Below are 72,089 nucleotides of genomic sequence, written 5' to 3' on the forward strand. Positions count from 1 at the left end.
TTGCACACGAGAATATTTCTTTATATAGAGATTAATCAAACATAATAGCAAAAAAGAAAACCTCATAAAATCTTCCGACCAGTGAGGTGCAGTAACTTCAGGAGAAATCAATGAATTGTTGCTGGGGAGAAGAAAGTGTTATACTGCAGCCAATGTTTCAGTAAATGGGCTTCTGGACAAACAATGGAGGGCGAGTTGCAAGTTTGTCATTTTTTCTTGGGCTAGGACGGTGGAGGGTGGGTGCAGACACCGATACTCGAGAGATGGGGAGGGGGAGGGTGAATAGTTATAGCAAATATGGTTGTGTGTCGTGCATTGAAGTCGATAAATTTGTGTATTACCTAAGCCATGTAAGCATCAGTCTGGCCAAAGAAGACCCATTTTGGAATGTTGAATGGGACATCTTGAGCAAATCATTGTCGTGGAGATATATTTAGTTAATTGACGCGAGGTTTACTCCATGGGTATACTAGACGGGTCGAGTCATTATAGCCGGAAATTCGCCTTCCGAGTTTTCTATTGCTGCCTTCCGCTCTTTTGTGACGTTTTTGTGGGAATCGAGACAGCCGGTATTGACGGGACGAAGGCCTCTGAGCTGAAGAAGTGCTCCGCGACTTTTTCGATGGGGAAAGGACGCATGCGCCGCAACATCTAGAAAAATGTCCATTGAAAATGGTAAGGTCTCCACCTGAATGGAGAGGCCAAACGCACCGTTCACCCCTACAACTTCCCCGTGTCTGCCATCTGATGCGTCTATTAGAGCCGACTCTTTGACGTATAGCTAACCTGTTCGCCCTACAGTCGAATGGTTCGGCCCGACGACATAGCTTATTCATGCTTTGTCGACCGCAACAAGACGCCACCATCATGAGAGCACTGTCTTCTCCTGATGTCGAGTGTAAGCCTTTGCAGCCCCCTTTCGTGGCACGCATCATCCAATGAAAGTACGCCTTACTCACCTAGGCCTAGACTCAGTTTCAGTAGGACGCAACAATGGGAATACAGTGCCATGTGTTCTCTCCATCAAGCGGCTCGCCATCCGCTTCGACCGGAGCGGAAGTTCTCACGGTACTTGATCCACGAGAGTCCGTAGAGGAAGATGGAGAGCGTCTTAAGCAGAATGAGCACGTAGAACAGGTTGTGCGCCAGCAGCTTGTTGTTGTAGTAGAGACAGGAACCGCTGCGGCCGCACATCGATTGCCAAACCAGACAGCTGCGGTCGATCACGTGCCCAAACAGCAGCGGACCCGGAATAGACGCTGCGTGGAGGATTGATCGGCACGTTGTTTAGCGTGAGAAGTTCAGCAGCGATTTGTAATGTTTCCGTAAGAGGAAAAGTCATATTGTATCGACTTCAGATGAGAAATTAGCCCTGTGGCACTCTGGTACTCATGAACCAGCCCCACGTGCAATTTTGTCATATTTTCTTCGCCAAAAACAGGTGATTTCAAACTCTCCAACGCTCAAAATACTGTATATGGCAGAGCACACCGGGTGAAACGAGGAACACGAAAACAAAGAGACAACAAAAGTGATGAGTTGTCCTTTTCATTTCGTGTTCGCCGTTTCATCCCGTGTTGCTGCCATATGCCCCAATAATAAAGCAAACAGTCCACAAATGATTTTAACTTATAACACTGACGCCCCAGTGGCTAAAACTGCAACAAGAACAGAAGGCTTACCCGAAGATGAACAGGTCAGCAACGGATGATGTAGCTGACAAGCCATAGTCTTAAGAAGTAGCTATGGCTCGAGAACAGGGCTAGGCTAACACTACAAGTCCTCTTGGCTAGGATAGTCTCACCGACCGACCGACCGACCGACCGACCGACCGACCGACCGACCGACCGACCGACCGACCGACCGACCGACCGACCGACCGACCGACCGACCGACCGACCGACCGACCGACCGACCGACCGACCGACCGACCGACCGACCGACCGACCGACCGACCGACCGACCGACCGACCGACCGACCGACCGACCGACCGACCGACCGACCGACCGACCGACCGACCGACCGACCGACCGACCGACCGACCGACCGACCGACCGACCGACCGACCGACCGACCGACCGACCGACCGACCGACCGACCGACCGACCGACCGACCGACCGACCGACCGACCGACCGACCGACCGACCGACCGACCGACCGACCGACCGACCGACCGACCGACCGACCGACCGACCGACCGACCGACCGACCGACCGACCGACCGACCGACCGACCGACCGACCGACCGACCGACCGACCGACCGACCGACCGACCGACCGACCGACCGACCGACCGACCGACCGACCGACCGACCGACCGACCGACCGACCGACCGACCGACCGACCGACCGACCGACCGACCGACCGACCGACCGACCGACCGACCGACCGACCGACCGACCGACCGACCGACCGACCGACCGACCGACCGACCGACCGACCGACCGACCGACCGACCGACCGACCGACCGACCGACCGACCGACCGACCGACCGACCGACCGACCGACCGACCGACCGACCGACCGACCGACCGACCGACCGACCGACCGACCGACCGACCGACCGACCGACCGACCGACCGACCGACCGACCGACCGACCGACCGACCGACCGACCGACCGACCGACCGACCGACCGACCGACCGACCGACCGACCGACCGACCGACCGACCGACCGACCGACCGACCGACCGACCGACCGACCGACCGACCGACCGACCGACCGACCGACCGACCGACCGACCGACCGACCGACCGACCGACCGACCGACCGACCGACCGACCGACCGACCGACCGACCGACCGACCGACCGACCGACCGACCGACCGACCGACCGACCGACCGACCGACCGACCGACCGACCGACCGACCGACCGACCGGTTCTGTACATTCTGACTGTTAGGTTCTGTACACAAACGTGACACCAAGGCAGCCCAGTACAGTGGCAAGTACGACACACGAGGCAGCTGTTACGAGCCGCGTCGGTGGCCGCAGCGGACCCAGTAGGCAGCATGGAGCTGGGTGGTGGTCGTCATTCCGCAGGCCACGGGGACGTTCAGAACTCTCGAGAGCTGAGGCAGAGGGACAGGCGTAAAGGAAAACTTAACAAGACGTTTATTTGCAACATGTTAGACAGTAACGTCCGAACGACGACTCTTCTCGCGACACTCTCTTGTTTTCTTCTCCCGGGCTGCTCCCGCTGCCTCGCCGTGCAGTTCCGAAGATATAGGCGGAATGTCTCTTCGGGGAACCAACCACTCATGGAGAGCACAACACAAGTATCCCTTCAGACACGTGGCAGATGCACGTGGCACACGCGCGGGGACTCGGAAGCGACCACGCAGGAGAAATTCACAGCAGTCCCTCCTGTAGCACACAACCGGCCTTCCGCACATTCCAGAGGGGCCCGCCCGTAGCCACTGCCCCGCAGGCAAAGCGCACAGCCGAGACAAACAGAGCCGGTGCAGGTGACAACCCGCACCCCACAAAAGAATGTCCGAGATGACGGGAAGGCACGCTTGGGGGCATCCGGCCCAAGGACTTCGTTAGTGCTTTGTAACAGCTTCCCCGGCGGCCGGCCGAGACCTCGACGTACGAAGGTCATCCACCTTTGTGGGGAGAGGTCGATGAAGACAATGCTGGTGTGCTGAAGCCGTGGACACCTCGATGCGGCTTTGCTGCATTCCTCTGGCACCCTGGTGATCTGCAGCCTCTGGTAGCGTCGTCCAAAATGGGAGAAAGGCTCCCGCTCTGCTGGCCAACATTCCTTCTCGAAAGACAGCACATGTGTCCACCACGCGAGAAACACAACTGCTAAGCAGGCAAGCGCCCATACTCTCTTCCTGAGACCCACCAGGCTTTTACTTCATCCAAAACGACCTGTTCTTCATTACAGTAGCAGCAGCAATTCTAACAACCCAACCTGAAATAGGCTGCTCAAATTCAACACGTGTCGTGATAAAGCACAAATACAAAAAAAGCAATTGTAAACCTGTCACACACACAAAAAAGTGGAACCTAAATACCCAAGCCAGATTACCTGACGCCATCAAGATCCCTAGAAACAACGACTTAAGCCGTCAGCGTTGCCATTCAATTTGCCTCTCTTGTAACGAATTTAGAAAATGTATTGTTGCAATAGCAAGCTCCAGCGAAGGAGCCGGCCGTTCTTAGGCGACATCGTTTGCAACCACGTGAGGGGACAGTGGTCCGTCTCGATAATAAACTCGGATCCCGCGAGAAAGCATGCGAGCTTCTGAACCGCCCATACAACACAAACGCATTCTTTCTCTGATGCGCTATAGGCTTCCTCCCTTACAGTTAGTTTGCGGCTTGCATATAGCACGGGATGTTCCTCTCCTGCGTCATTTCTCTGACACAATACTACGCCCATGCCGCGGTCACTTGCATCGCACTGAACCACGAAGGGTCTAGCGTAGTCGGGGACTTGAAGTACAGGTTGGCTCATGAGCGCATTTTTCAGCGCTAAGAATGCCCTCGCTTTCTTTTCATCCCACTCCAGAATCTGAGGTTCGGTTTTTCTAAGAGCGTCAGTAAGCGGGCTGGCAAGATCTGAATAACGGGGAATGTAATGCTGGTAGTACCCTGCCAATCCTAGGAACGACCGCACAGCTGTCTTTGTCCGGGGCTGCGGAAAATTATTAACTGCCGCCACTTTGACATCGGAAGGTCTGCGGTGGCCTTGCCCCACTATGTGACCCAGGTAAGTAACCTCTGCTCGGCCAAGTTGGCACTTCCGAGCCTTCACGGTCAGACCTGCTTCGCGGAAACGTTGAAGCACTGCTCGCAAGTGGGTGAGATGTTCAGACCATGACCCTGAAAATACTGCTACATCATCCAGATAAGGAAGGGCAAACCCCTCTAAACCCCGCAATACCTTGTCCATGAGAGCCGAGAAACAGTAGGGGGCATTCTTTAAGCCGAAGCTCAACACCTTAGGGCGGTATGTTCCTATGGGAGAAATAAACGCCGCATATCTGCTGGCCCTTTCGGTCAAAGGCACCTGCCAATAACCCCGAACGAGGTCGAAGGTAGAGATGTACTTAGCACTGCTTACTGCCTCAATTCTTTCCTCTATATTTGGTATGGGGTAGGTCTGATCCTTCGTTATGTGATTTAACCTCCGGTAATCAACGCATGGTCGCGGATCTTTCCCAGGAACCTCCACTAATATAAGCGGAGAGGTATAATCGCTTTCACAAGCTTCAATCACATCGAGCTCGAGCATTCTTTTAATCTCGGTCTCCATAATGGCACGCTGACGCGGCGACACTCGATACGCCTTTGACCGCACGGGCTGAGTGGCCGTAAGCTCTATGTCATGCGCTACCAAATTTGTTCGGCCCGGTTTCTCCGAGAACATGTCCTCATATTCTATCAGGAGACTTTCTATGTCACGCTTCTCGTTAGCTGTGAGCTCAGCTACCTCAACCATGGCCTTGAGCGTTTGACCAGCGTTATCCTCCTTTCTTTCCGCTTCCGAAAAAGGGAAAATCTAGTGGTGGCTCTTCGGGCACGTTTACAGCCATGTTTACGACAACCTCTCTCTCTCGATACGGTTTGAGCAGATTGCTGTGGTAGATCTGCTGCGTCTTACGTCTACCTGGCATCCTTACCAGATAGTTGGTGTCGGACAGCCTTTGAACGACTTCCGCCGGACCTTCCCATTGGACATCTAGCTTATTCATTGGTGAAGGTTTCAGCCGCTATACTTGATCTCCAGCTTCAAACCGGCGTGATCTTGCCGACCTGTCGTAGTAGCGTTTGGCCCGAGCCTGTGCCTTGCTCATCTCATCCCCTGCCAGCTCCTGTGCTCTATGCAACCTTTCCAGCAGAGTTAGCACATATTCAACCACCGTAGGGTCGTCCGCTCGCCCTTCCCATGACTCCCGAAGAATACGGAGTGGGGATCGCAGAGAGCGACCGTAGACCAATTATGCCGGGGTAAATCCAGTGGCTTCATGAGGTGCAGTCCTGAGCGCAAACATGGTTGCTGGCAAGCACACATCCCAGTCGACTTTGCGCTCGAAACAGAGTGCTCGAAGGACGCGTTTCAATACCGAGTGTAACTTTTCTACTGGGTTTGACTGGGGGTGATACACCGAGCTGTGGATTAATCGGATTCCACATTTCTCTAAAAAAGTTGTAGTCAGTGCACTCGTAAAACGGTTCCTTGATCGGACTGTATTTCAGCGGGAAAACCAACGCGTGCGAAAATAGACAACAGCGCGTTTACCACTTCTACCGAGCTCAGTTCCTTTAAAGGCACTGCCTCAGGAAACTTGGTCGCGGGACAAATTACTGCTAAGACATGACGGTAACCGGATGTTGTTGTTGGAAGAGGCCCTACTGTGTCGATCACGAGTCGTCGAAAAGGCTCAGTGATCACTGGCACGAGCTTCATTGGGGCACGAACCTTATCCCCTGGTTTTCCTACACACTGACAGGTATCGCAGGTTCTGACAAAATTCTCTATTTCCCGGAAACAACCCGGCCAATAGTATTCCTCCAGCAGGCGATCCTTCGTTTTTTTGACTCCCAAGTGACCCGAGCATGAGCTACCGTGAGCTAAGTGTAAAAGATCACGGCGGTAACGTTCCGGTACCACTAACTGATCAAACTGCACCCGTCTGCGATCTAGGTACTTACGATAAAGTATCCCGGCCCTGTTCTGATACATCACGTTTTTCTTTGAAATACCCTCATTACTCTGACTCCTTATATTTTGAAGAGTGGGGTCTGCTCTTTGCTGCGCTATAAGGGACGATCGATCCACTCCCAGCAAAGTCTGCAGGCTACTAGATGCAGGAGTAATCATTTCCTCACACACACTTCCAGATTCAAGAGGGTCTTCCTCGTTTTCATCCGCGCCTTCATCGCTCACTTGATCAGTGCTTGGTGTGATCGTGTCTACCGTGTTCGTGGGCTCTCCATCTCCGGCTTTCTCGTTGATTCTCGAGGGAACATCGAGCGGCGCGGCTCTAGTTGCGAGTTCTCACGCCCTTGAGCGAGTGAGCGCGCACACAATTTCATCCCCGTACGCTAGGTTCTTCTGTCCTAGTAACCAATCGGATCTGTTTGAAAACAAGTATGCATACTGCTTTGGCAAATAAGCAGATACTGCAACCTCTGTGTGCAATGCGCCAAAGGGGCCCTCGATGCATATCTTAGCAATCGGAAGGCATACGCTTGATGGTTCCGCTGCTTGTTTAATCCAAGCGCACTCTCCTGTGAAATGTTCAGCTTCAACATACGAGGGATGGACCACGTCCATTGTCGCTGCTGAATCCCGCAGCACGTGACACTCTTTTCCATTTACTATCAGCTCTCTGATATATGTCTCCAGCAGTCGCATGTTTTCACCCTCGCTGTCGACTGGGAAGCAAACAACTTTTGGACTCTTGCAGACGGCCGCAATGTGACCTGGCTTGTGGCATTTATAGCACACAAGTGGTCGTCTCTTTTCAAACGCACTGTTTTGGTGCTTTTCCTCAACCGTGGTCTCATTACTTACCTCCCGTTGCTTTTCGGGATCAGTGTTGCGCTCTCGATTCTCTTGGACTGAATGTCCCCTCCACCCAGTTGCCTTTTTGATTTGGCCCTCCCGCTGGGGAATTTCTCTTCTATCAAGCGCGCGGCGCGAAACAAAATCCTCCGCTAGCTCCGCGGCCCTCGACACCGTGGTTACCTCCTCCCTGTCTTGCACCCAGAGCCTAACGTCTTGGGGCAAACGACGGTAAAACTGCTCGAGTCCGAAACACTCCACGATTTTCTCTTTATGCTGGAACGCCTTAGCCTCTTTGAGCCACTCCCTTATATTAGACATTAACTTGTATGCGAAATCAGCATACGACTCGTCTTTCTGCTTTACGGCGTTCCGGAACTTCTGCCTGAATGCTTCTGCTGACAATCTATATTTCTTTAGCAGGCTCGACTTAACTTGGTCGTAATCATCTGCTTCCTCTTTTGTCAAGCGGGCAATTACCTCGGCAACCTCACAGGGTAGTAGGGTAAGCAAGCACTGCGGCCACATCGTTTTGGTAACACGCGCCTTCTCGCATGTGCGCTCGAAATTTACCAAGAACAGACCCATGTCCTTTCCGGAGCGGTAAGGTTGCATTAGGTCTTTCATCCTGAACGACTTACGTTCTACTCCACTAGACGCTTCGCTACCTTCACTACTACCTCGAGCCTTGAGCAGCTCGATTTCAAGGCGCTTCATCTCAAGATCCCTTTCTGCTGCTTCGCGTATGAGCCTCTCATTTCTCTCTTTCTCCTCAGCTTTACGCCTTTCATGTTCGTCTATCAGCTCTAGACACTGTGAGAGCTCGTCGTCGTCTGCGTTAAGGTTCTCAATAGCCTCGATAATCTCTGGCTTTCTCATTTGTTCACGAACATCCAAACCCAAACTATTAGCTAACTCTAGCAAAAGCGGTTTTTTCAGTGCCTTCAGATTCATGGTTGCTACAAGTGCTGCTAACTTCACTACTACTAAGACGCTACGTTCCCATGCACAGGTCAACGTAGAGTAGTTATCCAAATTTACCACCTTTCCTACAAAACTCTAGATAAAGCCTGGTAAAATCTCAGTGAAGAAAAGTCAAGCACTCACCGCACCCTGCAGCCATGATCTCAGCGGAGACAATCCCGATGCTGGCCCGAGCTTGTTGTGACTTGGCGTGAGCAGAATCCCGTCGCTGCCATCCAGTTGTTACGAGCCGCGTCGGTGGCCGCAGCGGACCCAGTAGGTAGCATGGAGCTGGGTGGTGGTCGTCATTCCGCATGCCACGGGGACGTTCAGAACTCTCGAGAGCTGAGACAGAGGGACAGGCGTAAAGGAAAACTTAACAAGACGTTTATTTGCAATATGTTGGACAGTAACGTCCGAACGACGACTCTTCTCGCGACACTCTCCTGTTTTCTTCTCCCGGGCTGCTCCCGCTGCCTCGCCGTGCAGTTCCGAAGATATAGGCGGAATTTCTCTTCGGGGAACCAACCACTCATGGAGAGCACAACACAAGTATCCCTTCACACACGTGGCAGATGCACGTGGCACACGCGCGGGGACTCGGAAGTGACCACGCAGGAGAAATTCACGGCAGTCCCTCCTGTAGCACACAACCGGCCTTCCGCACATTCCAGAGGGGCCCGCCCGTAGCCACTGCCCCGCAGGCAAAGCGCACAACCGAGACAAACAGAGCCGGTGCAGGTGACAACCCACACCCCACAAAAGAATGTCCGAGATGACGGGAAGGCACGCTTGGGGGCATCCGGCCCAAGGACTTCGTTACTGCTTTGTAACACAGCTAAGGACAGAAAGCGGCTGCATGTCTTAGAAATGGTCACATTTAGGCGACTAAATATTCTGTTGTTCTATAACTCAGAACGATGTCGATGACGTGAGGTACACCAGCCGGCCACCTAGGTACTCTTGTGATTATTTTGTCGTCAAAGTACGTATGTAATGATTCGTAAGAGCTTTCGCTTGAGAGGTCCGTGAACAACAAGAAACTTCGTGTCTATCACCATCGGTCACCAGTTCTACAAGCAGCGCGTAACCAGAACAGGGCGAAGAAGCTTTCACCACTCTTTTCTACGCAACGGCTATGGCCTTTTACACCCATCATGACTCCAGGACAGCCTCTTCTTGTTTCGCTGCTTTTAAATCCCAAACCAGGACGGCTATCCGCAACTCCACCAGGGGACTCATATTACCACAAGCAAGCCGTGTACTCAGAAGTGCACCGTAGGTTGACGTTGCCTTGCCCGGCAACGAAGCTGGACACACACTGCCTGATCCACAGGGCGCGTCAACCATCACCAGAGCAGCTACAAATGTCCGCCCCTACACTGAGTTTTTTCAACGCTTATGCTTACCGAAGATGCGCACTATGATCCACTTCATGGCCAAAGCCAATGAGCGCTCCTTAGGAGTGACCACCCTGTGGGGGAGAAAAAACATTCTAAGAGGATGACGCCACCTGCCATATCATGCATGGGCGTGAAGTTTTCTGAACCCTAAATGTCGTAAGGCCAGTAAGCAAATAAACAAGCTAAGAAACTCATAAGAATTGAAACCCAAGTCATATTTTTGAAAAAAAAATTGAAAACATCTATAATGAACTCATTGCTTTTTTTAGACATTCAGCTTAGCCGAGTCGAAGGTGATGCCTTTTTTTCTGGCTCCGTGAATGTTTCGATTCTCCCCCGGCCCCTTCGACCATTTGACATTGGATTGGAGACATTGTATGCTTCTTGCATAGGTTCCCCTGCTTTTGCGCTACCATAGTGATCGGCTGAGCTTCATTTACCAACGATGTCATATAATGTGACGTCATGACTACGTCGTATGGTAACGCCATCATGTGGTGCTGTGTGGTGCCGACCACTCCAGTAGACACCAGCCGTGAATTTCCTCAACTGATAAATTATATAAGGTTTTCGCCTTGATAGGCCTTGTAGTGGTATACCGCTACTCGAACAGCATCACTAATCACGCTTCGACAACGAACGATTTCAAAGTTGATAAGACAGTTGTTCGGTAGTTACGTCGTATCTACTCGTAGCCTTGCGCAGTGCAAATATGTTAACTTCTAAGGTTGCCTTTGGTGAGACGTAGAGCTAGGAAAACATGATAAAGCTATTGCTATACCATACCTTAGCAAAGCGCTGGCAAGGGGCGCCAAATTGAGGAAGTTTGAAAAGAGCGCCAGGAATAGCCCAGCCGTGAAGTAAGGAAGAAGCGTGCAGCCCGTATTGCACTTCTTGCGGCGACCTTGCACGTTGAAGAAAGTACCGTTGGGCAGCTCCTCCGGTACGTGTTGCGTTATGCAGCTGCAGTTGGTGTACACCTGTGTGTGGAAAGCGAAAAGCATGGTGGGCTGTCTGTGCCAGGATTGCTTAAATAACGCAACAGGAAAACGATTGTTATAGCGCGAGAACAAAACGACGACACAGAGACAAGAAAAACACGAAAGACACGAGCGCTAACTGTCGTCATGCCATACCAAGTAGCCCAAGCTGCCACGCAACAGGAAAGTTGCGACTAGGTGTCGTAAGGATAACCGTTAGAAGTGAATAACTTCCCGATTTTTCCACCCAGAACTTGTAAAACACATGCTGTATTTTGATTGACTGTGCTGGTTAGCTAACACTAGAAGAATAGGGTAAAAGCACAAGGAATGTGTCAAACAGATCAAGACCACGACACATTGATCATCAAACAGGTTGTTAGCTATTTGATAACGGTGGCGTAACGGGCAAATTTTTATTCGTGGGAGGGTTCAACGACGTATGTTCGTGCGTGCGTTTGTATTATATATATATATATATATATATATATATATATATATATATATATATATATATATATATATATATATATATATAGATAAAATAGATGATCAGAGTTTCTTCCGGCTACCGTAATAAAAGTTATAAACTTCGAGAATAGTGCAGTATAGGAAACAAAACAAGTAAATATTTATTTAATCCTAACAGTTTCGGCTGGTGGACCATCCTTCTTCGGAGGATGTAAGTGAAATGATACAAGTTCCCGTAGCAGAGGGTCACCCTCACAGTTTAAAGACCCTCCGAAAAAAAAAGGACAAACGGGCGAACGAGGTAGCAACAGACAACAAGAAGCAGAAGAAGGAGAGGAACTAGAAAGGAGCGACGGAGAGCCGTCGGAGCGACGGAGAGCCGACGGAGAGCAGTAACAATGCCAGAATTACCCGCTCGTTTCCGGCGGCTCTCCGTCGCTCCTTTCTAGTTCCTCTCCTTCTTCTGCTTCTTGTTGTCTGTTGCTACCTCGTTCGCCCGTTTGTCCTTTTTTTTTTTGGAGGGTCTTTAAACTGTGAGGGTGACCCTCTGCTACGGGAACTTGTATCATTTCACTTACATCCTCCGAAGAAGGCTGGTCCACCAGCCGAAACTTTTAGGAATAAATAAATATTTACTTGTTTTGTTTCCTATACTGCACTATTCTCGAAGTTTATAACTATATATATATATATATATATATATATATATATATATATATATATATATATATATATATATATATATATATATATATATATATATATATATATATATATATATATATATATATATATATATATATATATATATATATATATATATACAATACATGCGCAGCTGACCCACTGGGGGCCTCCGCTGGTTACGTCAGGGGTTGATAATGCTTCGTCTCTCAGTCTACCCCTTTACTTTCACTCTTATTGAATTCCTCTAGGCTGTCGTTTTGAATATACGCATTTGTTTTTCAATTATTATCTGCTTTCCGCTTTGCCTATTCAGTTACGGTAGTGTACAATGGTAAAGTTCACAAATACACAAAGCAACACGTACGGGCCAACGTCCAGGATTCCTAGATACAATTCTCTTATCCTTCCTATTATTTTTTTCGGGCTATTGCAAAAACCATCAATTTTTTTCCGTAACAACAAGTTTTTCCGTATAAGGCGCAGGCTTTATGGCGTTTCCCAATTTTTTTCACAATCTATATGAAGGCATCCATCCTCGAAATCAACCCCGGAGTGTTGTATGTTGTGCCATTTGAAACTACTATGAAACAAAATTGCCCCTTATGGGCCTTTTAAATCGAACAAATGAATCGGCGATGAAATTGCTACTATGATAGTAATTCAGATGTTGTTATAAGCACGAGAACTTTAATGTGCTTGATGTTTGCAAAATTTTATATATATCATATCTCAAGGATTATAAAGTAAATCGAATGAACATTTTCAACCTTTCCAAAGTTGCAAATCGAAGAAAAATAGCTACCGGCGGTGAAAAAATTGATCACATCGAATATTTACACCAATATCAACAAGGCAACATTAGAGCAAGCAGTAATATTTTTAATATTTGAATAGGCTAAAAATTGGTCATATATATATACTTCTAATGGGGTTCGGATACTTAGTGCTTTTGATCGAAGAAAATTGTTCATTCGAATATATATATATCTTATAAGCGTTGATACTCTATTTTTGTATCAATGTTGAAAAAATAATTTTAGCGCATTAATTGGAGAAATGCAACGCTTATGTGCATCCTTTTTTTGTGTATCGATTCTTTTTTGAGCCCGCATGGACTCGGGCATTCGTTAAATCCCTAAATGTTTTACTTTTTTTCCTTTCTTGTCCTTGGTATCTTTTTGGCGTAAACACAGCGGGTCATTATAGTATCGCCGAGCTACTGACCAGTCACGCACAAAAAAAAAAACTTGTACCCGTGTGGGCTGGCTATTACACGCTTTAGATAATCCTGTGAGGTATAAACTGATCAACTGAAAAGAAACATGGCTTCTTTGATTGATTCATTCTTACCCTCGCTCCTCCTTTTGCCAAGCGTGTTTCACAACCGGCCAGACAGGGGGAGAAGAACACGGTCCCGTCTACCGAACAGATTGGGTTGTACGCGCTGTTATGGCAGCTGCAGTGCTCGTTGCAGGGAAACACGAAAGGGTCCGAGCCACTGCGCACGTGAAGAGCACGTAAACGAACTTTCGCAGATACATATGAGAGATTGTGCAGCGAACTTGATGTCGCATGTATAGCCTGAACTTCGTCTGTGTTTGGCGCTTGGCCGAGAGTTGTTAACAGTAGACTGAAGAGAAATCGAATGTTGCTTAATATAGTGATACAGGTCACCTCCATTGGTAAAAATATCATATGTTTTACTTGACTAAACCCCCATATGATTAAGAGACTCGCCGTAGTGCAGAGCTGTGAAAATTTTATCATCTGTTGTTCTTTTAACGTGTACTCATATCGCGCAGCGCATCGGGCTTCTGTATTACCATTCCATTGAAATGCGACAGCCGCGGTAGGGATGAACCCCGCGACTTTCAGGTGAGCGGCCGAGCACCCTAACCTCCACACCGCAACGGATCAGGCCACGTTCGTCCTTGCTTTCTTCAATGTGAGGGAAGTGGCGCACCATATTTCTTTTAAAGATGATAGTCTTTCTTGGGGACCTTCGACGCAAAAAATTTTGATCTGTCTGTCTGTATGTACATTTGTCTGTGTGTCCACCCTCAACGGTACTGGGTACTTTAAACGGTACCAGCCCATACCCCAAACGGTCGACCCCATCGGCAGCGCCCACCAATGTTGCTCAAGATTCAGCGTTTATACTTGTGCTATAGTCAATTAAAGAGCAATTATTGCGCATATCTGAGGCCCCATAACAACACGTATATATTGTACATGTACGTCTTTTAATAGAAAAGGCACACATAAGTAATTCTAAGGACCGTAGCCTTTATGACGCTGCGCTGACCATGCAATGCTTGCACGAAAAGGCGAGTGTTTCCAACGCTTTGATGAGAGGACACGGTGCTGGCACCTACCCGTCGCCTTGCGTTCTTCACCTTATCGCCTCTTAGACGGGCGTGCACGCCCGTCGCAGGGGCGTGCACTTCGTTTTCCGGTAAAACTGCCAGATGGCGCTCATGTCTCACGTGTGACGTGACTTGAAGCACTTGTTCGCCTCCGCTGCATGCTCGAAGAACTCTAACGCAGCGCCTCCAGAATACAATTCGCTGATTGTTTTGCGCAGAACATCAAATAAATGTTTTCATCACTCTCTTCACACGCAGGACTATCGTCTTTCGGCGACCTTTGCACATTGACATGCAGATACGGGGCCAATTTTTTTCTCTTGTTTTTGAGCGACCCAAGAGGCATCATTTTCACGTGAATGTCACTTCCCTTTGTGAATTTTTCGGAAGGCAGCACAAATAATGAAAAATAAAACACAATAGGAATGAAGAGAACAGCTCGGAATATGTCGTTCTATCATGTTAAGTTTCTTTAGTAATTATAACTAGAACACAAGCAAGTCGTCGAAAATATAGCTGACTTTCTACAAAGTGGCGCTATAGCGACAGACCTTGTTGACGTACTAATCCTCACTTTCACGATTTCGAATTAAACTTGTATGCTTGTTTAGGCGCTCCCCCTGATTGGAGAATGTGATAGCAACTAACTCAACGTACCACTATGTGGTATTCTGTGATGCTTACTTCAGCATTTCTGGGATGTTGACGGCAAAGATGGGGTCTGGGCAGTAGCTTCGGAAAATGAAAATGCACATCCAGGGCACAATGCTGACTATGAGGCACATCTTGATGATACTTTCGCAGGACATGTTTAAGCGCGTCACCATGTGCCCGCCCAGGAACGTGCCACCACATCCTCCGGCGATGGCGATGGTACCTTGAAGAAAAGTCGATACACCCTTTTCATGCTGACGGTTTTATCCCACGATAACTAGGTAGAATAGTTACACAGGATGTGGTGACCACTACGTGGCCCCAAGTAGATAGTTGAGAACTCGCGTTTATAATGGAGGCCGTTCGAGACAGTGATGCTACAGATAATGCTACAGATGATGCTACAGATGATGCTACAGATGTTATGAGGATTAACAAGCAAATGATAGTTTATTGTTACTCTACGGTTCTTATAAAAGCCGTGATGCAGGCTACTAGAGCAGGCATTTTAGTATTTGGAGCTAATGAATGAACGTAACGGAAAACACTCACCCAAGACAGCCGCAGCTCTTGATGAACTAATCGCGAATTGAGACTCAAAGAACTTCGTTGAAATCTGTGTCACTGCGTTGGTGAGCATGTCTGAAAAGAAATAAAAAATAGTGGCTTAAAACAGCATCGACCACGCGTTTCTCCGTTCTAGACGAATTGCTTTAAATGCCGTTGACACGTGATAGTAACAATTACACGCTAAGAAAATGGGACATAGTTAACTACCCTCAGGCAGTTTGACCACCTCGATGAATAACGAAGTCAGTTTTTATTAAAAGCTTTTTAGCTAGTATACATTAGGCTGTTACTAAGACAGATGCAACTCATAGTGTGTGAAGCAAGAAGAGGTGAGAGACCTTCGTAGCAGAAACGCTGGAGCCAATGACCTCAGCACAAGAGGGCTTGTCTTTGTCAGGGCCGTCACTGCCTTGACGAATTCAAGCCCACTTGTCGGTATGTGGGATCCAGCTGTTCACTTATTTGTCATCACTTCTGGCCTCTCGTCTTAAGGCGAAAGCGTTAAATGCCCCATTAGGCCTAAACGGAGCGTTGGTGTTGACTGTCGTCCGGCGGTGGTGGCTGCACGAATGATGCAAAAAACCGTCGTACCATGATGATGTCGCCGTATTACGTTATGACGTAACAGGTCACTAAAGTTAGTGACGACACCATACAATCATTACGAAAGCACACCGTATGATGTCAGTTAATGAGGTCATCACACGTCATCATCACGTGGTTAAGGATGGCCCAATCACGAAGGAAGTGTTGACGTTTCCGCATTCAGCGTGCGAGGAGACGAGCACGCCAGCCGGAGCGTGAGGGCGTTCTACGAAGGGACAAGAGCCATTTTTGCGTTCTGGGATCGTGTGGACGCTCATAAACGGCGGTGTACGGGTGCCAATGTCCGTGTCGGCAGACCCGTTTGCCATATGTTTTACACGAAGTGTAAACCCAGGTGAGTGGCAGGAAGTGTGCAATACCTCCGTATTCCGGCAGCAACAAGACCGGCAATTCGTGGTGTAGTGGTTAGTGGCGGAACTTAGAATGTCCAAACGCTTATTTTTACCTAGTCGAGGTTCTTGTCATTATGCTGCTCGTCAAACCTCAAATAGATAACGACATCATCGTTTTGGGAACATAAAACAGCATCGAATAAACAGTGAGTGAACTCTGGGCGAGTCGTTTGTTGAAGGTTGGTACTCACAGTCCGCGGTCCCGGCCAACGCCAGAGATAAGAAAGTGATGTTGCTCAGGATTCCATAGATAGCTCCGGGCAGCTCTCTTATTGACGCGTCTTTCATGACGTGCTTTCCTAAACGACTCTCCTTCTTCTTCTCTTCAAATAAACCATAGTAGCCTGGAAACAGTCGAAGTCATAAAACTACAGTTAAAGAAAAATCACAGTTAAGGTCCCCAATGCCTTGGTTGACTCAGCTGTATGTTAATACCACTGGTTTTGTTGAAAAAAAATGGGCCCGTCGAACAGTGCTCCTTCTATAAGGGCAACTGTAGGGCTAGTTGGTTCGACATCATGTTTGCCTAAGAGAGCGCCGATTTGCTTAGCAAAAGAACACATGAGAGAAGGGACGCTTACGTGCAACTGAATTTATTCGTGAAAATATTTTTGTGGCAGTGTTGCCAATGCGCCTGCACATACGCCTTCCTGGCGTGAAGCTTTCTCGAATAAATTCATTTGCAAGCGAGCGTCCTTTTTGTCGAATGCGCTTTCCCTAAGCATGCCCGTGCTCCCCTATATGCAAGAACGCTCCTTTTTTATACTTTAATTTAATAAGTTATCACTAATGGTATCAAACAGAGTTCATTAATTGTGCAACTGAGTTCTAAGTATTTGCAACCGCTTAGCACATACTCAGAGTACCTACTTCGAGTATTTCACGAACATGATAATACCGGTAAAGATATTACACATAGTACGATGTCAACTACTGATAAAAACGGACTTGCGTAGGCTTTTATCTGCTTTCAGGTATCAATAGTATGTAGCGGACGTTATAATCACTTGGTTCTCACTCGGCATGTGCTTGGGAAAAAACATGGACGGCAAAGAAATGGTGAGCAGCACCAGTCCAGACCCCAGGAACCCGATCCACCATGCTCCAACCCAGATGGCGCTGCCTGAAGTCAGGCCGAGGCTGCACATGTGTCAGCAGCGCGATACTGCATTAGGTCTTGTTCATTTATAGTCGTTCTCATGCTCGAACAACGTCAGACGCAGTACATAGAGCAGAACATAGAGAACCAGCGACATAAATTTACCACATTTTGCACAACAATGAATCCCCCAGCCATATCTTATCAATACTGACACTTGCATGACAAATAAGCCCCTAATATACCATTGAAACGCACATAATGTGACTCTAGAGTGGCGTTGCGGATGTTGTACACACCACAATATTTCGCGCGATCTGCTGAATCGTCCCGCGAGAAGCTATGATGGCGCCACCTGGTTGGAGGTCTGGGTGACGTCACAGTACGTATTTAATTATTAAAATAATACCATATAACGGAATATTTGACTATAATTGGTTCAGGTCGCTGAGTGTGCCATCCCAACGTTCTTGCGTTTATTTTGAAATCGTTGTTGTCAGCGGTGCTCCCTCGTGAGGTGAACATTGCCGTTTGTGACGTGGTGGTAGATCGTACTAGCATTCGACGCAAATCAGGGCATAAGACTACGTAGTCCCTGGCTAATGTTGAGAAGAAACATCTACATTTGATCCGAGTGAACGGACATCTCAACATTTCCGAAATCGCTGTGTGTGCTGCAGTATTTATTCATTTTAGAAAAACGGTAATTGATGGCTTATCACAGACAGATTCATGTAGAGTGTCTTGCTGTAGTTAGCGCAATCCTGTCAGATGTTTCAGGTTATTTGCAAATGCAGGCGTAACTAGCACGGTGACCGCTATCCAGTGAATTCAAAGAATTCTCATTTTTCTTGTGGTACTTCGGCACACATGTATTTTAACCCCACAATCTACGCCTATAGTTGTAGTCACATTAGCAACCACTTAGCATATATTCTTAGGACCAATTTCTTGGCGTACGCGATCAAAACAACGGGCGCCTCACTGTCCTGCATCGCCATTTTCACAAAAACTTTTCCGTTCGAAGGAGTGTAAGCTAAGCTGAAGTATAATCTACAGCTTGGATAAGTTTCACCAGTTGTGAAATTTTCCACCTTAGACCCTGAGAGATTTTCAGTCACGAAATGGAGGAGTAATCAGCCCCGTATTTCTAGAGAGTGGGCTGTTCTGTAAGATGACTCTGCGACTGCGCTTCCTAACACTTCCTTCAGAGGTTTGCGATGCAGCTATTCTGGATTCCGCATCACCTGGACTTGCACATCCTGATTCTCAAATCAGTGAGAGATATAGGAGCGCATACTGACTGTTCGATGTCTCTCGTGATGTCAACATAGAGTCTCAAGAAGAAGCCGGACGCCATAAACCCGACGCCGGGACCCAGGACACCCATACACGAAAACAAACCTGAAAAAAAAATAATTGTTGGCTCTCATTGTAGTGTAGCTCTAGGCTGCGCAGAAAAGTCGACATTTTGTTTTGCGACGTACGTCCACTGGTTGACTCTATGAATATTGAAAATTACCAATACAATCACTTAAAAGCACCCCTTCCCGTTTTGTCTTCTAACCATGCACCTTGCTAAAGTTTTCTACCATTAAAAGGCACGAACGTTTCTGTAATCGTTACAGCATGGTACAAAAATTTGTCATTTCCACAAGTAAGCAGAATAACGGGTACCTCATTTATTAGCAGGGTTCAAGCAGAACTTTGCGGACAGGAAAAAATAGAAGTAAGAGAAGGCGTGATAGTAACAAAATATCGACGGATTAATTGTACATGTGTTGCATTTTAATATTGCAAAACAATAAAGACGAAATTGCAACCTGTTACTCATGGCCGAATAACTATTGATTTTGCCAGCCATGTTAAGACATAATTTTTGATGTTATGATGTGATATGCTCCACGTACCAATCAATACTCTTCCTAATATTGCAGTAAATGAAAATTGTTATCAGCGAGTCATTTGTAGCGTGAAGCTAGCTGAAAATTCACGTAGATATCTGTAAAAAATTCTCCTTTTCAAAAACCTATCTTCCCTTTGCACGGCTCCGAAGAACTGATTTGCTTTTGCCCTTACGTGTACGTTTTAAGCATGACATGGGCATCAAATAGCGCACTTCGAGCTTACGCAGCAAGGCTTCCTGGGTGAATACTTCCTGTTTGTAGGGAAGCAGCGTGTACTTTCTTATCTTAGTTTGTTAGACTTAGTTTAGTCAACCTTTAGGCAAGGTGTAGTCAGCTTAATCATAAACAACAAACTCGATGCTTCGACCCTGTATTTTGTTTTCTTCATAACCTGTAGCGGTTACCTGCAGTAAGCTCTTACCGAGGTACGTAGATACCATGCGGGTGGGCACGTTCTCGTCCAGGTACGAGACACCCAGCGTGTAAAAGGGGGTCGAGCCGATGCCATGCATAGCGTTCGCCAGCATGAGCAGAAACCGGTAGTTGCGCACATCCCCGCTGAGGCAGAGGTCATTCGGAAGTTCACCCGCCGGACAGAGATCCTGCAGCTCGGAACCCCACTCGTACGCGGGCGCGATGAAGTGGACCGAGCTGAAGAGGAGGGCGCCCACGCCAACAGTCAGGACGCCGACGCCGATGAACACCGGCTTGTTGCGGCTGGTGCCCATGAAGGCGACGGGTGCGATGGCGATGCAGTTGGCCACGTTGTACGCGCTGATTATCATGGCGCTCTCGAAGCTGCGTAGCTGGAAGCGACGCTCGAGCGTGGGCAGCACCACGTTAATGCAGCCGTTGGTGAGAAAGCTGTGCGTGAACGTGATGGCGCACATGTTGCCCAGCATGAAGCGTGGCTTGCAGAACCTCTGCAGCGCCGCTGGCCGCAGCCAGAGTATACCGCAGCGAGTGTCCACCACAGTGCTGGAGAAGGCCACGTCTGGCTCGGCACCAACCGAAACTCGGCTGACGGGCGACGCGTTCTCTCCCTGAAGCAGATGAGGGTTAGGGAACTTTGTGAGAATACGGATGTCGGTCTTGCTGGGTGGACATTCCAGAAACACAAAGAGCAGGTGGTAATACTTCATCACAGCGCTGAGCTTCATTGTGAATGTACTACTGATAACTCCTTGTATCCGAAAGCTGGTTTGATTGATTTGTGGGGTTTAACGTCCCAAAACCACCATTTGATTATGAGAGACGCCGTAGTGGAGGGCTCCGGAAATTTTGACCACCTGGGGTTCTTTAACGTGCACCCAAATCTGAGTACATGGGCCTACAACATTTCCGCCTCCATCGGAAATGCAGCCGCCGCAGCCGGGAATCGAACCCGCGACCTGCGGGTCAGCAGCCGAGTACCTTAGCCACTAGACCACCGCGGCGGGGCCCGAAAGCTGGTTTAAAGATCATTTCAGAATAACGAACTTTTAGAAGAGCCCCTGTGGTTTTGTCATGCATTCTATGCAATAAACTCGAGCCTGATAGTTCAGATGCGAGTTAAACAAATTTTTGAATAGTGAACATCTCAAATGAACGAACTTGATCAGCAGTCCCGGGCTCATTCACGACATCTATTCTACGAAGTCTGGTGCTCTGTAGCTCTGGCGTAGCCTATACGCGCCGCCCCCAAATTACCCAAAGCGACCATCTATTGATGGCGGTGCAGCGTCGATAGCGCATACAGCGCCCCGAGGCAAAGCGGCCATGTGAGAGACGAAAATGAGAAACGTGCGTGCCAGTTCCCTTTTAAATGCGAAGCATTTCTTAGCGAACTTCGGCGACTTTGAGCGTATCTATCTATCTATTTATCTATCTATCTATCTATCTATCTATCTATCTATCTATCTATCTATCTATCTATCTATCTATCTATCTATCTATCTATCTATCTATCTATCTATCTATCTATCTATCTATCTATCCTATCTATCCTATCTATCTATCTATCTATCTATCTATCTATCTATCTATCTATCTATCTATCTATCTATCTATCTATCTATCTATCTATCTATCTATCTATCTATCTATCTATCTATCTATCTATCCTATCTATCTATCTATCTATCTATCTATCTATCTATCTATCTATCTATCTATCTATCTATCTATCTATCTATCTATCTATCTATCTATCTATCTATCTATCTATCTATCTATCTATCTATCTATCTATCTATCTATCTATCTATCTGTCTGTCTGTCTGTCTGTCTGTCTGTCTGTCTGTCTGTCTGTCTATCTATCTATCTATCTATCTATCTATCTATCTATCTATCTATCTATCTATCTATCTATCTATCTATCTATCTATCTATCTATCTATCTATCTATCTATCTATCTATCTATCTATCTGTCTGTCTGTCTGTCTGTCTGTCTGTCTGTCTGTCTGTCTGTCTGTCTGTCTGTCTATCTATCTATCTATCTATCTATCTATCTATCTATCTATCTATCTATCTATCTATCTATCTATCTATCTATCTATCTATCTATCTATCTATCTATCTATCTATCTATCTATCTATCTATCTATCTATCTATCTATCCATCTATCTATCTATCTATCTATCTATCTAGCTGCCTACGACTTTTAGCTCTCCTGGCTGTTTGTATAGTGGTAACGATACCAAACTTGGTATGGCATAACATGACTATATGACAAGCATATTTGACTTGTGGATAGATGGATGAAAAACTTTTATTGGGGTCCTGAAGGATTCCACCCCCCCGTTTTATAGGGGTAGGATCGCGGGTCGCTCCACGTTGGGACGGGGAGGCCCAGCCTCACCGCCGCATCGTGGGCCTTCTGAACAGCCTTGAGTTGTTGTATGAGAACCGGGCTCGTGAGCAATAAATGAAAGGAGTTTTCAGAAAATTCTTCATTTTTTATTTGTATTTGACTAGTCATAACATGAAAATCATGACATATAAGTCATGAATGCCATGATTCACATTTCATGGTCTTGCTGCTCTTGCGGTGGTTTCGTTCACATGACATGTTGCAAAACTAGTAGGGTATGAAATGATTGCATGGCGAATACGAACGACAAATCCTAACATGAAAATCATGACATGCGTGTCATGTAACAACGCATGCCATGCTCATGATGCGCTCTGGGCCATTTCGCTAGCGTCACATATACCAAAATTGGTATTACGTTACATGAATGATGACGAAGGTATCAGACTGGTGCAAACATGATAATCATGAAATGCGTGTCATGTGACAACATGGCTACATGCCACGCTCATGATGCGCTGGCGGCCGTTTCGCTAGCTTCACTTATACCAAATTTGGTATTACTGGACTTGAATGGATGACGAAGGTTTGATAATGGTGCGAACATGATAAACATGAGATGCGTGTCATGTAACAACATGACTTTATGCTACGCTCATGATGCGCTCGTGGCTGTTTCGCTAGCTTCACATATACCAAATTTGGTATTACATGACGTCAATGGATCACGAAGGTATGTGAATGGTGCAAAGTTGATAATCATGGCAGCGTGGTTTGTAGGAATCACCACCACCGGCACTTGCATTCCCGTTCGAAATGAAGAGTCGCTTAAAAGGCGGCCGGATCATCGGTACGTAGTCGCTGCCGGCACTCGGCCTCCCGGGCCTGTTTTTGTGTCAGGTCTGCACCATCGGCCCAGTGAATGCGAGCTCTTTCCCATTTCCACCGTTGTCACTCTTTTAGAGCTGTGGCACACTCATGTAGAAGGTTTCAGGCGAAACTGATGCGCGCGTGCTCGGCGCCCCGGCTGCGGTGAGATGGACGACGTCACTAACAACGCAGCTAATGGCGCGCTTGCTTGAGTACGATGCTGAAAAAGGCGTAACAGGTATGACAGCCAATGGAGGCCGCTCGTGACACCGCTGCCGGAGAGTTTTTCATTTCTCCTAGCCATATACAGCTTTAGCTCTAATAGCTTGCCGTTATTATGTTCGGCAACGTACGCTCCGTGGCCTAGTGGTTTCGCGGCACGCACCGTAGAGCGAGAGGTCCTAGGTTTGGCGCTCAACATAACCAATATTTTTTCTCGTGATAGGTTTCTTTGCGATTTGTTAGTATGTACTCCACAACGTCCTATCCATGACGGAAATACGGCAGTCGAGCTGTGGTGAACCCCGGCATATGTCACTTTCGTGCTAAAATCGAGTAATTCGAACATGTTCTTCGGCCTCGATAGGTACATGTATTGTTTATGGCATGGTGTCATCGTTAATTGGGTCATATTAGGTCGCAACCAGATTAATTAGGATGATCTTAAGAGCACTATCAACGCGAAGTGCCGCAATAGTGTGATGAAAAAGAGTGAAAGCGTTGTTAGCGAACTCAAGAAACGACCGCAGGTCTTCAAAATGTCGGGGTCGTCATTCCCTGTCTGGTTACACTCTTAGTACTGGTGACCAAGCCTTGGTCACCAGTAGTACGAGTAGCTACGTCAGGAAACTTGATTCCTCTTCGTTTTCAGCCGGCAAGCGTAAGCTGTGTTAGTGGTACATGTTGACCATGTCAATAGCGACTGTGATCAATGATGCGATGAGCAGTGTTTTCATTTCCGTCGCAACTGAGCGTGGTCGCAGTGCATAATTGTGCGTTAGCAATCTAGTTTTCTTTTTCAGCAGCAGAAGCGATTCTCAACAGCTTTGTTTCGACTCGGAACATAGGCCTCATGCCTGCCTTCAAAACTGCGTTGACGTTATATGATTGCACCATCAGAAATTATGGTTCGTTCCACAGAAGATGCGGAGCTTAGCAGCTTCGTTCTCACTTTCCGCTATGCGCGCTCGATGTTACTAATCTTAAGCATGCTGGATGCCGTTGAAGATCAAGAACTCCAGTCACGGTCCACCAGTTGGCACAAAACTCACTTCCCAATGGAAAAACGATCAGTTGCCGGCCATTTTACCGGTGATAAAATTTACGTCTCGTATGAGTGGTTGTGGTGGCGACAGGTAATAAGCGAAAGGTTCAGAACACGTTTCGCTTTAAGACACAGCAGTCTTGAGCCGTGGTTTGTGACTTTGCGAAGAAAGTCGGTGTGACAAAAATTGTGGGTTTTACTCTACTCTTCTGAAGATGAGCACTGGTTTTATGCATTCATTATGAAAATGAAAGTACAATAATGTAATAACTTCTTTATTCTTTTGTGGTGCTTTAGATAACTCGACTTCCGGCTATTTTGAATTTTTTCTTGGTGCAGTAAAATCCGAATGAGCTAGCTTTCGCTGTATACAAACAACGAATACATGACAAAATCATCGTTGTGCAGTGTTTTCGCTATAAAAGATATGTTTGAAAAGAGAAACCTGCTTGATTGTTTTCGACAAATTGTGTGAACAGGCTGGTGAATTAACTCACATAATAGGTATCCAGTTGTAGTCAGCTTTATGCTGCGAGTTGCCCGGCATTGGTGAATTGAACGTTCTACTGTTCGTTGTGCACTTCGCAGTACAATTAATACTACTGCAATACTTTTACAAGTCGAAGCGATTATCTGTTGCATATGTGCAGTTGACTTACGGTGTTCGTAGCTTCGCGTAATTCTCTTATCTTCTCTGGGACTGTATTATTTTATAAGTATTTTTATTCAGACCACCGTCAGCTCCTCAATGGGCTGTATTTTCGCGATACTTGTTGGTGGGCACACATGAAGAAATTGCGCAAAAACATTGACTTGGAAGACTGCGGTCAAAAGATAACATGCTGGTAGGTTAGGCAAGGTTAAGGAGACAAGAACAGCACATGAAGAAAATGTGCATAGGCAACAGTTAATCTAGGTGGCACGAAGCATCAGGCACCAGGTGGCATCGAAACCGCGTATGCCACTCGCAGCACACTGCTGCGTATCTTGCAGCTGTTTTATGAACTTACGAAGGTTGCTATAGAAGAATGACACGTCTCAACATACGTCAGCATACCAAATTCTCGTAGAGGAGCGCTGTGTAAACAGCACAAGACATGTGGCAGGCTGTTCGAGAGTGTCAGTTGGAGTGTCCACATACCTTGCTCCGCAGCGGCCAAGAAACAGCCCCACTATATAGGCTCCACGCAGATTATCAGCTTGGGTAAGTCCCAATTTGGAATGCGTGTCACTCTATCATGGCTATTCTACTTTGCGTGTCATTACGCCGGTCTGTGTCTTGGCACTTGTGTTCCAGTGGCTCCCATTTCAAGCGTAAAAGCCTAAGATCACCGCATATTGCCCCCGTCGGCACGTTACTTGTGATTACAGGAGTGGAAAGCAAACGAAGTTCTTAATTATAGGTGTCATTGAGGTTTTGTATTGTCCTAGGGTAATTACTGCATTATGATGAAAATTTGCACGCCAAATTTTTCACTGCCTAAGTACTCTGTCGCTCTGGCTAAGAACTGCTTGATGAAACAGTTTATCAAGACAAATCAATAGGGGGGAGGATCATTTGCGCGATGGTGACAATACACTCCAGTTGTGTTTGTAGGCTACGTTCTGCCCTCCACGAACTACCCAAAATTTAGGTGGGATGTCGTGGGCACCGTTTCCGGCACATTCTTATAGCGGCCATGTTAGATATTACCGAGTTCGTTTCAGGTTACACTACCCTACATAAAACTTGGTGTATACTGGAGCAAGTTTACGAATAGCAACAAGGCTGTTGGCAAATAACAGCCTTGTTCTAGTGTTGGCACGTTCACTCCAGCGTGAATAAAGCTATCACTGAAACTTTCAGCTAACCCTGTATTTCACTGCCCGTGTAAAGGCACTGGAAAACAATAAACCAGCGTGAACACATAAAGGGTTATTTCTCTTTGTTTTTGTTCAAGGTGACTCTTGCGCAACACTAGAACGCTTTTAAAGTGTTAGTGTCACAACATGTCACGTCCTACATCATTTATATTGGCGTCTCTCCGTTATATGTGGGATAGAGATACGCTTTAGCATTGTAAAGCTTGAAGCCGCAGGATAAAAAAAATAAAGGCGGGGTGATTAGCCGGAGCTCTGAAAAGGAATAGGGAAAGAAAATAGTGAGCAGATAGGATTGTAAGCGTTTGAATTTCTTCCGGACGTCATGCTGATGGTGTATTCAGGCTTTGAAACCTGAGTTGTATTTTGCTAACGGCAATAAATCTAACCAAGTGAATCTTTGCTTAAGTAAATCACTTCGTTAAAAGAGGCTTGACAAGATCATCTAAAATTCAAAGCTTTCAGCAAAAAAAAAAAAAAAAAACAGAACCAATGGGTTCATTGCGCCTATATACATATACGTAAAAGGGCCTGCAAAATGATGTTTGAGTGCAAAATAACCACTAGAAGTCACTGGCTATGAACCGCCCACCGATGATGACTGCCCCGCTATGTTGCTAGGCGTGTGTTACATCATGTACTGAGAGGAATGCAGCCATCGTCTAGTTTGGAGGTATGAGCTAACGCAAATCGTTCAACTCTAGCGCCAACCTTTACAAATAGAAATAGCTCGACTGCACGTGCATTTGAGCATAGAACGAAATTGTTCACCGAATCGCAGACACTCGGATGCAAATAGCATGCTATACGTCATGGCTCGCTAGTGCGCCAGCATTTCCCGATTCTCAGGTCACTGCCTTGCTTAAAAATAAATTAATTTGCCTTTTTCATTTTCCTGTGGTAACCTATCTCGTTTTTTTAGGGTTTTGGTAGGAGCTTAGACAATCGGTAATGCTAAAAAAAAAAACCCTCCGAGATAAAGGGGTGTTTCGCGTATTTACTGCTTGGGAAGGGCACAAAAGCTTTTGCATCGTTAATCAGGCTGTTTGTAAACTATGTGCCAGACCAACTTGACTAAAATTCCGTCGACTCTTTGTGAAAGCACGAAAATTAATCAGCATGACCAAGTTTGATAGACTATTTGGTTTTGTGGTGCATTTAACTATTACGTGCTTTCTCATATCGATGCTGTTGGTATATATAGAATGGTTGCTTGCTAACGCATGGCAACACATGCAACAACAATAAAGTTGAGAAAGGTCGTAGACAGAGAGTATAAGCGCTCTTTACAATCTGTCGCTGTCTTCGTTGCCACTTTCTCGCGTTGTTACAGGAGCTCAAGGTTTATCAGTGGCTCACCTCATTCTTCCCAGGGGCCACCACATCCTCTTTCTCAGGAGCGGAGGACATCTGCTGGGATGTCGTGACATCAACAGTCCCGCCCTCAGATCTGCTACCTTCAGCGCCATCACTGTGCTGGAGACCGCTGTAGCGCTCTTCAGCAGACTGCTCCCTGCTGTTGTTGGACACCTTATCGGCATGCTCGGGACGTTCAGGTGCGTCTTGGGACATTATTTGAATTTTTTGTATGGGCCGCGCAGCGCCGAGAGATTACCGCCGCCCTTCTGCGATTCACCTTGTCCGGGAGGTGGTGGCGCCAACTGTCGGCCCAAGTGCGCAGCCACTTCTGCAATCACAGTTACGGAGTGGCACTGTAAAGTTTTGGAATTCGAGAAAACCCGTTGCGTGATCACCTATACAACAGGTGGTTTAGGCCCTTGCTAATGACGATGCCAAACATGTCCTGGAAGGTCAGTTTTACAATCAATCGATCAATCAATCAATAAATCAATCAACCAATCAATCAATTTTAGCCAACTCACGGCACATTGTGACTATCTATCTATCTATCTATCTATCTATCTATCTATCTATCTATCTATCTATCTATCTATCTATCTATCTATCTATCTATCTATCTATCTATCTATCTATCTGTCTGTCTGTCTGTCTGTCTGTCTGTCTGTCTGTCTGTCTGTCTGTCTGTCTGTCTGTCTGTCTGTCTGTCTATCTGTCTATCTATCTATCTATCTATCTATCTATCTATCTATCTATCTATCTATCTATCTATCTATCTATCTATCTATCTATCTATCTATCTATCTATCTATCTATCTATCTATCTATCTATCTATCTATCTATCTATCTATCTATCTATCTATCTATCTATCTATCTATCTATCTATCTATCTATCTATCTATCTATCTATCTATCTATCTATCTGTCTGTCTGTCTATCTATCTATCTATCTATCTATCTATCTATCTATCTATCTATCTATCTATCTATCTATCTATCTATCTATCTATCTATCTATCTATCTATCTATCTATCTATCTATCTGTCTGTCTGTCTGTCTGTCTGTCTGTCTGTCTGTCTGTCTGTCTGTCTGTCTGACTATGATGCTAAAACTTAGATGTGCTGCAGCGCTTGCATTCAAGTGGTGGGTGCATGTAAAAAAGTCATGTCGAACTTTTGTTACTGCGCATCTATCGACGTCAGGGAAATGGCTTTGATGACAATAATGTTTCACTTATGTGTCTTTAATTGCATCAGCACCTAGCGTTAGGTGAACTATTAGTTGAACTTTGGTAGAATTCAGATTGACTCTTGGTTGTTGACTGCCATAGCTTGAGTCTACAAGCACGTTATGAATGTCTTGTTCACCATCGTCCGCTGCCATTTTTCGTAGAGCAAGTGAGCACACGTCTTTTTTGTAACACATCCGGAGCTTCAACTAACGACGCGTCCTAAGGCGACCGCAGATAAAGCAGGAGAAGTTGCCGTCTATCAGATTAGAACGGTTCGGTGTGAAGCGAGCGCAGTGTGAAGAACATGTTACACGCTAGGAGGCGTTAGCGTCTCCAGGCGTGTAAGCGAGTACAAGTACCTCGGAGTATGAATAAATTAGGGAGGTAGATATATGGAGGTACAGGAAAAAACATCAGCAGTAAAGGGAAAGAGGAATGCGGCAATAATGATGCACAGAGCGTTATGGGGATACAATAGGTACGAAGTCCTTCGATGTCTCTGGAAGGGCGTAATGGTTTTGGGTCTTACATTTGTGAGCTGAGTGGCGTGCATGAAGTAATTGGTACAGTCAGGAATGAATGTAAATCAAAGGAGCCTCGTGATGGTCGCTCACTGGAAGTTGACACATGGGATGAACAAATTTGAAGTAAGGGAAGCTGAGAGCAGAATGATATTTGGAGAGCCTTAGAAAAAAGAAGGTGACTAGATGGGCAGGGAAGGTGTTCAGGTATTTGTATTGGAAGAGCGTGGACACAATGTGGAGAAAAAAGAACTAGGAGGCTCACCAGTAAATGTACGGCTGGCAGTGAGCACGATGTGGCAACAGGGAGCATTAAGCGATAAGTCAGAGAGGTGGATAGGATTAGTTGTATCACAGCGACAGCAGAAAAAGCCGTCTCTCTGTATTTACTGAAAGGGCAAAACGAAATCAGGAGAGAGAAGTTTTATGATAATTCAAGGGGAAGCGCTTTACTGCTTGAGGTGAGTACGGGTTGCCTTAGAAAGCGTATTGGCAAAACGAGATGCTGTTAAGAAGAATAGCAATATACATGCTGTGGGTAGCTAGGAAAATAATGAAACATGCTTTGATTAAATGGGGCGATATCCACCCAGGTATACGTGTGGGTGCGAGCCTACATGACGCCTTGGGGTGTATGGACAAACATGGAAAGCTCGATGGAAGCAAGTAAGAGATGGTTCGAGTATTGGTGGCAGAAAGTAAAGATAAAGGACAGGAATAGTGGGAAAAACGAGGTCATTCTGCCTCACATGGACAGTCACTTCATATTCATTTTTGTTTATAAGATCAACTTCATTGAAGTAGATAAGACATTAGGCCAACATCAAAAGAAAGTTTTCTTTCATCTATTTTTTTCTTCGAGCCTAGTGGCAGACATGTCACCGGGGACGCTCATACTATCTACCCTTTCATGCAGCTCTGAGCAATTACCGAAAACACCGGATATGAGTAACTACAGAATGGGTAAAAACAAAATAACGAAAGAGGCATTTTATGATAAATTAAGGGGGAAGTGCTTTATTGCTTGTACCGAGATCGGGTTGCCTCAGAACGCGTTCTTATGAATCAAAATTTAGGTAGTTGTGGAGAAGAAACGACTGCCTATGTTCTCATTTAATATACTGACGTGTGCGCTTGCAGACGAGCCAACATGAATTTTTGGGTTTTAAGGACAACAATGACTGCTGAACATGCCCGTGATAGAGATATGTAAGAGACGGTTAAAGTATTGGCAGCTGAAAAACTAGATCTAAAGGACAAAATATGTATTGGAGAAAATAACGATATTTTGCCGCAAAAGGTAGAGAACTGGGCTATGAATTATAATTTTTTTGGTGATGTAGATTTAATAAAAGTAATGAACTAAAGCGTCAGGCCGCCTTAAAAAGTTTTTTGTTGTTATTTGTCGAGCCTGCCGACAAATTACTGATGGTTTATTTATAAAGAGAATGCTAATGATACCCATTCATACATCCATCCATGATCCATCCATCCATCCTGCAGAATCCCCGAGAGTGAGGGACGTGTGACCCCCCCGCCCCCCAAATGGTATTTATCTTCGTTCACTTAGGGCGAGCTAATCTTTTCATTTATTTAATTTCAGTGCGCATCGATCCCCACTATATTATTCTGAAATACGTATCAATAAGTCAGCTCTTTTCTGTAGTAAGCGTTTTCTTCTATTTCATATGGATCTTATAAAAATTGCAGCACTTCCATTTTTTAGGTTCTATTTCAATTTATTTTTAGTGGGTTTTCAAAAAATTCTCCAACACCATACTCAGTGGAAAACCATTGATGTATACCACACGGAACTTAATATTTCCAGGTGTCCGTGCCATAACACACGTGGAAGTGACAATCCAGTGAGAGAGCTAAGAGGATAAATGATGACGGAAATGTTAACATGTTGTTACGTTAAACTTACTGAACTTACTCGGTAAGGTTATTTTCAGGAGGTGAGTGCTGCGGCTGGAAAAAAAAACAAGATTAGCATTCCCTTGTAACCCCCGTACAGGGTGGGCTTGATCGATGTCTTGACTATAGAACGCAGTTGGAACGTGCTAAAACAACACATCGAGCAATTGAGCCCCACGACAGTTGTGGACAAAGTTAAAATCGCAAATGCTACGTAAGCCTACTAATTAAATTCATGTTAATGCTTTCAGATTACGTGTGAACTTCGTCAATGTTTGTCGAAAGCAAAGTTTGTCAAAAGCGAATTGCAGTTACTGTAGTGTGAATAGTTTCCCGACTATTACGAGGGACCGCAGCAGGCAAGCATTTTTTTAGTCACACCTCTATGAGACCATCGAATATCACTGACTCTTTTGCAGCAGCTGCGCAGTTTGTTGACCCTAAACAGACAGTAACCGCTTACTCCTTTGACCGGACAGTTTTATAGCACATGTGGCGCTGCCGGTCATCTGCGACTCACTTCTTTTTCGCTCCCGAATGGAAACATGTTCCTAAGACTAAGATAGAATGACACAAAAAGCTTTTGATGTGACATTCTGCGCTCTCGCTCGCTGCTTCATAATTAAGGCAAATTAAGGCAGTGCAATTAAACGCCACGCTTCATTACCGAGAGACAGGGGCAAGTCGTTGAAGAAGAAAACCACAAGTGCAACTCACTGACAAAAAGACAACAAAAGCAGTGAAAAAAAAAACCAAAAAATTCCGGAACTTGCAGTGTCCCCCAAATAGATGCCCAACCCACCCGTGTAAAACAAATCCAACAAGCTCTTTAGGCTGTCTCGGTTGTTCCGCAGCACAGGTCTACTACGCTAGTTGTAACGGAAGAGCGGACAGCGATGGAATATAAGCGGAGCGAACACCATATACGTCGGCGAGAAAATGGTGGAGCTCGGGATGATGTAGTGCGTCGCTATGGTCGACAAGGGGTTAATGAAGGCAGCCTGCGGAGGAGGACAGCGTGATTACTTACGGCCGCTCGGACCCCAGGGAGAGACAACGGGCGAATGTTAATGCCGCGAGCCCACTGCATATGGCGACCGATCCTCGTGGGGGGGCGAAGTTGCCTCGAGACGACCAACTTCGCCGTGACGATGATCATGAGGACAATGACGATGAGGCTGTGCGTGTCCCTTTGCGACCATTTCCACCACGACGAAGTGTGTAGTCTCGTGCGTAGAAGGAAAGACCAAAAGAACAAGACTGCGAAACGATGCTGTATACCTATCCGCAAGTGTATAAGATGCACACCGTCTCATCCTCGTGTACGCGCTGCTCTGCCTACAGATATGCAGTTTAGAGCGGTGCAATAAAAATATAGAAGAGGAAAAGAAAGTGAGAACGAAAAAGAACTGAGTGAGCAAATCATTATGCAAGTATTTGAATGATTTTTACAATGCTGCGGGTCTTCTGAGCACGAAACAATTTAAAACACGCGAAGGACGTTTATTACTGCTCTAGTCAGTGTTAGGTTCTGTTTTTGGTTTTGGGGAGGAAATATAAGTTTGGAAAGATGAAATAGGAGAAAGAGCCGATGAAGGAATTCCGTTGCTCTTACGTCACATTCCCCTTACACTGTCTTACATTACATTACAGTCCTATTCTGACTGCGCTACACAAATTCGTTTAACGATTCGGAAGACCACTATACCATTGCTATCGACCACACGAAAAAAAAAGTTTCAGTCATTTTATCTGTTTTATTTTCGTATGAGCATCCACTATGCTGTAAATATTTGCATCACGTTTCATTCTTCCCATTTTTGATGTTATACAGGATTTAATATCGCCGCAAAAACTATTTTCAAGCATTTTTTTTGTAATCTACACTGCTTCCAACCTATTAATGCTTATAAGCCATCTTCCCTAGGTAACAAAACAAAACATAACATATATTACTTGAATGTTTAAGTAAAGCAAGGTCATGCTATATTCGCAGTGTGAATAGCAGAAAACTGTAGTACGAGGGAAATTCATGGTACTTCAAAATTGAGTGAGCAGGAGGGGGTTCTGGTCATGATTCAAACATAACAATTTCGAGCGAAGGTTGGTTGTCTGAACTCGGAACATCATAAATATACGTGCTGAGCATGAGTCAAGGCCACTGTCACCACACATTTTTGTTTTTTGAGCGTGAACGTTTTACGGTGGCATAAATTCGTGTTTGTCAATAAATTAAATGGCTTTCAAGAGGCAAGGCTTAGTTTACTGGTGGTGTTTCTATAAGGTGACAATAGAGTAGAGGGAAATTCAGTGCCATGGAGCTGCAACACACGGCACTTCAGAATGCATGTGAATGATATAGGTAGGATATGGATTTGTCTAAGCTTTGTTCTTCAGGCTTCGTTTGGCTCCACGTGGCCTGCAGCCGCTTCGTCGTAGAGGAACAAGATCAGCAAACGTTTACCAGTTCCACTTCGAAAACCTTGACTTTAGGCTCACTAATCATTATTAGCTCAGAAAACTCACAAAGATCCGTTCTTTTATGCAAAACAAAAGAGAACACACAAACATAAAGCAAACCAGAAGTGCGTTCGATGCCGCAAGTGCTAAGATTAGGTAAGTTCATGTGCGAGCCATCACTTCCAAGTGATCGCAGTGCCAGGGTTCTCTGTACTAATAAATCGCTAAGGCCGTTTCTATGTAGTTTACTGACTCGTGAGTGTCGTTTTGTTCTTGTATTATAATTACACACGTAATGCGGTAGCAGTGATTGAAGTATAAGAGCATTCACTGGAACAGGAAATAACTTTTCATGCCAACTGCGCTCGTTCCACAATGCTCTAGCGCGTTCACGAAGGGGACTTTACATTTACAGTGACGTGAACTTGTGACTGATAGTTCTGGCACCATTGCCGTCACTTGGCAACATGAAACACGCAATATTTGGCAGCTTGAACGATTCGTGTACAAGAGATTGGCGGCACTTGCGGTTAAGCGAGACGTTGTCGATTACTCGCTCGCAGCGCAGCCAGCTTGTTACATTTCGACCCAAAGCAGACCACGGCGGCCGAGGTCATTCGCCTTGGAAACACGAAGGTAAGCATCTGAGACGTCGGCAAGTTATTGACGTTCATAACAGTTCATTGCGACTAGGTGGTTGTGGCATGTGATGAGGAGGGTGGAGGGAGGTGTTGTCGTGCTAGCGTGTAGCTCAGCGTGGCCTGCTGAGGCACGGTAGGGAGTGGAGGGAGAGCTGCTTTGCCACGACGCTCTGGCGACCTCTGGCGACAGGCGAAAAGAGGCTGCAGTGTTTCGTGGTGGTATAGACCCGGGGCATTTGTCATTACGAGGCTTGCTAGCAGCAGGGCGACTGACCTGCTTAGGAGGGTAAGGCCAGCCACCGACACGGCGCTGCTAATGGAAGATATGTGTACGCACCCGAGACAAAGACTGCAGCGCGAGGAGGGTTGCGGTTGTCGGAGGCTCGGGATATACCACATGCCGAAAACTACTGTTCTTGGGTTGTGAGGAGGGGGAGAAGTAGGGGGTGGGGGGTAAGAGCCGTGCTCACGTTGTCCCTCCTGCGCGCTTGCCTTGCTAACTCATAGACGGGTCAAATCAGAAGTAAATAGCGTGGGATACACGGGTGGTAGCTAAGAGACGCACTGGAAAGGGGGTGGAAAAGTCGACAGGCAGTGGCTGTAGATGGTGCTGGCTGGCTTGCATTGTGTAGTGAACGGGGGGAGCGCAAGTTGAGAGGACTTGGCCGCTGTGATCGATGGCCCCGGATTGTGAGGACGTAGATAGACGGGGAGAGGACGGCAAGGCTGGAAAGAAGGGGTGCACGCAGCTTTGACACGGCTGCTCTGGGCGCGCGGGCCACCAGAGCTGTGTGAGCCACACTTCCGGATTTAGGCGGATACGCTTCAGAGTGGCAGCAGCACCCCACCAGCCCCAGAGGCACTCTACTAGAGAAACTCGCGAATAGCTTGGCTGCCGCCTTAAGCCGTGGTTTCAGTCCGAAAAGAATCCGAGCGTCGCCCTCACTTTATTCCTTGAGCGAACTCCGCAAGTTGTTCTTTCGAGGACTGATTATTTAGCATTCCCAGCTTATACGTGCGGATATGCGCCAAAGAAAGCCTTTAGATGAAAATTTTCTTGACTGTGGTGTTAAGGCAAAGGTGAATTACACGTGCTCAGGGTCGACCTACCCTTATTGAGATTAACGTACTCTGCTTTCAAAGGACAGTGGGTTGAGCATGAGCAAATTAGAATATCTGTAGAGCATTTTTTTCTTTAGAGCATGTTTTCTTTCTGCTTTAGAGCTGTAGTCTTTTTTAGTGCGTATAGTCATTTAATTGACCATAGAAGCCTCAGCAAGGTTGTCTTGAATGTCTGCCTTTAGTTCAACTATGTTATAGGGTTGATATAACATGTTTAGTATATCTAAATTACATTTTATTAAAAAAATGCAAGGTTATTAAGGTTACGCTGGTGCTGAAAGCGACACGTTACAGACGTCTCGACATGTGTAATAAAGCAGCATATGCGTGCATTTATGGAAAATACCTCAAAGACCCTGTACACAGGGTTTTACACGAGGAGAGTGAGAAGCAAGCAAGTTAGTTGATATTTAAAAAGTGTGACTAAGTGGATTTTTTGAAATGAACATGGTTGATGTGAAGAACGATGTCACACGACGAGATTTTTATATGGGTACTCTTGAATCTGGCCCTCGCATCGATAGCACAATATAAGTGTTCGGTTTGGAGTTGTAATATTGATTTCAGAAGTAATAGACAATTCAGGGAACTCGTCGTGTTAATAAAAAAGAAAAAGTCGATTCCTACGTCATAGGGATTGTCATAGCACGACAGTGAAACATGTCTTTGCATGTGTATAGTTGATTGTGTATTGCGTATAAATGTATGAGCGCTTGCAGAATGGTATTGGTGCTTGGCAGCAATAGCACCATTTGACGTGGATGCATCACCGTTTACGCATAGTAGCTCAACTCCATCCAATGCCAAAGATCATGATTTAACCCTTGTGGTGGCTGCAGTAGTTAACATACGCTTGGACACAGCATGTGCTGAATCCCGCTGAAAGATTGCATCAGCGATAACACAACACTGGTAATCTATACGCACTCAAAGTGTCGTCATCGGAGCAGAGGTGTGCTCTCCGGCAATACGGTGACCTGTGCCCGTGCTTTTGCGTATACCGCACAGCTCTTCAGAAATGCGGCAGAGTGTAGCTCGAGCAGTGGACGTGGGAACACATTTCCATCTCTCACTGCCTCGAACACTGCAACTTTCTAAGCGCTCTGCGTATGTGGTCGTTAGTGTCACGATGCAATGCTTCAGAGATACCAGACGGTGACGCCACCCCCCGCTGACCAAGTTCAACGCGAGAGATATATATTGTGCTTGTGGAGCCTCATGCATGAACGTCGGTAAAGCACTGGGTAGAGCACCGGGCACCTCCCATCCGCAAAACTATAGGTCATGGGTTCCTCTCCCACATCATCTTAACGAAGAAAACTTTTTCTTGTGTTGTTGTTTGTCACCTGTCCGCGTGCATTTTGCCGACGTCACATCTGTGACGAAAATGACGTCAATGAAATTTCGGTAGACCTCGGCGTAAAGCACCATCGTTCTAAATTAGATCGAACAGGAGGTGCGCGAGTAAGACTACGTAGTGACTACACGTATTGAAGATATCATGGCAACAGTGACAACGCTTAACATATGCAGAACATAGATGTAGGGGGGGGGGGGTCGCTAATTGTCCTAATGCACCGTTCATGTTTTATGCGCTCTCACTGTTATTTTAGTTTGGTGAAATCTTTGTGCGAAATATAAATTTGCATGTTGACCTGAGCTGTTGGTTAAGATAGTGAATAAATAATGTTATGAAAGATAAAAAAACAGATATGATGCCACATGGTGTAATATGCCTTTGATCTATAGATACATTTCGTGGCAGTGTGTGTCATAGTTGTCTGCCTACATTGAAGAGCATTGGCGAGTGACTTACGACAGCTGATATTGACGTCTTGGTATACTGGCGGATTCTCCCCAGGGTAAGGACTGGTAAAATAGAAAACGCTAAAGCCTTTAGGCGTTACGAAACATCTTCTTTCTTTTTTTACTTTAAACAAACGAGTATGCCAAGATCAGCCTACTTTTTTCCTTTTTGGTGACGACACCAGTCTATTTCCAAACATTCTATAGGTTTCGCCATTTCTACATCTGTGACAAAGTGAATAATAATCGAACTATCAGGTTAGAGATCATAGTTATTCACAAGGAGGCTAAAAATCAAGTGGAAGCTCCCGCAACGCTGTGCCAGCAATAGCGAAGCCGGCTTTTGCCCTTCAAAGATATCGGAAACATGCTCTTCTCTGGTGGTGCCCACTTAGACATGAAGTGGCTTTAATCTGTTAGTCTAATAGCTACGTTAATTATAAATTAAAAGATAATAGTTTGCAATGAATTAACACACAGACACAAGTATCGGTGACTTAATATCCAATGGGGAATGAGAGACAGGAGGATTCGGCTTTTAGTTAACGCGCACGCTGCGATCTCCATTAGCAGCCAATGGCATGTACATTGAGCACTATCTGACAAGAAAGGGTTGCTACGTTATACTCGCTGGGTGTAACCTTCTTAGTTTTAGAAAGGTTTAGCGAGCGTTGAGCCGCAGTGCCGTGAATACAATGAACTAGTATATACCATGAACTCGAGGTGGTTAAAGGTGGGAAGTAGATACGAAGCGCAAGCCGTAAGAAAGTGAAAGCCGAATTCTCCTGTCTCTCATTTCCCATTAGCAGCCATTGGCATGTACATTGAGCACTATCCAAGAGGAAAAGGTTGCTACCTTATACTCGCTGGGCGTAACCTCCTTGGTTTTAGAAAGGTTTATCGAGCGTTGGGCCGCAGTGCCATTAATACAGGGAACTACTATATACCATGAACTTGAGGTGGTTAAAGGTGGGAAGTAGACCCGAAGCGCAAGCCATAAGAAAGCGTGCGTGTGCCACCTCTCATTTAGTCCTTGGAATGTCCGCTTCTATATTGGGAATATACGATGAAAAGATGCGAGATGGTGGTACTTGGAGTGTTGAATAGATGGACGAACGGACACACAGACAGATGCATGGATGGACGCATGAACGGACGAAGGGGCGGATGTATGGATGAACGCAGGGACGGACGCACGAACAGACGCACGCACGGACGGGCGGATGGACGCCCGGACGGTCGCACAGACGGATGCATGGACGGACGGAAGCAAGAACGAATGTACCGATGAATGCTTCGCCCTACTCTTCATCATTCACTCCGTGGATATGCTGCCAGTTTTTTTCTGGAGACATTTCTCTCCTAAAAACATGGCAGCCGCAGCCGCTCTTCTACGGCGGTCAGTACGGGTTCACTCTTCTTGGTTATTCATACACAACGTACAGAAGGTATATATATATATATATATATATATATATATATATATATTGTCATGACCAAGAAAGACGCTTTCGCTTCGGCGCGCGCGCGGATAGCTAGAGCAAGGAGGAGGAAGACGAAGTACAGAATAAAAACAGCTGGCCCAGCGCAAGCTAGCAAGAATCGGGTGTTGTCTCTTTTCTCTCCGTTACAATGGCGCAGTGGACGAAGAAGAAGGCTTACCTCCCGGCTTCGTCATCCAGGACAGCTGCGATAGGCGCCGCTTGAGGACGGCGTCAAGGCCTCCTCGGCGGCTGCATTACCCATTACCGGTACCATTTCACAAGGGACGCCGTCCACGCGTCCTTGGCTATGGATTCTGCCGTCAGCGCAAGCCGACAAGTGAACCCTCTGCGGGAAGCCATCGGTACGTGTCTTCGTGGTTCGTCGGCAGTGCGGGCTTCTCCCTTGAGGAACGCTGTTCACGCTTCCTTGGCAATGGGGTCCCACCCGCCGCTTCAGCTACCCTTCAAACCACCAGTGGACGGCGTCCAGGCCTCCCCTGGGGTTGTACGACATGACCTTATTGACACCCTGCCACCATTTCGCGGCAGGGATCCGCACCGGCTCTTGTCCTTTGGGAATGCCGCTCACGCTTCCCATGGCCTACATTCCCGTTGCCGCACTCTTTCAACATACGAGCTGCCAGGGAACGCCGTCCAGGCTTCTCTGCTCGTCAACAACACCGGCGTGAGTGCTGCAACTGCTACTCATTTGAAGACCGCGATCACCAACGTTTCGGACTTCACACACGACAGCGCCGCGAACCTGCGGCGTACTATCGCGCTACTACGCGTCAAGACTGACGAACTGACAGCGTCAATCTCCGAGCGAGCTCCTACAATGTTGCCAGAATTGCGTGCCACTAACACCGTGTTGGACGTAGCTGCCTCGCGCGACCTTGAGGCAAGTCCATTGGAGCAACGCAGGCAGCTTTGGGGCACCCTCCTGCAGCTCTAAGACCAGCTCGACGGCGTTGCTTCAGTGATATCCGCATTCTCACGTGCCGCCCTATCATCGCCGTCCACCTACGAACTGGCGGAATTTGATGGGGTCCGGAACGACGCCGACAGCTGGGTGGCAACCGTCAACGCGCTAGCAATGCGCGAGCCCTGGACGGAATCTCAGAAGTGGACCGTGGCTGTAGACCGTCTTCGGGAAGGTGCAGAGGCATGGCACCAGTAGGAAGGTTGGAAGCAGCAGTCATGGGCGGAGTGGAGCTGCAAGCTCATAGCTGCTTTCGGTCGTAATCTTTACCAACTTTCCACCACCACCCCGTCCAACCTGGCCGGTATCGAGGAGCAAGCTCCAGAGGCTTTCCACCTGGAGGCTGCAGCTGTGCGCTGCAGCATACCACACGAGAAGTTCCCGAAGCAAGTTCACTGTGGCCAGAGGCCGCTACCCGAAGCAAGTTCACTGCAGCCAGCGGCCGCTACCGAAGTCGGACCTCTTGAAGGGCGTTGCTCCAACAAAACAGCCGCAGAGAATCATCTCGACTGTGCTGCATTGCCCTTCACCGACGCAACCCCATTCGCACACCGAGCTGAAGTGGAGCAACACCTCGAAGGTTCCTCGGAGCCCTCCAGCCGCCCGGCAGAAAGCTTCTCCGCTTGTCCTACGAATGACGTCAGACGCAGGTGCGACACGCCACTGCTGCTCTCAGTACCCGCGCCGGTACACGATGCCATCATATCAGTGGAAGAGGCTGATACCAGTCCTCATACAGCTCAGTTAGAGAAGCCAGCCCCAATATCACCTTTACTGAGGCAAGTGGAGACACCAGCATCGCCTATGCTTGAACCGCCTACGGTGATGGCACCGGTAGAGCCCAAGGTAACCACTGCTGGTGTCACTGGCCAAGATCATGAGGAGAAAGTTGGTGCTCAAGATGCAGAGAGCAACCAGTCTCGACCTCCCGATAGACTTGTGGAAGACTCTGGCACCCAGTTTCAGCGTGGCCAAGGCCGACTTCCGAGATGCAGCCACTATATCGACCGCCAGATCTACCTTTGGCAGATACCGGGACCAAATCGCGGCCGAGAGCGTAGGCCGCAACGGGGCAGGCAGTGCCGGCCATTTGAGTCCACAGCACTTTTTCAAAAGACATCGTGGCGTACAAAAGAGCGACCAGGTCGAGGCAGCCAGTGCTGTCCACCAGAAACTTTGCCGCCAGCTTCACGCGCGCGCAGTCATGGCCGAGTCATGACCAAAAAAGACGCTGGCGCTTCGGCGCGCGGATAGCTAGAGTGAGGAGGAGGAAGACGAAGTACAGAATAAGAACAGCTGGCCCAGAATCGGGTGTTGTCTCTTTTCTCTCCGTTACAATATATATATATATATATATATATATATATATATATATATATATATATATATATATATATATATATATATATATATATATAGGGAAGATTAGTGTCTTCTGCTTCTGGGCTTTTTTCTCGGAAGATAACCTGCATTCTTTTACTCGTGAACAGCATGTGCGTTATCACGCTTCAATTTGTGCCTGCTGGCTTAACGTAATACGCTAGGGCATCGTTCTCTCACTCTTTCGGCCTCGAATGTGCAGCTTTGGAATCAAGCGCTACGAAAAGCTGCTACGTGACTACGCACCAGCCTTACGTCTTTCACAACGAGAAGGGTGACTTAACCCTTATATTCCTATCGCAGCCCGTGATTGCTCGAGCGGGACGTCATTATTTTCTTTCTCTCTTTATCTTAGCTTCCGGCCGAGACGAAGTGACAGTCAAAATCCGCAAGCCGAGGTGGCGGTGGCGGGCAGATGGGGCCCGAGTGTCAACAGCTCGAGGGAAGGCCGTGCTCTGTCGCGCTCCAGATATCTCGTCCAAAAACACCCTCCACTGGTACGGCCGGTCCCTCTCGGAAAACAATCTGGGGCCGCACCAGCTAATCTGTTCCACACACAGGAGTGGGCTGCAGATTTTCCCGTGTACAGTCTAAGAAAGCATCGACCTAGATCACGGGCTGGAAGCGAGTTCACGGAGCGGGAGTACCATGGTGTAACATTGGGCTTGTGTCCCGTAGGGGTGGTCTATTAGCTAAGGTACTCGGCTACTGATCCGCAGGTCGCGGGATTGAATCCCGGCTGCGGCGGCTGCACTTTCGGTGGAGGCGAAAATGCTGTAGGCCCGTGTACTCAAATTTGGGAGCACGTTAAAGAACCCCTGATGGTCAAAATTTCCGGATCCCTCCACAATGGCGTCTTTCATAATCTTATGGTGGTTTTGGGACGTTAAACCCCAGATATCAATCAAATAAACATAGAGCTTGTGTAACGGTACAGCTTCAGTTCGTTGCATATGATTGGTCCTTGATTGAATCGCAAGTTACCAATTCACTCCCAGCAAGTAGCAATTGCAAAGTTATAAACTGAATCACAATCCTTTCGAACGCTTATTCCTTGTATCTTCTAAGGTGAAAGCCTTAAGTGCCTCATGAAAGGCGGCGTCATTAACGTCGGCGTCAGCACGAGTAATGAGAGCAATCATTGTGAGTTGATGTTAACCTATGAAATCTTGATGACGTCGCAGATCGCCAAGATATCTGGCGTTACACGCCATAATGGGAGGTTACTTGATGACGTCTTCTTTTGGTCAAAAGTGGCCCGACCCACGGAATCACTGAAAACCTCGCAATGTGTGATGTCGCGGCTTGCAAGGCCTCTGGTGTTGTTCGCTGTACATTACTACATTTGGTGCAAGACGGTTTCGGTGAGGGGGCAGTACATTGACAAGAGCGGGTGCGCTTACCTTCGAGTCCTCTTAGGGAAATACGTTAGGAACATTGTTACTTTTTTTTAAATCACAGTCATCTGTCGCACAGAACGTATCGTAACAAATGACACCTGTTTACCTAGAATAGAATACATAAGGTTTCACATGTAATTAACACTAGCTTATTTTTTTGTAGCGTGTGAACATTGAAGTACAGAAGCGATGTGGTATAACCCCGAGCAGTGTAGCCACCCCGTGTTTCACTCGAATAGACAGCAATCCACTCCTTCGCTGCTGGGGTCGCATACTCCCTGATGAGCGTACGCTTCGCTAACTGTGCGGTGTCCCGTCGCACTGTTGACATAGGACGCCGGGGCCCGAGCTCGCTCCATCTCGGTCACGTGGCCAAAATGGGACGCGGCAAAATGAAAAGGAAATGCTTTTGTTTCGGCTAAGCAGTCCCAAATGCCACTTGACGTGAGACGCGTGTGACCGAAGCAACAGTTGCCGCTCACCACATTGCCCACATTTCTCGCTCTCTTACCCCAGCCGCACTCAATTTAACTACGCCGGATAATCTCAAACAAGACGATTTTCGTCCGAGAGGGGCCTTGTTAGAGTATGAAGCACTAAAGAGCTGAGGAGCGAATGGTTTGTCTCGTTGCTTAGAAGGGAGATCGAGGTATAGGCAGTGGTTTGAAGCAAAGGCGTTGAGTTGAAAGCGTTAAACGAGAAAAAAAACCTTTCAGCTGCTAAAAACGAAGATACACACACGAAGACAGAAAAAATGTAATAAACAAATAATAAGAAACATAAATATCAATGTCATTTAACGCGAATATTTCACACATGCGAAGTTATGATAGTAAAAGGTGCATCTAAGCCGACAACAACCCACTGGACAGACGAAACTTGAGAAGCCAGATGGGATGCATATGCGATTTGATTGCTTGTCTAGGAGTGCATCTTTCGAGCATTGAAGCTCAATGAAGACTTATTTCGGTAAATTACATATACTTTATATTAGTTCATTTAGCCTATAGTTACATGCCACTCAGACTTTGACGAGAGACTCTACACTAGCGCAGGATTACCTTGGGACCTCCGGACGCTCAGAGGCTCTGCCGTTGTATTTTGACACAGCCCGCCTGCAAGCGGGGGATCAAAGCAAGAACGGGAATTGTGTCTTGGGTCACTGCAACGCTTTCAGTTTCAACGAGTAGCGGTCAATAGCATGGCCTGGCGCAATCTAGCATAGTCTTATACAGTAGCGTGATCTTGTTACGGCGCGATCACATTGGCGCTTACGTTCGCGTATACATCAGCCTTTTCTTCTACCGCGTGCTGCACCCGCGGCTTATACCCCTCGCGAAGGCCGGCAATGAATCGCGTGATGTGCGTAACGCAATGCTGATTTGTGTACAATTGGTCTGGGTGGCGTGAGTGAGCATCGTCTGCGGATGAAAACAAAGTTATTTGCCTGTCTGCAGTTCCCGTATTCCTGTCAGTACAACTGCGAATGTAAACTGTAGCACTCTGCAATATGTACGTCGCACGCCACTATTCTGCCGTGTGCGCAGATGCACTGGTAGATCTTGATGTGGCTTTTTCTTACCCCCGTATTCGCAAACGCTCCTCGACTCGACTTCCACCCTTCACTTGTCAGACTTGAGCCCTGCGCCACCGCTCGGCTGAAAATGACGCTGCGCTACTCAAGAATCGCAGCAGATTATCGCTGATATGCAGTGACTTGCCGAGCCTGGAGACGGCGCTCCCATCGGCTTTCTCAAGCGAAGGTGAAGCGTTGAGTGAAGGGACGTTCTAGAATACGGGGGCAAATCCCAGTTCCTCAGGAGTGAAATGAAGTTCTTGCCATTTCATGTCTCCCAACGTAAGGCATGCTTCATTATCAGATAGAACCTCCGTTTAGAGGCACATCGTGTGCACTTCGTCCGCCAGTTGTCCTGTTTTGTTAGCCCTGCAAAGTCCGAAGCACGAATCAGGTCAGTACATTAGCGTTTAAAAACCAAAGATCTCGTTATTTTCAGAAGCCAACAATGCGCGAGACAACAAAGCAGCCGAGCTTCTAACTACGATGAGGCTCACTTTAAAAGGAAGCATGGGCGAAAGAGTTAAAAGTAATCAATTTTCTTTATTTCGAGAAACAAAAGGTATTAATACCTGTAAAGTGATGTGTAGAAAACGTCGAATAATAAGACACGACGCTTTCTCGCTTCTTGTTCCCCACACTGTTGTGCCGATTCGGAAGCCTCGACTGTCCCGTTTCACGTGAAGAGAAAGAAAAGCGAGATCCTGCATTATTTTTTATTTTTGTTTTCGCCTTCGACTTTGGAGTTGCAGGAAATAACGGGCACACAACCAGAGGGAACAATATCACCATAGAGGAAGTCTCCCTGTTCTCAATGCATAAGGCTGGCGCGGCTTTTGGTTTACCAGGCATGCTTTATACAAGGCTGCGGGGGCCAATTGAGTATACCGCATCGGCACTGGGATTGAACGTTTCCAACGGCGCCAATCCGCGTGCCAGCTTATGCAGGCCGGATGCGAAGGGAGAGAAAGAAAAAAAATCCTCGGGAGAATTGAACAGCGGCGCTTCCCGAGGATAACACGCGTGGGCAATGGTTTGTTTTCCAACGTCTGTGGCACGGCAAATCTCGAAAGTAACCCGAAAGCCTTCCCGCGGTAGCTTTATTCTTCTTATATTTTTTTTGTTCCGTTATCCACCGGCCCCGCATGCAAAAACGCGCCAGTGAATCAAAGCAGCGAATTCGGTTGCCTAGGCGACAGGAATGGAACCGTCGAGGTTTAGCTATCCGAGAAGAAGAACGAAAGAAAGGTCGTAAGAAATGTTGTTGGTGGATCGAGACGAAAAAAGCCTCCCTTCATCTCTCATAGGAGCTCGAAGATCTCCAGAGAAGGACGAAAGCAAGTTGTACCGCCGGGAACGCGATCAGGACAGGAGACATAAATCAGGGCACCGTGGAAGATGCGCGTGCCAGCGTGCGTCCACAAACTAGCGCGCGCTAATCTGCATAAAAGGGAAAGAAGCGGGCGAGCCCGCGTTGCGGCAGAAGTCTTGGCGTGCCGAGCTTCTTTTTTTTTTCATCTTTACACCTTCATCTTTAGGTCACTGCCGCACAGCGTTCTGGGAAGACGAATGTGGCCGCGGAATAAAAACAAGAGAAAGAAATCACAGTTGGGTTCTTGCACACACACAGGTTGGTGCGAAGTAAAGACTACGCAGCTAAAGAACGAAAACAAAAGAATAATTTGTTTTTCAGGAAAGGCCAGCCCAGCGGCGGCGACGGTGTGTGGCGACTCATTACAGTGGAAAAAAAATTGCCCGCAGCTTCCCTCGGGGGAATACTGAGGAGGATGTGGAGCATATAATTGGTTAACGGGGTGTTAAAGTGCGACTTACTTGGGTCGATGGCTAAATTGGTTAACGTGGTTGTGAAATGGGGTGTTAAATTGCGACTTACTTGGGTCGATGGCTAAATTGGTTAACGTAGTTGTAGGAGGGGGTGTTAAATGAGTGAACACGTACACACGTATGCGAAAGGGCGGCGCTGGTCGAAGGGACGTCGATCATTGTGTTTGTGGATTCGTTGGAATTCATTTCACCGCGACCTTGGACGTCGACGCGCCGTACAAACCAACCGACGAGCGGCAACTGAGCGAGCGAGCGCCGACCTTGAGTATATATACAGCGCGACGGCGCATGCACTGTCAGCTGTCGAATGTTCGAGAAGGGGGAGAAGCGCAACGGCGCATGCGCGCGCGTCAGCTGCCGATGTTCTCGAAGCGTGACGGCGCATGCGCGCTACATTATACAGCTAGCGAATGTTCGTGAAGAGGAGAAGCGCACGCGGTGTGTAGAGGAGGAAGGGTGCACAGATGGTGGAGGAGTGAAGCGCGCGCGGTGTGTAGAGGAGGAAGGGATGCACAGATGGTGGAAGAAGGAGGAGGCAGCTTGCGGACGGCGCCGCACTACAATCCTCGAGTATTAGATGCTCCGCATCTAAAAAGAGCGCAGTCTACTCTGTAAGATACTCGAGCTGTAGCCCCCGATGAGACCAGAAAAGGCCTTCATCCTATACGCGACGCGCGGAAGCGTGGCAAAAGCTTCGCAGCCATTTTTTTCTTCTCTATCTTCTTTATCTCGACGTTTGTCTCGTCTACTGTGAGAGCAGACGCGGACCCATGGTTCCGGTGGGTGATCCGAGACCCCGTCCACCAACTCCTCCGCCGTGGATGGTGAGGGCTTCGCTGAGTATGCGCCAGTGCGAGCTCAGATCGACGCTGAGGCTTATATACCGCCGACGCCCGCTTGAGCTGACAGATCGTCCGAATCGAAGACTCTCAGAGGGTCGCAGTAAAAACAAAAGCGCAAAACATAAGAGACTCCCATAGACGCGTTTTATGCGCAGTCCAGACGGTTCTTGTGGGGATCACTTTTGTTTCTAGTTCGCGCTCGCAACACTGAATAATGCATATCGACGAGAGATCGCAAAACCGGGCAGTCAGAACTATAATAGAAAGCAATAAGGCAAGCAGCATACGTAGGACTGCGCCCGTGTTTTTTATACTGAATAGAAAAGGGTGGGGGGGGGGAGGTGCTGTATACGTTGTACATACAAATGGAATTCGCTGTTCGCATCTTCGCCCTCTCCCGCTTGTAGAGGGATTGCCGATGTTTTTTCGTTTTTTTCTTCTAGGCCTTCGCTTCATTTGCCGGGGGCGATAGACGGCGGGGGCGGTGGCACTGTCGTTCTTAATATCGTTTTGTTGTCTTAAGCGCGGGAGATCTTCGGCGTAGAATGTGTCCTGGGGCGTTCTGTCTCTCTTCCTTCTCAGCGAACTGTTGCGATGGGGGCAGCTCCCTGCGTAAACGTTATATCAGCTTGAGAGTGCAATGCTGGAATGCATGAGTCTTCCCTGGGGGCATCAGGAGTGAGTGAGCACATATAGGACCATATTGAACGGCCAGCTCTTTTTTGGCTCACGCCGCCGATCGTGCGCTGGTCTTTTGGGCACGAGACGTGGGTTGAAATGCAGGAAGGGGGGAGGGGGGGTCTGTTTTTTTCTTCTCTTTCCTTTTCTTTTCTTTCATTTTTTTCTTCTTCGTGTCTTTCTTTGTTTCTTTCTTTCTTCCTTCCTTTCTTTCTTTTCTGAAACACAAAGGAAATACATTTCCTACTATAGAGAGGAGGGTAAGCAGTGACGAAAAAAATACTAAAAAGAAACATACAGCGAGGTTGATGGTGCTTAGGCTGAAGAGAAGAAGCCTTAAGACAGAAGGAATGGCCACGAGGGTTGTGTAAACACTCACCTTATGTATGGGTGTTCCCAAGCCATCGCAATTTTTCCTTTTTTCTTGTTCTCTCACGCTGCAACCCGCTTTCGGCGACGGGAATGAGTGGGATGTTCAAAAGCTTTTATCCCCTCAGTGTCAACAGGGGGGGGGGGGGGTATCTCATCGATAACGTGTCGCCTCCAAACCGTCTTTGGCAGGGGGAGTGCATCCTGCCGCATCGCGTAATCTACCAAACCTTTCTCTCTCTCACTTTCTATCTTCACTCACCCCTCTACTCAATGTACTACTGTGTGTGAGGGATTCCTGAAAGGAGGAAATACTGCCTGCCTCTTGGGCGGCACAGTGCAGTGCCTTGTTAGGGAAGGGAAAAGGCGGATAAAAAATAGAGCAAATATATAGACAAAGAAATAAGAAAATGCAAACGACAGAAAAAAAGAAAACTATAGAAAAGGTAGGAGCCAGTCGAACAAATCCGAGAACGGGGCACCACATGGCGAAAGCTTCACGGTGTCAGGAGAGCGCGGGCGGCACAACCGTTCAACTTGAAATCCTCCGAGCAACAACTCCTTCTACTCTGAGTAAAAGGATTCGCCTTTCGCGTAGTGTGCGGCGACGGTCTCTACCCGGGATGCGCTGCAGTCTTCCGACGGAAAGAAGATACCTACGAAGGGCGTTTCTTTCGCGATGTTTTCTCGATATTTGCTTTATGCACGTGTGTGAACACGAGCATGTTGTTTCTCTCGCTGTCGTTTCTTTTCCTCGTGTGTCGACGGCACGATTCGAACAAATCACGCCCTAAGTGAAGCGAGCTTTCTCTTCTTCGTCTCTATGTCACTTCGAATGTACTCCAACAGAGTCCCCGGCGCGCAATTGTGAATGTCTGCATACGGAGAGAGAAAAGAGACGATTCCCGAGAAGAAAAAAGAAAAAAGACGCACTTCTGATTTGATTTCTCCATTACTCGGTGGAATTGAGTCGTATTTCGGTCACCCGCATCGTTTTTTCTTCGTGCAGAAACAACAGTGTTTGCCAAACTGAGAGAGAATATTAGAGTATGTTTGTGTCTACAACTATACGCCAATGTAGACGAAACAACGATTAAAGAGATGTGTACAAAAGAAGACGCCAAATTCAATAGCACGTCACGCACCACGTGTTTCATCAAACGGTTTGAAACTTAATGCTCACATTTCTGCAGGCCTCCTTAGTGAACCACTGGCAATAATTTAACTTCATTATACTGCTTACTGCTAGAGAGGATCACTTTGCAGTGTGCACTACCATGTTCGACGATTGTTCGACGTGATGCATTCCAAGATCAACGTAAAAATATATTTTTTTTCACTCGAAGCAATTACATCCAAACAACAAACCATGCATGCAATTGGGCCTAATAGCGCATTTCCTTTAGGCAAGTACTGAAGCTGATTGGTGGCAGTGTAATTAGATAATTAGTTACACAACCATTAACATTCATTGCCAAAACTCACACGGAACAACGCTTTCCTTCATTTTATTACTTTAGAATGTAATACATAGTGCCTTGGAATTATGCCACGCAAATTAGACGCGTTTCTGACAGCGCATCATAAGTCGTGACTGAAGGGGATACGAAGGAGGGCATCTCACAAGGTTTTGTAGTTCAAGTGGCGTTTGGCTTCTTGTAGTAATTAAGATCTGAAGAATAAAGCGCAACTACGAAAGTCTACAGCATTTGCTTGATAGATACACAGATAGTTAGAAATCAAGCTGCCGTGGTAGCTCAGTGGTAGCGAATCAAACGCGTTATTCGAAGGTCGCAGGTTCGGTTCCTGCCCACGGCAAGTTATCCACTTTTATTTATTCATATTTACATTACAATTTGGTCTTATACTTTACTTGGCATGTTGTCTGTTAGATCTGATTAATATTGTGTGAAAACACGGAAATGGGAGCCCTTACGTATACACTTCTTCCCTTATATATATATATATATATATATATATATATATATATATATATATATATATATATATATATATATATATATTAGAATAAACATTGTTGCATGTAGCGCCTACCCCGTTTTAATCTGTTCGTGCGTTTCTCCTGCCACTGGAAAACTACAGTATTCGGCTAAAAGTTACTAAGCGCGCGCAGAAAACACATGAAAACACAAAGCTGGGACGCACACTGACACAACAGCCGCGGCCCTCAACTCAACAGGCACTCGCGGGAAACGGGCGGTTTATTCGGTAAACAACGCGCACGGATATGTGTATTTCCCGTCGCAACCAACAGATGGCGGTACAAGCGGCCGCCGTGAGCGCCCGACGGGACCCGGAGCTGAGGCACCGTCTCGGGGCGACCCACGCTTTTGGAGTCGATGTGCGCTCGCCGAGACAGGTGCGAAGCGGACGCTCCGAAGACGCAGCGTGCCGACGCGCGAGACGCCGACGAAGTCGCGTCAGCTGCTCGGGGAAAAAAAGAAACAAACAAGTGAGTAGTCGGCGCGTCTTCTCCCTTTATACAATCAGCTTGCAGCCACACTGTCACTGATCAAATCGCTTGATAAACCTTAGTAGTTTCGAGCTGTCAATGGAAGATCAAAATATGACGGTAGCATCACATTTGTATGGCTGTTAACCGATCACACCGATGACAGCCGTTGCATGTATTCGCTTAAACTTTGCGCTGCTCGCTTTTTATCACTTTGCCTTTTTTCCGTTCAGTATTGTTTTGGTTCATGGAATACGTTGCTAACTTTATCACGTGGCAGCATCTATATTGTCATCCATTCTTCTATTTCAACTATTAGCTAGTGTTCGACTACGCTGTGAACACGAACATATAATTGAAAATTAAAATCTTGGAAGGTTAGGGGTTCTGCTGTAAGGAGAACAGCGCTGTTGTAAAACAAGGCTCCAAGATAGCTTTGACAACCTCGAGTTTCTCGATTTGCTTCTGGAAAGCAATACACGAATGTTCTTTCTGTTTTTATTTCTTGCGCTGCACTTTTATTAGGGCGAAGAGGCTGTAGCGAGGAAACGATCCCGCGACCTCGCAGTCAGCAGCAGTGCTCGAGAGTGGATAGGTCACATCTGCGGTAAGGTACAGTGGCGGATAACTATGAGCATAAATTAGTATTAGCACTTACGAATTATAACGCACAGATTCAACAACTCATGCACACGAAAATGTCGTGTTTTACTTACTTACGCGCAATAATTTACATGCGAACATATTAGGTAGGCCAGAAGACACTACAGGAAAAGTAAGAAGACGTGCGGTAAGAACACACACACGCGCACACACACAAAAGAGGAAGAAAATGTTACGAAGCATAGCGGGAAGATTATCTCGAATTGGCGAATGCCACCTGTGATAGCAAGAGTTGGGGGGGGGGGGAGGGTTGAGTTAGAAGCAAAACAGTCAATACACAAGTTTGTGTGGCGGGACGGTAAGCTGACCACATGAGTGATAAAACGAGGCGTTCCTAACAAGATAACTCAACTTAGACGATGAATTAAAATCCCGAGGTTCCGGCTCCCAGCGCAGCTAAAACACATGCGTTGCGTGGTTACCCCGTACTGAAGTGCTCGGCTGCTGAGCCGAAAGACACAGGTTCGATCCTGCAGGCCGCCTTGGTCGCGATTCCACAGAAACGAAATTCCGAATGCCCGTGCACGCTGAAGTGTCCGCTCAAGTTGAAGAAAACCAAAAGAGCGAAATTATTCGCAGCTTTTCACCAGTACGTTCCACGTAGCCCGAGTCACCTTGGTGCATTATAAACCGCGTAAACCAAGCATCCAACGAGTTAAACCACGAGCTGCTGTAAAATAAACCGCAGAACATTTTGTAGAAAGTGTCCTTATTAAAATATCTGTGCTTTCCTATACTTTTGACAGCACCGAACGACTTTAAGTGCCGCATTTATCCATATAGTAAACTTGACTTTAAGCTTTACGGTGCATTAAAGGAAAATGCCATGACATTTGGCTGAAATGATTGATTGATTTGCGGGGTTTAACGTCCCGAAACCACCATATGATTACGAGAGACGCCGTTATAGAGGGCTCCGGAAATTTCGACCACCTGGGGTTCATTAACATGCACCCAAATCTTAGCACACGGGCCTACAGCATTTCCGCCTCCATCGGAATTGACTGAAATGCCATCGACGTTTGAATGGAGCGAAATTTCTTCCTGCTTGTATAAGCACTTGACGAGAAGGCATACTTGAATGTACAATGGTGGGGTTAGAGACAATATCTAAAGCTGTGCAACGGCGGCAGTTATGTGAGTTTGTAGCCGGATGCAGGTTTTGTGGCATTCACGGGAACCTCGAAGTGCAATCATCATTTCTAGCTAGATTCTTCCCAGAATCCCACCTCTTTTCTAACTCTGTCTCAGACGGAGAAGTCAACAGGCTGTCGAAGCTTTTATTATACTGACAGAAAGAATGGCAAACACAACGAAACACATTCCCTTTTCATGTGCCCACGTTGTTAAACAGTTTGGTTTTGTAAATAGTGCAGTTTGACGTAAGTGTATTAGTTTCAGCTGACTATTTTTAGCTGACTAGCAAGCTGTGAAGTGCCGTTCGCAAGTGCACACCTGGCAAGCGTGCTTATTAGGCGATAAAAAACAGATGCGATAAGTATTTTTGTTCTGGAAAATAACGGAGTAGACGGTATAAGAGAGTGTAGGAAACATGTAGAACTGTAAGAACTATTTTTTTAGCAGAAAGGCTGGTACAGGGCACGTTGGGAAGTTCGTTCTTAAACAAATACGACTTTCGGTCCACAAGCATTGGTAACTAGTAATATTCGAAAAGTATTCTCTCAGGTACAGATGATCAAACATATGCGTAAGGGGATGCCAGTGACAGTGATTTTTTGATAGCAAGAAAAGCTTTTAACATGTGCTGGAATAAGTGTTCTTGTTTTTAGAATTTTATATTGATACGCATCTGTATTATCCCGCTTTCACAGCGAAAACTGTTTTAAAGGGTCGCGTGCGGCGTCATAGTTGTCCGCAACCACTATCGCATGTAATAAGTAAAAAAAAATATTCAGTAAATAAAAAAACCTCTAGAACACAGTGGATTTTGAGCCTGGGCTTTTTGAGAGCCATCCCAGTATTCTATGCGGCAGAGCCATGCCGGTGGTTGAAACTCCGTCGCAAAACTTGTCTTAGGCAGGCTTCATGTCGGGGAAGGAATTGCGTTAGTGGGAGTAGTAGAGCGTTTTACAATAGCAAAAAACAGCCAGGCGTCACACATTGCGAGTTGAGTAACGAGTGGGTTGTTCTATGCTCCACCTCATTACGAAAGCTTGCTCTTGATTACCTATTCTTTATTTATTTATTTATTTATTTATTTATTTATTTATTTATTTATTTATTTATTTATTTATTTGTACATACTGCAGGCCCTAACCGGACCCATGCAGGAGTGAATAATGTAACATAGCATAGAGGTAACATAAAACACAATAACGCTCCACAAAAGAAAAGAATGAAAGTATTGATACACATAGGATAGTTCATGATTCACATGTATACATTTTTAGAAAAATCAATCTCTTCCAGATTAACTGTGCCACATACCCACTTCAGGTATAATTCTTCATCGCTGTCAGCCACTGCATAAAAAATTCGCACAAAATGCCTTGCAAGCGTGTAGCGGACACCATGCTTCTCCAAAAAATGACGAAAAGTAGCAGAGTAAATGCCGACTACTACACAAAAATTATGATTATTTATGGCATAGTGGCCTTGAAGCTGTGGTCCAGTGGCTACGTTACTCGTCTGCTGACCCGCAGGTCACGGCATCAAATGCCGGCTACGGCGGCTGCATTTTCGATGGAAGCGAAAATGCTGTAGGCCCGTGTGCTTAGATTTGGGTGCACGTTAACGAACCCCTGGCGGTAGAAATTTCCAGAGTCCTCCACGACGGCGTCTCTCGTAATCATATGATGCTTTTGGAATGTTAAGCATCACATGTCGTTCACTTACGTATGGCATAGTGGGTACCCAGCAAGTATGCTTGTAGCTGTTGCCCAAAGAGTGTTTAGAAAAGGCTCTAAAAGGCTGCTCTTCGAGCTTTCGCTGTGACTGTGCTGCGCGTTTCGCGCTGTTCTATAACGAAGCAGTCAGGCCTGATTTGCATTAAGGCGATTTGCACTAAGCGTAGGATCCACCGAATTTCTTTTTAATGTTAAACCTTTGCGTGGTTCCCTCCAGCTGATACATGCATTATCCAAAGTTTCGTCGGTAAGAATCTTTGCTTGACAAAATATTGTCTCAGTAAGATTTTTAAAAACATGGATAATAAAAAAATATTCGTCTCTGTATGCGATATGCGCTGATGTCGTTAAGGTCGTTATGTGTTCGTTCAACGAGCCTGCTGATAAGCGGCACTTTATCTCGGTTCGCCTTGGCTCCTGTTCTGTACAGCGGGAGCTTCAGGCATGGGTATAATACGGTATGTATGACGTCTCGTGAATATTCGGATTCTCCCCACCCCTTTTCTAATATAATTGTGCCAATGTCTTCTCTTATCGATATAATTTTTCAGCTCGAAACTATGATCACAACGGAAGAAACCCGTACGAGAAAAAGTCGTGATCTATAATTATTGACGTTCACGCGCAGAGATATTCTTGGGCAGTTGCGAATAAGTTGCCTTTTGATCACTACACTGCTCCAAGAACATCAATAGCACAAGCTTATGAACCACAGAAACACAATAAAAGAGAAGGAAGTAGAAAATATGTGTTATTCCGAAAGCCTCCTTTAAGACTAGCTAACGCTTCTTAAAAGTTACATTCTGGTATTTCACGTGCGCGCATCACGACCAGATTTTGTCGAAAACCATTTTGACAGCTAGGAGTAAGTTTCACCACCTGAGAATAAATAACAGGTACCTAGATTGAAGCACAATGGCATTCTTGCATTTAGTTCTCATCAATATCGTGGCTGCAGCGGCCGCAATTAAATCCTCTCCATCGAGTAAAGCAGCGCAACGTTAGTAGCCGCCAAGCTACAGTGGGACTGTAACAGCAGACATACGTAACTTCACCGTAACTTAATCTGTCAAGATAATGCGATTATTTTCACTCCATCTGGTGAAGAGTCAGCGAAAACACAGAATTAGTTTAATATGAAAATTCTGTCCTGAATGAATTGAAGAAAATGTGATCAAACAATTCATAGCCAAGCAGAAGGTATTACAAAATATGGTTCCTGATTACAATTCTACTACAAATCCATGCAACGATAACATACATTAGTCTACAGGCAGGAGGCAATTATACAACAGCTTAACATATTAGCCTAGCAAGCGGAACATATTGAAAACATGGAACTTATTTATTACAGGTTAGCAGTATTTTAGGCTCGCACGCTCAACATACTTAAGATATGTAACATTTTATGCATACGTCGAATAACTTCTCTGGTAAGCTTAGAAAACATAATTTAGTTTGACAGCGTGTCACGTCTTTTTGCAAAAAATATAAACATTCTAATACGGTTTCTTGTTGCGATGTTTAGGCTTCAAAGTGAAAACATTGCCAAATGAAGATACGTGGTATTTTATGTCCCAAGACCACACGATCGTGAGGGATGTTGCAGTGGAGAGTTCCACGGATTTAGACTATCTGGCATTCTTTAACCTGCACTGATATCACACGGCACGTGGAACTCCAGCATTTCGCATGCACTGAAATGTGACCGCTGCCGCCGGGATCAAACCAGCGACCTTCCGGTCAGCTGCACTGCCGAGCGCCATAACCCAGCTGCTCCAACGGACACACGGTGGATGTGTATCTTGTACGTGGACTGGTGGATTATTCTACAATGACTCGCCAACACTAGAAATTCGATTGTTTCCATATAGATTTTAAACCAGCGGTTTTACAAAGTCACCGCAGGAAATGGCCTGTTGTGAGGTGAAGGAATCTAGAGAAAGTTGTGAAGGAATGTAGAGGGATTCGTGAGGAGGAACATCGCTTGTTGGATACCGCCATTATTGTTGTGTTTTATTCTTTGAGTTGCTGTAAGGGAATGATTTGGCGCGATGCAAGGGCATGATTTCGGAATGGTGCAGTAGTTACAGTGCTCGGCTTCTGACGCGAAAGTCGTTGGTTCGATCTCGGATTTTGATGGAGGCCAAATCCTACTAGCCCGTTTACTGTGCGATCATAATTTATAGTTATAAAAAAACACCGAATGGTTAGAACTTCTGAAGCCGTCCACCACTGGGTGCGTCGTGATCACGTCGTGGTTTTGTGACGTAAAATCTCTGTTGCGTTTATTTTTAAAATTAAAGTATTTGCCATGATATATCTTTCACGAATATTCGCAGCAGTAATTGAATTACTCTGTGGGAAAATGAAGACCAAGTCCTACTCTCCAGACTTTCGCTGAAATCAAAAATACAACAACGGTGTGTGAAATATTTCGAAGCAATCGTTTATACGGCATACCTGTTCATCAGGTCGCTCCTTGTCCTGCAATCGCAAACACTCGGCCGCCCTTGAGCCACAGGACTGGGGAAAGCCCCACGACCGAAGAACGAAATTATTATTATTTTTTTGCGAGAATATACTCTGTTGGTCATGCAAAACACAACCATAATCGTGAGCGCAATAGCTTGGCCGGCTCGCGCGCTCTTAATTCTTCTTTTTTCATTTTCTGCCTCCATGGCTCTCAGACAAAGTGTGCAAAGTAGCCGACGTGGGATGCAATAACTGAATGGGCAGGACGAATACAAAGAGAGAGGAGGAAGGGGAGAAAGACAGAGATAAAAAAAGAGCGAAAGGAAGAGGTAGAGAGAAATAAATGAAATAAAGCGAAATCAATAGAAATACAGAGCAAGAAATAGAAATAGAAGAGATAAAAACAGAAAGCAAGACAGAGAGAGAAAGAAAAATACAGAGAGAAAAAGAGAAGGAAACTAGACATATAGAGGAGGCGAGAAACTCTCAGACAGGGAGAGAAAAAAAAAGAAAAAGAGCGAGAAAGAAAAACAAATGCCTGGTGTGAGAATAAAAAAGAAATAAAAAGATTGATTGATAAAAACGCAAAGAAGAAGCAGCAAAAATAAAATAAAGAGGAACATAATGAAGGGCAACTAGGTCCACTATTCCTTCAGGCATGGCAGATGCTGAACCAAAATTTGAAAACATTGTGAAAATTGTCAGTGTAGTGATTACATCGAGAAAAAGTCGTCACTGATTGAATTTGTCAGTGGCTGATCGTACTTTCTACCTTTTTGTGAGTGTGCGCCAGGCCCCTCAGCCAACGCCAATCGGAAGCGGGGACGTCATGGCACTCTCATTCGAGGACCGGCCGTCTAAACAGGCTCCTTGAAACCCGCACGTTATTACATAGCTGCACGACGTGCATTCATGTCGTGGTCCTCCTACCAACGATGAATTAGTTTGTGACCATTGATATAATTTCAACTTTCCAATAAATATAACTGGTTACTGTTCCGAGTCTCCTGGGTGAAACTACCTAGTGGAGCAGGAGGCGGCGGTCGTGCCAGTCAGGCAGTCCAGGCAATAAGGTCACGGTGGATGTGAAATGTGTCGTTTCATCGATTTCATTGAGGCATGAGGTATTGCGGCTCATTCGAGACATTGTAGTTCGTCGCTTTGTGTTTTCTCATGCTGTCGGCGTTTGACATCCGCGCACTTCGTTTTTGCGCGACGAGGCACCACAGGTGTAATTTCTCAGCCATTTGATAGTACCACGCATTCAACAGATACTCTCACATCTACTCTACCGAAATCCATTGGCAGGTTCAATTAATCCAAATGGGTTAACTTCGTCCTGACGTAGAGCACAAAATATCCGGAACGAAGCCTCGTTTCCGTGCGTGACTGCTAGATGGCGCCACTGTCTCATGCTTTAGCTGTTCTTTTTTATTTATTCAGAAATGGGAGTGGGAATGGGGTCGCCAGGTTGGACGGGGCCTAGATTGAATAACAAAGTTCGTTTCTCCTCCTCCTATTAATTTTTTTTGTAACGAAGCTAAGGGAAGCGATGAGGAGTTCCGAGCTTGCAAATCAGATTATTTTAAATGGGTCCAGTCTAAGTGCGAAGGCTGAGCAGCACGTGTTCAACGTGCTGTCACCTCGTATGTGACGGTGTGATAGCGACCAACGATGCTGTTATAACAGGCTTCAGAATAGCAGTAGGTAGGCATTTTATTCGGCCAGGACGAACGCTTCAAAACAAAAGACCGGCTACGGGAAGCATGTGTCATAATAAAAAGAAGCTTTTCCAGCTTTTGAGCTGGAACATAAGCAATAGAGTGAACATAAGCAAGTTTGAGCGGGAACATAAGCAAGCGAACATAAGCAAGCAAGCGACCGCAATGAACATGCACCGCAGCTCCCCGCGGCTGCAGCATAGACCGCGCACGTGTGGCGTGTCAGCTCATGACATTGCAGCTGCTACCGGTGGCCGCTACGGCGTTAGGCATAACTGAAAGTCACTGAAAAAAAGGTGTTTCTCGTCCCTTTTTCAATTAAACTTGTTCTTTTTGCTTTTTTAGCAGTTAATCTCCTGTCCTGCTATGAAACATTGGCAACAAAGTTAACAGTGCTTATACCTTCAACTTTTTTTTTTTATTCTGGTCACAGTGATTCACTCAAAAATAATAAAACTTGTATTGTTAGGTCTCAGAATCGCGTGAAAAAAAATAGAGTTCATTGCAGTTCATTTTTACCGATAACAAAAATTGCCTTTGCCCGAGCAGGTGCCTCGTAAATCTATGACGTCATTGCAATCTGGCATGGGAATATCGAAGGGACGTCGCCAATACTAATTCTTTCCAAAACGTTCAAGCTTGCGAAACGTTTTCCAATGGTAGGAAATGCGTTTATTAGTTCTGTGATACGAAAAAAAAATCGCTTGATTTTTGGTGTCTTTATAAAAGATATTCCAGAAACAGGATCTTGCTAAGGTTGACGACTAGGTTTGCTGGTATTGCATCACCGTAGATTGTATTGCGCAACGAAACGATGGGACAAGGTGCGCTCTGTTTTGTGTGTGTGTGTGTGGGGGGGGGGTTTAACGCCCCAAAACCACTATATGATTATGAGAGACGCCGTAGTGGATGGCTCCGGAAATTTCGACCACCTGGGGTTCTCTAACGTGCACCCAAATCTGAGTACATGGGCCTACAACATTTCCGCCTCCATCGGAAATGCAGCCGCCGCAGCCGGGATTCGAACCCGCGACCTGCGGGTCAGCAGCCGAGTACCTTAGCCACTAGACCACCGCGGCGGGGCGCGCTCTGTTTGGTATCTTTCTTGTATTCATACAATTCGCTGTGCTATACTATACGTGTAGAGTGACAGGGGTATGTTTTCCAGCCCACTCCAATTTAAGTACTAATGCAGCTGCTGAAGGCCCCGCCGCGGTGGTCTAGTGGCTTAGGTACTCGGCTGCTGACCCGCAGGTCGTGGGATCAAATTTTCGGCTGTGGTGGCTGCATTTTTGATGGAGGGGGGAAATGCTGTGGGGCCCGTGTACTCAGATTTGGGTGCACGTTAAATAATCCCAGGTGGTCGAAATTTCCGGAGCCCTCCACTACGGTGTCTCTTATAATCATATGGTGGTTTCCGGACGTTAAACCCCACACATCGATCATCAATGCAGCTGCCAGGAATCAAACTCTCGATCATGAACATTGCAGCATATCACAATAACTTTTGAAACAAAGAGCTGGCTGAGGCGCACTATTGTGAGTAAAACATCAGAAAACGCTTGAGCCACACCGGAATTTCTGCGAAACGAGCTCTCTAACAATCTCGCGTTAAAAGACGCCGTACTGTACGACAGCTGTATACCCTGTTATAAAACTCACTTAGTTTGGTAGTATCAAGTTTATCGGCTTAACATTGTGCTAACATGCTCACAAATAAATCAGCGCAACCATGTTATGACCACGAAGTGCGTGTTCTAGTGTAGAGCAGGACAGACACTATGTCACCGGCAGGCAAAGGAGCACAGGTGTCAGGGCGACCAAGCATGTTAAAATATACAATGGCGCTGATTTACCGTCCTGCATATAATGAAGCGCATTATGGCTTGCGCGCCCAATTAGGTGCAGGGTTGGACGCGAGTGCGATTAATACAACCACACCCTGGGAGAGCGCGAATACCCGTTAATCACAGCGGCTGTCCTTTTTACGGCTGTTGCAAAAGGAGAAAGAAAAAAAAGGCGCAAGTTGAGAGTTTAAGCTCGAGAATGGCCCAGAAACTTGCGGACGACGAAACAAAGAATTGCGGAAACTAGAAAACATAGCGTTCTGGCAACACGATAGAATTACGGGGGATTTAACGTTCGGAAGCAACAATCTGGCTTTGAAAAGTGCCAGAGTCCGAAGCTTTCATCGATTTCTTTTTTTTCCAGTTTGCGGTGCTCATTGGCGCGGCCCCCAGGTATATCGACACCGGGATAGCAATTTTCTTTCTCCTCTGCGTGACTCGCTTGGAAGGAAATTGCATCCGCGCTGTTGAAGCTCAGTTTCGAAACGCAGTTGCCGTTGTTGCTGCTACCCCAAAACAGCAGGAACACACGGCAGTATCAGGCAAGATAAAATATTAACGCTGTAACTTTTCTAACTAATACGCCCGCTGTGTGCGGAAAACATGCGCTGACTCGAAGATCGCCATGGTAGTGTGCAAAGGTGCACGAACAATACGCTGACGCCGTCCAATATGAAGGTCACAGAGGAGGCGTGACATATTTTACAACAGAAGCATGCTTGTGTAAATCATGTTCATCTAAGGCAAAGGGCATGCTGCAAATAAAAATTGGACTCGCATCTGCATGTTACTCTGCAAATGTCGTCGAAAGACGATAATCTTGCGTTTGGAGAGAGTAAAGAAAACGCTCATTTGATGTTCTGCGCAAGAAAATCTGTGAATGGTATTCTGGAGGCACTGCGTTAGAGTGCCTCGAGCATGCAGCGGAGGTAAACGAGTGCATCGAATCACGTCACACGCGACACATGAGCGCTATCTGGCAGTTATCTTGGAAAACAAAGCGCGCGGCGTGCGCGCCTACCTTGGATGCGATAAGGTGTAAAACGCAAGGCGACGGGTAGGTGCCACTACCATGTCGACTCAGCAAAGCGATGAAAACACTTGTCATTTCGTGCAAGCGTTGCATTGTCAGCGCAGCGTGATAAATGCTACGGTCCTTGGAATTACTTATGTATGCCTTCTCTAGTATAACGCCGCACATAGAAAATATTGACGTGTTACTATGGTGCCTCAGATATGCGCAATAATTGCTTTTTAATTAACAATCGAACAAGTATGAACGCTGAATTTCTTGAGCAATATTGGTGGGCGTTGCGGATGGGGTTGGCCGCTTGGGGTATCGTTTGGAGCCGTTTGGGTTATTGTTAAGGGTGGACAAACAGACGAATGTACAGATAGACAGAAAGACAGACAGACATACCAAAACTTTTGCGTCGAATTTCCCCAAGAAAGACTATGGCCTTTAAAAAAGAAACAGCGTCAAGATATTTTTGTTAAGAAACCCGATGGCCTACAGTAGAAAACCCATGCCCACTCAAGCTTGGGCACGACGCCCAGGCGGCCGGGCTGTGCGTTACTGGGAATAGACGCTGCCGGTAAAGGTGGTTTCCCGCCGGATTTGGCAGTGGCAGGGGCAAGGACAAGTGAGCGCATGTGCTAATAATTCTGCCCGGAGCACTGCTAGTGAGCAGTTTTTTTTATATTGTGATGCACCATGCACGGAAACAATACAAGAGCTCTTTGCTGCGCAGCGGTGTTGTAGCAAAAGGAGCACCATGGATATTCCCAGTTACGATAAGAGCAGCGGCAGTGCTTGGCGTTGCTTTGGAATCCTATAGCTTTCGCGATTTGATATATGCGCTCACGCGCTAGCGAAATCAAGTATCACTACAAGTAAAAGTGACACGAGCTGTTGGAGTTCAATCCACGAGTAATGCAATATATTGACAATACGTTACATTAATGTAACAGCTTACTGCTGCCAAGTTTTACAAGGCACTGTGATTGAGCTCACAGCTAAGATGTTTTGCTCGGCGTGAGGGCGCAGGTTCCATTAACGTGCTTGACTGGAACATTCCGATCAAGACATGGATGCTGCGAAAGATCGCGCACTGGAATGTGGTGATCGGCGTCAAAAGAATTTAATTCTAATTCTTGAGGTTGAATGAGCCAAAACCACAATGCGTTTATGAGAGACGCTGTAGTGTAGGGCACCGGAAATTTCTACCACCTGCGTTTTTTTAAAGTGCTCATAAATCTAAGTACACCGGCCTCTAGCATTTCAGCCCTAACCAAAAATGCGGTGGCCGCCGCCCTTCGCTTCCGCGACCAGCCAGTCAGCTGTCGATCCCCCTTAACCACTTGACTATTGTGAAGAGTGGTGTGAAAAGAAATACACGTAGTGCGCGCATATGCAGAGTTGTTCTATTGGACGTAGCTATCTCACAGCCATGTTGATTAAATAGTAGAGTTGTACAATTTCACGTAGCTATCTCACACTCATGGTGACTGTTAAACAGCGTCATTGAACTTGTACAAAAGTCCAAATGCATATTATGCGGGTTCTCAGCAGTTCACAACTACAATCCCATTACGGGTGATTGCTGTTGTAGCCCGCAGTCTCTGACGCTATTCTTTGTAAAAAAAAATATGGCAGTCGTGTATGCAGATAATGGTTGTAATGCGGTTAAATCAATCACATTATGATAGGCTATCTCTACTTCAAACTTTTCACGTATGCACTCTCTAGTTTTCCTAGTAGTTGTGCGTAACTAAACCCACGGGAAATATGTTAACTCAGTGTTTCAGCTACCTGCACTCTGGTCTCTTGTACTGCACTACTCGACCAGGTATCACTCTTCAAAACTGGCGTAGATTTTTGGGTTTCGTAGTCTGATTTAATTGCGGATTAACGGCGCGGCGTTTTAAACCGAAGCCTTTTGAACAAAGCGACTGAGAGTAACGAGAAGGGAGGCATTGAAAATATGCATGAAAAAAGTTCCAAATAGCCTTCGTTGCAAATCAGCTGAAGTAGATGTTCTAAACTGGGAGTGCTTGTTCGCTCACCTGATCCCTGCTCTTCATTGTTCACAGGGATGGCTTGAGAGGGGAGAGGGGGAAGGACAAAGGAATAGGGTGTGCCGGTGAAATAGTGGATTTCGAGGGTGACAAAAAAAAACAACGAAAAAATTGACATTTTTGCTTACCTCCTTCACCATACCTTCTTCGTCCCCCTGAGAGCAAACAGCAAAACACGAGGCATAAGGTTAGCGCCTCTCGACACCTCACACCCCCTCCCCCTGAAGGATCTCACTTGTCGGAGGACCTTAAACCAAAGCCCCCCTCCCCCCCTTTTTTTTTTCCTCCGGTAACATAGAATCCTGGCGCCACTCTTGACAGTTCGCACGCAGATGCAGAATTGCTCCTAGTAATTCCTTGCTGCTTAAGAGCATCCCGAGAGAAGTAAACTTTGACTGCGATAAAAACTAAAGTCCATGGGTGCCTATTTGAACAGGCTTAAGCAGGAAATTTCACTACGTGCGATTTCTCTCACACGCTACCCCGGCTGACGTCATGGAAGACAGTGACGTGCATGTGCCCGTCTTGACATTGTAGTTTACGGAGCCTTTTTGCTGATTCACCAGCTGCCTCATCATCGATTTACTCTGTTCGGGGCTCACCACGCCTCGCCCCTATATTCCAATGGAAACGCAGAATTTATTCGGCAAACAAAGCGTGCTTTTTTTTATGAGCTCGGCTGCGTGACACGAGGCTAGCGCATTCGGGAAGTGATCTGTCCGCGCTCGATAAACCGTAAAACGATTCTGCAAAAATAATCATTGCCTTATTTGGCAACGCCAGCCATCTGACCCGTGAGCAAGTGGCGTCTAGGTAGCACACTGGGAAATGATAAACACTATAAGTATTCATCCTACAAATGCCCGCTTGCCGTCGACTTATTTCTTTCATCCATATGTCAAATTATTAAATATTCTTTCCGTAGATGTGATTTTTATTGCTACAAGGTAATAAAATTCTTGGTGCTTTACGTCCCCGAATTACGATATGATTATGAGACACGCCGCCAATGGGAGTCTCCTGAAAAATTTACCAACATAAATATTCGTAATGACCGCGTAAAATTGATCCTTTTTGTTTTCTATAGGTGTTCCCATATATAATGGGATCCGTAATAGACGCGAAAGGGTCAACGCGGGAGGTGGTCGTTGAAACAGAAATAATAGCATGGATGACTCTCGTTAATGACCGTATAGTTCGTTCTCACTTTGTGACCTGAAGCCTCTTGACATCCTTATGTCAATAGCTCCGAGGAAGGCAATAAAATGTAGCAGACAGACAGGAAGATCGGTTTGAGGTAAAGAAGCTGTGTGCACCCAAATTTTGAAGCCAACAGCTGCCACTCGTCAATCTCAGAGTTTATGCTATGAATGAATCGAGACACACGATACCAAAAGGAACAAAGCATGTACAGAGGCGTAAGTTCCCAAGAATTGAGGACATCTGGATGGTGGCACCATCTCCAGGCGACAGGACCGGCAGCCTGCCTTACCTGAAAAAAAAAAAAAGATGCGAGAAATTATGTACCTTGAAACATATCTAGTTATGAAAAATAACTGCGGGTTATATAGAAGGGAGCCGTTGGTACAGTTTGGTAAAGTTTCAGTATCGCACCAGAAAGCATGTGGCTTCCCAACACAATTGAACCCCGCCATTAGAAACGAATGTGACCCCATTGTTAAATATTAAACACTTTGTGTAGACGCATGGTTTGTAATGCGGCACTTTAACTTTGCAAGACTGTTCAAATAAGTATCTGCTTTACAGAACAGGGAGTCGTTTCTGCTAACTAGCTTTTTTTGTGAGATAATATTTTTTTCGCCTATTTCCCATTCTGTTACGGTAGGCCACCACTGTTACCAATGACAGATGGCTCTATGTGCAGGCGTCCCCAAATCCGGGTCACCACCTAGTCATGCAGTGTAAGCGCGTTCCTAGCGCAAGTTCGTGAAACGGGCATCTGAATATGCAGCTCACGATGAACAGCACACACGCCTTTTAAAGTTTAGCCTATTGGATGTAAAAGGAGATGGCGTACAAATAGGGCACCAGCTACTCCTTAACTTTCCGAGGGATCAAGCATACGACGCAATAAATTATCGTACAGACAGTTTTACACGGGAAATAAACACACGAATACTCATATGTTAAAAAAAGGACACCAACACACATATCAAACAACATCAATGACAGGCAATTAGTGACAGGCAATTAGTGATATCTCGGGTCAGTGCAACCGTGCGTAACAAATAAACGAAAATGGCTATCTGAAGAAAAAATTAAATTCCTCGTCGAAAGGCCACCCACATAGATATCGCATAGCCAGATATTAGGGTAAATGTTTACATCAGTAAAACGTGAAGCTTCTCGCGGACAATTTATAAAAGCGATCTTCAAGTTTTTGCAATTAAACAAAACTAACCGCCTAATTCCAAGAGCGACACATGCACTTCTACCGATTGCGCTAGGCAGTTTTAAATGGTATCCCGGCACCGGATTTTCCTCTCTAACCTATGCGACGTCAAAAGGAACGGAATCAATTCTCGCCGTCTCCTTTTTTTACATATAACCACAATATTGACCTATATACACTCAATATGACCTAACTTTTGCCAAGTGTTCCTGTTTTCATGATTCGTGTCCAGTTTTCGCACTTGACTTAGCGCAGATACACCAGTTCATTACCACGAATGTGTACTCGCGTTGCTACGCAAACCATCTCTGCAGAGAGACCCATCGCTAATGCTGCAGCGTTTCCGATGATCGATTTAAAGACAAAGTAGCCATAAAGCTTGACCCATTTGCTTAAATGGTATAAACTGGCAACCACAACTTCACTTTATGAATCGCTACGAACCAGCACGTTATGTGTAATAAATAAAATAATTCAGATGAGATCAACGTGGTGTAACGAGGATGTTGTCCTAAAAGCAACGGCATGCCATCAAACTAAAAGATAACCACGGGACTACTTGATTAGTGTCATGGTGTAAGCGCCAACACTACCACGAAGCCGTGTTTGGTAGTACCTGGTATTCCGGGCCGATTTTTCAGATTAATTACTCAGCGTCTGGCAGTTGATCGCGTACACGTGTCGCATATCAGCGTTATCAAAGCACGTAAGCACGTATAATGTATAAGCTTGTAGGACTAAAGTTGGCACTGTTCTTAAAGATTTCAAATAGTAATTTTTCTGATTCTGTAAACGTATGTGTCTGTCACACGTTTTGGTGTGCCATAGTGGGCAGTTTTTGGTACTCTTAGTTTGAGAAAGTTAGATCTGAAAATGCGCTTCGAAACAATGCTGCAACAAAGCGGGAGTGAAAAGGTAGGCTCAGGTACCTGATGCCCAGACGATGACCAATTGCGCTGCAGAAACATGTGCCACTGAGACCAATTAACGACCGTTGTTCAAATGAAAGCCTAAATGCCTTATCAAACACAAAAAATTAACAAAAGGCTTGACACGAGTAATGCAAAAATCATGCCGATATCATGACGTCATTATATTTCGCATCATGACGACCCAGATCGCCAAAATTTCTGACATTTTCGCGACGTCTTAATGGCCGTCACATAAGGTCCTTTCAAATGATGGTGCCATCACATGTTGTCATCGCTTGGTCACAGGTGGGCCGTTCACGGATGCAATGCAAAACCAGGTGACGTACAAAAAGGTTGCGATGCCTGCAATTCTCAAACCAGTGCAAAAACTATGTCACATGCAGAGAGCTCTCGGAGGGAGGTGGGGGGAAAGTCAATATATCGACCGAGAAGAAAAAAATTATGGACTATCTCTCCGAGAAAACCATGGTATGATGCGAAGCAGCAGGATGCAGTGCGTACTCCGTTGACCCGGCTGAAACAGGCGTCGACGAAAAGGTGCTGGAAGAACGGTTCGAAGCGAAACTCAGTGTAGCCTTTACTCGAGTAAACGTTTCTTTGAAACACAAACACGTACGAGAGGCGGGTTAGGTTTCGTGTAAGTTTCATCGCAGATAAGCGAGCCAAAAGAGTGTTTCCACTCGACATGTGGTCGAGCGTTGTGGGCATTGGAGAGTGTGAAGTGAGCGACAAGTGTGTTGCGAACCGGCGGAGGAGCAACACCACATAGGTGTGTTGGGAGGAGCCGGTAGCTTCTGCGGGCGAGAGAGAGAGTGACGTCAACGCGCAGGTGAAACTAGATCTACTTGGCATCGTTCCAACAACTGCGGCGGGGGCAACGTGGTGTGGCGCGTTAGCACGGAGACACGGACGGACAGCGTTACACAGGCTAGTCACAGAGCTGTTTCGCATCTAAAACAGAAAATAACTTTCGCCTTGGGGTTGTCTTACGTGAATGCACAGGGAACCTGTGAGTTTCGCTATGATTGGTTGATTTCAGTTGTGACACAAAATGCGATGTCGTTATACTGTTACTTCGCTTTATATGCATTGCACAGAAACTGCAGGTAGCTGAGCTCGTTTATTATACATGCTCAAAGCTAGCCCACAAGAATGGCATTTAATGTTTTTACGATGACTGTGCCTTTAATTCGAAAGAATAATGAAACAGGACAATGAATTAAATAATTAGTCCTGCATGCAGAAAAGAAGACTGACGTTTACGCAAATAAATATGTGGTCTGAAAACACAACAGTCATGCTTACCACTGCGATGCGCGACTGTAAGAAACTTCAACGAAAAACTAACCCTCCCCCCTCCTCTCGCAAGAAACATCACACAAATAATTCTGTGTACACACCTCCGTCTGGCGACATTTTTCGTACGTCCCCATTTTCTCTGAAATTCGGTCCGTTTCCGTCCATGAGCAACCTCAGTATTCGAACCGAAACATCACATGCATGGGTATTATCAGCGTTAAAAAGAGAGCGAGAGAGAAAGGAACTTAAAGCACGCGCAATTAGCTAAGTGTGACATGCCGAGAGAAGGAAAAAAGAGGTGATGTGAGGGAGAGAGAAGCCTATATAAGTCGACCGAAGGACGCGTTCATTAATCTGGAGGAGTGTGACCCACGCCCCCCATTTCGCTTGACTCGCATCGCCCTTTAGCATGCAGTGTCGCCCCTCTTTCCAAGCACAGTACAGTGTAGAGCAGCGCGAGTGAAGGCTACAGAGGGAGAGAAGGAAAGCGCTTTTGAGACTTCTCTCTCCCTCTTTCTTCTCCAACGCACACCGACCGAGCCTGTCTCTTGAACCGAGGAGCGTGAAAGGAAGGTCATTTTTGAGGCCGCCGAAATTAATGAGCTCCTCGGTTCTCAGAGCTATAGCACGCCGGCGTTTCGTCGCGCCCGCTGCCGTTCTAAAGCCCTAAAAGGGGGAAAAAACTGTGGGTGTGGTCGTAACGGAAGCGTAGCCCTTCTTGGCGTCGCGCCGCTGAAGCGAGAGGCGGTCGCAGTGCTTTCGGAAAAGCCAGCCAACCCCCTGTTCACGCCCGAAGCTCCATTCAGCCGCGGTGCCAAGCGCGCCTAGTATGTAGGGACCCAAACCCTGTCGTGATCGCCGTGGCGGGATGGTGTCAAGGCTCTCTGCGTGGATACCGTTGGAATCCCCACTCTGAAAAAAAGCTTGAACGTTTTCTTAAGAGAGTCTGTATTTCGTCCCTAAAAATGCTTTTGGCGGGAAAGCGTACGAGAGCTTTGATTGGGTTGAAGGGAGATAATCGTTATTCACTTAAACAAACTATTAGGTCTGAAGGCATACATTAGGAAAAAAAGGAAGGATCAGGAGAGAGAAGAAATGCACGATACTAACTAGTGTAGTAATGCTGGCTTGCTACCCTACTCGAAGCAAAGAGACAGAGGAGCTTGAAAGTCAGAAATAAACAGAAATAATCACAGCACATCCACGGAGTGAATCATGATGATTGGGGCGAAACTTCGGAGGGTTTTATGGGTAAAACAAGAATCCTCCGTCCGTCTGTCTGTCCATCCGTTTATCTATCTATCTATCTATCTATCTATCTATCTATCTATCTATCTATCTATCTATCTATCTATCTATCTATCTATCTATCTATCTATCTATCTATCTATCTATCTATCTATCTATCTATCTATCTATCTATCTATCTATCTATCTATCTATCTATCTATCTATCTATCTATCTATCTATCTATCTATCTATCTATCTATCAATCTATCTATCTATCTATCTATCTATCTATCTATCTATCTATCTATCTATCTATCTATCTATCTATCTATCTATCTATCTATCTATCTATCAATCAATCAATCTATCTATCTATCTATCTATCTATCTATCTATCTATCTATCTATCTATCTATCTATCTATCTATCTATCTATCTCTCTATCTATCTATCTATCTATCTAATTGTCTGTCCCTCTGTCTGTCTGTCTGTCTGTCTGTCTGTCTGTCTGTCTGTCTGTCTGTCTGTCTGTCTGTCTGTCTGTCTGTCTGTCTGCCCCTCGGTCTGTCTGTCCCTCGGTCCTTCTGTCCCTCCGTCCGTCCGTCCGTCTGTCTGTCTGTCTGTCTGTCTGTCTGTCTGTCTGTCTGTCTGTCTGTCTGTCTGTCTGTCTGTCTGTCTGTCTGTCCATACATACGTCCGCACCTGCTGAGTGAGTCCTCGAACTAGGTGGTCACGTACGAGCTAGGAGGAACAAACCAGTGGCTTTAGGAGCCTCGCCCCTAAAAAGAGAAAGAGAGAAATGGGGAGCTCAAACACATGAAGTCGCACTCCTGGCATCGTCAAAGGTCTCCATAACCACCGGTGCAAACATGCTGTCTTCAAGAATTTGAGCAAGTGGTGTCAGTGATGGTAAATCACTCTAGGTGGTCCGAATTTCCGGAGCCCTCCACAACAGCGTCTCATAATCATAAGGTGCTTTCAGGATGTTAAACCCCAGATATTATTATTATTATTATTATTATTATTATTATTATTATTATTATTATTATTATTATTATTATTATTATTATTAGAGCAATTTCTTCGCCGCCGTTTGGATAATATGGCTGCCACACCTTACTTTCAAGAAGTGGCGTTATTTAATCCATTAAGCAGGCGTACTAACCGTAGCAGGAACTGAATAACGGACTGCCAGTAAAAAAATGCATGGAAGGAAACTGAGATCGATTTCTGATAACGAAGGAAATGAAGCATTTGAAAATGGCATGACTTTTTTTTCCGTTTCGCTGACACCACAGTTCGAATAGGTTTCACCTCACCCTGTTTAATTATATACCAATTCACCCCACGACTTCGTGTCATGTTGTCTACGAAGTTCTTTCTGAATTTATGTAGGGTTTACATTTTACTACCTTTTGTAAGATGTGATGGTTATATGCATTTTCCGGCATTTAATTATGTGAGCGGATGACATCTCACTATATAAGGGGCATAGGAAGCTTTTGTAGTGTCCGATTTATTCTTCTGGCTTGATGCTTTCGTGACATTGAACTTGTCCGTTCATAGTTTGCTACATCGTTGACCAGTCGTAATTGTTTTCGTAATCATAGGAGGCGTGGCAACTCCATATGTATACAACAGCAAAATAAAGTCGGAATGTAAATATTTCAGGACACACCTAACCGCTTACGTGTAGCCAATGATAATATGAACGCATATAGCCTGAGAGAGCGTTCACGGCTTTTAGTAATGAAACCAAATACGTTTCGAGTGTTCTTCAGTCACAACATTATGCTCATATGATGACGTGAAACGTGGCTATTATTGTGGTATCGATTGCATGACCACTCACAATGGGTTATAATCCCCGGTCATCGCATGTTTTAAACACAGCCAAAATTTTTTAAGCGGGGACGACAATCGTCGTTGCTAAAGGAAAGATCAAACAAGCCAGCTCATCTCAGTGATCGAAGAGCACATGCGACAAAACTGCACCCCCCTCCCCGCGTACTATACCCATAGACAAACATACTATATAAAGAGTGGCCACTGGAGACCTTTCACGGCCCAGCAAGAAAGGGTCTGACCAATGACTAGATGGCGTACCCGTCCTCACTTTTACTCTTTTGTAAAGGAATGTAAAAGCCTCCTCGGGAGGACATTGAATACCCAAGTTTGGCACCAATTTTTTGCAAAGAAGAAATTTTATAAATTTGTGTAATTTTCCATGTCTGCTCTACATCAAGTGCCACTGAGGATATTTATTGCTTTGCAACAGAAAACAGTAAAGTAAGACCGGAAAGTGTTGTCTTTTTGCGTTTGTTTTGCACAAAGAGGCACATTCATGTGGTTTAAATGTACTGTACATGTATTCCCTTTGTGGACGCATGGGTTGGTATGGTAGGGGAAAATAAACTCGCTTTCGGAGCATGAGGGCATGGGTTCAAATCCCAGCGTCGGAAAGAAAAAAATTGTTATTTTATTTATGCTGAAGGCATTCTCGGTTCTGACCAACCACTCGTGGCGCTGAAAGCAGCGCAGTAGCTGGGCCGCAGGGCCCTACGGGAGTGTCCGCTCTTTATGTATGTTTATCTATGCTATACCTGCCGTCGGGTGCTCATGAATAGCGGAAACACGCCCATCTTGAAGAAATATGAAAGAAAACATATACATGGATAGGGAGGTGCGATGGGTAAGGGTGCATGGGCAGTAGCCGTTGACATTGATTGTAAGGTTGCGCCTGTGAATGCTGGTGCACACGCTATCTGTATAAAATTACAATTTGCTGCTACCGCAATTGGTGCTTCACCGTTACGATGAAACTATTTTTGTTTTGTTGTTTGTGTGTTTTGCAAAGCTGAGCACTCTGCAGGGCTCGATGATGCTGCTCGAGACCAACTACGGAGTATGTTTCTGCTACCCTTTGGGCAAGACCACTGGCTTGTTCTCAACGTGCCTGCATTATTAACAAACAATGAGATGGGTTAACAGTAGAAATAAGCAAAGCATCTCGTAATGGTCCTATCAGAGCGAGACAGTGCACATAAAGTAATTTAA

The 72,089-nt window shown here is 46.1% G+C and overlaps 1 protein-coding gene across 1 annotated transcript; it reads right to left on the reverse strand.

Annotated features, from left to right (window-relative positions):
* Positions 1–969: 969 nt before the first annotated feature.
* LOC119169280 (solute carrier organic anion transporter family member 4A1-like) lies at positions 970–28,098 on the reverse strand. The gene is made up of 11 exons (XM_075884760.1): positions 27,777–28,098; positions 20,052–20,673; positions 19,028–19,127; positions 17,643–17,764; positions 16,816–16,968; positions 15,609–15,698; positions 15,087–15,279; positions 13,387–13,534; positions 10,685–10,878; positions 9,905–9,969; positions 970–1,259 (listed from the first exon to the last, which is right to left on the reverse strand). The coding sequence occupies exons 1-11, from the start codon at positions 27,987–27,989 to the stop codon at positions 1,024–1,026; spliced, it is 2,136 nt and encodes a 711-aa protein (XP_075740875.1). The 5' UTR covers positions 27,990–28,098; the 3' UTR covers positions 970–1,023.
* Between the last annotated feature and the right edge of the window lie 43,991 nt (positions 28,099–72,089).

The sequence above is a fragment of the Rhipicephalus microplus genome, chromosome 2, assembly GCF_043290135.1.
Source record: "Rhipicephalus microplus isolate Deutch F79 chromosome 2, USDA_Rmic, whole genome shotgun sequence".
Lineage (NCBI taxonomy): Eukaryota > Metazoa > Arthropoda > Arachnida > Ixodida > Ixodidae > Rhipicephalus > Rhipicephalus microplus.

Coding starts and splice junctions, on each gene's coding strand:
- LOC119169280 (XM_075884760.1), bottom strand. CDS start 27,989: ATGTCCCAAGACGCACCTGAACGTCCCGAGCATGCCGATAAGGTGTCC. Junction 15,699..16,815: donor GTTGGCCGGGACCGCGGACT/GTGAGTACCAAC, acceptor ATTTCTTTTCAG/ACATGCTCACCAACGCAGTG. Junction 10,879..13,386: donor TGGCAAAAGGAGGAGCGAGG/GTAAGAATGAAT, acceptor TTCCACACACAG/GTGTACACCAACTGCAGCTG.